This window comes from Mytilus californianus, unplaced genomic scaffold, assembly GCF_021869535.1.
Source record: "Mytilus californianus isolate M0D057914Y unplaced genomic scaffold, xbMytCali1.0.p SCAF_3, whole genome shotgun sequence".
In the NCBI taxonomy this organism is placed as follows: Eukaryota; Metazoa; Mollusca; class Bivalvia; order Mytilida; family Mytilidae; genus Mytilus; species Mytilus californianus.
In genome coordinates, this window is record NW_026262679.1 from 108062046 (window position 1) to 108134134 (window position 72089).

The 72089-nt window shown below is 31.8% G+C and overlaps 3 protein-coding genes across 3 annotated transcripts in view; all 3 read left to right on the top strand.

The window, feature by feature from the left end:
• The window catches only part of LOC127735732 (neuronal acetylcholine receptor subunit beta-3-like), a 24844-nt gene extending 12334 nt beyond the window's left edge, over window positions 1-12510 (top strand). Inside the window, exons 5-7 of the mRNA XM_052246015.1 lie at window positions 7163-7692; window positions 9232-9425; window positions 12091-12510. Of these exons, the coding sequence (XP_052101975.1) occupies window positions 7163-7692; window positions 9232-9425; window positions 12091-12399 (1033 nt within the window). The 3' untranslated portion in view covers window positions 12400-12510. The remainder of the gene's footprint in view (window positions 1-7162; window positions 7693-9231; window positions 9426-12090) is intronic.
• Window positions 12511-26704: 14194 nt separating this feature from the next.
• On the top strand, window positions 26705-54367 carry LOC127735731 (neuronal acetylcholine receptor subunit alpha-9-like). The gene is made up of 7 exons (XM_052246014.1): window positions 26705-26970; window positions 41556-41695; window positions 46664-46708; window positions 47614-47720; window positions 48950-49485; window positions 50661-50863; window positions 51754-54367. Exons 1-7 carry the CDS (start codon window positions 26916-26918, stop codon window positions 52132-52134), a joined length of 1467 nt encoding a protein of 488 aa, XP_052101974.1. The 5' UTR covers window positions 26705-26915; the 3' UTR covers window positions 52135-54367.
• Window positions 54368-67445: 13078 nt separating this feature from the next.
• LOC127733710 (ganglioside GM2 activator-like) overlaps window positions 67446-72089 on the top strand; it is a 5115-nt gene continuing 471 nt past the window's right edge. Inside the window, exons 1-3 of the mRNA XM_052243024.1 lie at window positions 67446-67551; window positions 68183-68387; window positions 70326-70527. Coding sequence (XP_052098984.1) covers window positions 67470-67551; window positions 68183-68387; window positions 70326-70527 — 489 coding nt within the window. The 5' untranslated portion in view covers window positions 67446-67469. The remainder of the gene's footprint in view (window positions 67552-68182; window positions 68388-70325; window positions 70528-72089) is intronic.

Genomic DNA, 72089 nt, shown 5'->3' on the forward strand with positions numbered 1-72089 from the left:
CTTTTCCGGGATGATAAATTACATACATTTGGTAAGGGCAGGAATAGAAAAATTGATGTATGCATACTTTCGGCGACTTTATACTATTAAGTATTAACTAGTTACAATTACGGTTCGTGTGTGTATGTATTCTATCTATTTATGTACATTTGTGTAAGTATGGATTGGATGGATGGATAATGAAAAGACTTGTACGGTTAAGTTTAGCCTATTAACTTTGTAGATTTGTTAAATCGGAGTATCTATCCGTGCAAAGACTTGAGTACGATGGAACTTGCCTATGTGATGAAAATTGCAATCTTTTTCTGAAATAATTACGCCAGGGACACAACTGTTATTTTGTAAATTAAGTTTCTTTTATTTGAAATGAAAATAAATTAATAGTTGACTATCTCCTTATTTCAGTAGGAGTTTATCATTTTTTGTTTATTGTAGTCGGCGAATAAAAAATTCTTATCAAAGTTATCATTACGTTAAGTAATATTACTGATAACTGGAACAGATTTTAACATTACAATATATATCAAGGGAAATATTTGTTGTTATTTGTTGTGGGGAAAATGTCATATAATATTTACCAAATTACATTATCTCCTCCGAGTATAGATTCGAACAAAAACTCGGCGTGAATGTATTAAAAAAGGACATTAATTAAAATTATATCAGTCACGTCCTGTCATTAAAAGAGATAGAGTTACTGAAGTTGAAAATTTTACACTTATTTTAAATTCCTGATTCATTTCCACAGTGTCAAATATTTTTTTTGCTCAGATAAACATTTAGATTTTTCAAAAGTTTGTTAATTTGGAAGTCTGTTCATTACGAATTAATAATGGTACAAGATATATAAATAAATCAGCTATGTCCATGGAGATGAATCCTACATTAAGAATTATAAAAGTAATCGTTAAAAATATAAAATTAATAAATTAATAAATCCGTATCATAGTTGACCACGTGGTCGCTAATGAGACCTGGGTATAGTAAAAAAATTACTATACTACTTTGGTAAAAAAAAAAACAGCTGCAGATTTCCTTGGCAAAATTTGAACAAAACACATAATTAGTATATTTCCTTAAAATGATTTAAAATGTATCTGACTTACCGTAACCGTTTGACAACAATAAGTATATAATTCTATAAAACAAGTGTTGGCAAGCCTAGCAAAGGACATACATGTATATGTCCAGTGTTGACAGACCGGACCAAGGACATAGTGCTACTTTGCTTTATAACCATAACCAAAAACGTATATTGTCACCATATTCCTTAGTCCTGTTTTCCTTACATTAAAATTTCCTCGTTATAAGACTGCTCCCGTGTCGACCTCCGCCAAAATATATATGAACAAAGGTGATGAAATAGATAGAATTTCTTTAAACATTTTTTTGCATATTTCCCTTAATTTCATAGTGGAATTTGGCATTCCTTATAAAAATTTAAAGGTAGAATAAATAAACTATAACCGTTAAAACAGCAAAACACCTTATGTTTTTATAAATTTGCAATTAAAAGTTAGCAAACCAGGATGACATGAATACGCTTTACCAAATCTTATCCTTTACTTTTATGAAATATTACTTAAATTTTAAACTACAATAACATTTGAAGTAATGAAAGGCTACGAAAGGAATATTACGTTATCAACCAGATTCCCAAGAACTTCCTCAGCGGGCTGATAATCGAACTTTTATTAACGCTTCCGGAATGTTATCAAATGTCTTTCCGTTATTGTCCCCTTCAGAAATAAATTGGAATATGAATGTTGACCGCTTACTTTTACCGTCTGCTATCTTTATAAACCTAAGACCACTAGTGCTTTTATATCTTTTAACATGCAGTGAATACAAAATTTTTAAAATTTAAAAAAAAATCATTTTCTTTGACTTAAGAAGGGTACACAAAAGAGCAAACTAAACTCCGATATGTAAATACTACCGTGCCCGCTTGACAAAGATATCACAAACTTGAAACCAGTCATGACACCTATGATGCATACACTAGTCTTCTTACTTGGAAACATATCACAGTAAAGAATCTTAGTCTGCACTTATTTCTTACAAACAAACAAACAACCAAACATTTATACCCCTACCTCGGCAGGTAGATGTTCACTATTTTTTCATCTTATCACTTTTACTTAAAGAGTGAACAAAAACCAATGTATGATTTTTCAAATCAGCATAGAGTTAAAGCGTGGTGATTCAGAAGGAACTTTTGGATTGCCAACTCTATTTCTAGTCAATCTGACTGAAAGAAACAGTATAAGTTTCAAATCATGAAAAAAAGACAGTAAAGTCCATTCCACATTTTACAGCATACCTTACATTCCTTTAAACATTTCCAGGTTATGTAGGCCACATACCGGTAACAAGATTCTTCAGACGGCAATAAACAATTATTTTAAAATCTTTTGACAATGCATGTACTATAATACATCTCTAAGTTGGGTGTGTGTCCCTTTCTATGTTTGCATTAACTTAAATTGTGCCCCCTTACATAATCTATTTACCTTTTTTGTGCTTTTCAGGTTCATAAAATTAAAACAATTCATAACATTTGCATAGAAAATATCTAATCAATCTGACAAACAATGGTAACCACATTCTTTGCCAAATAAAATTGTCTTACCTATGTAAAGAAACCCCTAATACTAACTTTATTTCAGCTAAATATTGGGGCTTATTGAATAAGCAAGGACTCCTTCACCACTAACTGGTCCAAAGAAGGCTCATACTGGTGTCAGGTTACCACAGAATTACAAATTAAACCTGAAGAAATCTAGTATAGCAGTACTTGTGTGAAAAACAAATGAAATTTTACTCTAACTTTATTTATTTGGGTGAAAACTATAGGATGAACAGACAACTAAAATATGTCGTGTCTCAAATTCCAGTGGTTACACATGTGTCAGACACTGCAAAAAGATACAGCGAGCATTTAAAATGAAATTTCTATTGCAATTTACATTAAAATTATACAGTTCTACTTTTCCAGGTAAATTATTACATAATTACCCACAGATCAGGCAAAATTTGCTAGCAATTTTCACTCACAGGGGTGGAATATAAAGGGTGTTCTTATTCTAGTTGCCCTAAATCAATTTTTTATTAATAAGTTTACAAATTGAATAGGTACAAAAATACCTTAATTAATTTAGTGTTCATCATACATATACCAGTTTAGGTGCACGGTATCATTTCCTGGCCCATAGCCTATTTAAAATTTTCACCACTTTCTAATACTACCCAAGGACCTAAATACACAGTTAACTGAAGTACTTTCATTTTAATATTCAGAAATAAATTTTAAATATGTATGATGACCGTATACTTTTTCTTCTATCTTTATAAACCTAAGGCCACTAGTGCTTTTTGGTCTTTTATCATGCAGTGAATACAAAATTTTCACCTGTATGTAGAATTATTTTATATTTTTCTTCACCTGATTCATCCCTCAACTTGGGAAAGTATTTTCAGTAGATACTGAGTTATTTTGTCCAATCACAGTGTTCAGATACATTGACTTTAGTAGGGTACACGTCAAAAGAGCAACCTAAATTCCGGAATGTAAATACTACCGTGCCACCTGTTGAGTCTATGTAAAAGAGAAATACAGGCAGAAAACTGCAAGTAATTTAAGAATTTTAAAAAATGGTTGCGGAGTAAAGTTTCAAGAAAGACAACTTTTTTAATAGTTCTTGTCTGTATTTTTTCTGCTGAAGTATATCAAAGATCATTACAAGGCAGTTTTCATATCAGAACATTTATCGGCCCTCGTTCATGGTATCACGCCTCGAGTCTTTCGACTCATGGGCTTATATCATGACCTAGTGCCGATAAAGAGTCTAATGTGAAAAATGCAATGTAATAATTTATATTATTTTACTTCACGTTAAACTGCCAAATTTTGATTGGCTAATACGAGGGCGATAATTATCCCATGGCTATGCGGGAGATAATTTTTTGAATGTCACCCTCTCGTGCAGACCAATCAAAATCCGTTCGACAATTCAAAGGACAAGGATTTGAATATACATCAATAATTTTAAAGACAATGTTCATGTTCTACGTTTTGGCCTCAGAAATTTTTCATAGACTGGCAAAATAAAAGATACATCTTGCTGTACTTTTGTTGTTTTTTTAACAATTGTAAAGTTATTATGTACATGACGTCATAGTTAATTACTTTCAATTCAAAAGTTAGGTCAATAATGACAGAACATTCAGTTCGCCTCGGTTGACAATGTTTTCTCGGGTAAACAGTCTGCTCTATCACCCTCTCAGCTATATGTTATTAATATACTTATCGCTGTACACCAGTTATCGCGCTTATGGAAACAATTATTATTGCTATATTCAAAAAGATCGGACGATATACTTTTTTATACTCGTCGTAGATGAAAGACGTTGTTGACCATATTAAAATTCAAATGCGAAGTAGTCAGCGGATAATTTAATGGTAATGCTGAACATGTAAAATGTGAAGGTGTCACATATTTCATTTCAATTCAAATCCCAATTTATAAATCTATAAGAAATATTTAAATATAATAACCAAAATGTATTTATATGTTTCGGAGTTTAGTATGACGTCCATTTTCGCTGAACTAGTATATATTGTTGTTTAGGGGCCAGCTGAAGACCGCCTCCGAGTGCGGAATTTTCTCGCTGTGTTGAAGACCCATTGGTGGCCTTGGACTGTTTTCTGCTCTTTGGTCTAGTTGTTGACTCCGTTTCCATTCTCAATTTTACATAATGACGAACCAAGAAGTTTAATGAGAAACATGACCAGTATTTTCACATCCACTGAGAAGTAGACGAATAGAACTACATCCTTGAAAAGACAAACAAAGCGATAAGCCTGACACACATGACTCAAATCATTATGTACTGATTTGTAGTTTTTATTTCTGACCCCTTTATTTCTCGGTCTGTATTTGGAAATGAGAAATTGTTGAATAATTTACGAATCACTAAGAATTTTTTTTGAACTTTTTAAATCTGATTCTCTTATACATATACTACATTTAATGAAGGTTTGTTTATTTAAATGGCAGTTGCGGAGCTTTTTTTTCAGAAATGGAGCTCATGTTTACATTGGTTAGTGGAAGTGGTATTCTATAGTGTTCTTTCGAAGAAAAATCTGGCAAGGAAAACAAACCAGCATCGCGTTGTTGTTCTTAATTCAGGAGAGGTACTCACCTCAATCCAGGCCGAAGAACACTTCGAAGTACTGATAGACCAAACTTGTCACGCTTGTACATTGTAAATTGTAAAGTGGACAAACGTCAGTGAACCTCTTTATCTATTCTTAAATTCTAAATTTAACATGACAAACCATTTTTAGAAACTTTGAACTGTTTAAGTTTCATTTGAAACTAAGTCATTATCTGTTATTAAAATAAGATTTCCTCTCAGCATGGAAGTATTATATTGACTTCCATGCTCTCAGTTTATCGACTTAATTATATTTTTGATTGTTTATATTATAATTAGATTGAAGTACACAGATTTTATTGTGACACAATTTTAAATTCAACGAAGGACACACCGTTTATAAATCAAAATTATTTTATGATGTTTTATTACATTGTTAATCATCATTATCTTCTATTCTAAACAAAAATTACTACATCATTATTGATGAAAAATTGGCGAAAACGACAGATAATTGTGCATGAAACAGCCGGTTAAAAGTGCTGAACATCGAAAAACGGAAGAAAAATCAGATATTTAAAAAAAAGTCGCAATTTTATCTAAATTTATTGGTCCTATCCACGTTTCAATAGTAATGATCAATGACTTCAGGTACATGCATTATAAAGATAAAAAGAATGTTTGATCAATCCACATTGTTAACCCTTTTAAGTAACTGACCTTGATATACCCACAAGACATTAGTCTTTCAGATTATAAAATGTTATTTAATGTTTGTGACGTCTTGGTAACATCACACAAATGACAATGTTTGCATTAAAGTTACAAGTCTACTAGTATATCACCATATTAATTTATTAATAAAATTATAAGTCACATGATTTTGAAAGGGTTTGCCATTTGACTCTTATCATTCATCTGCCATCCATTTCTTGTGGAGGTCGGTATTACAGTACTCTTTCTCGGTAAAATTGATGACGACATTTTCTGACGGTAATAAAATCGAGGGAATATCAAAGATTACAAGAAAATGACAGTTTCGATTAGCAGTACTACACACAATTGGACACATTACAAGAAAAAACTAAGTAGACAACAATCGTCCAACAAAATATCTATGTAAATAGAACTGACACTATGAATCTTCTACAAAAGAGAGGCGAAGGATACCAAAAGGACAACCAAACTCACAAGTCGAAAATAAACTGACAACGCCACATGGCTAAAAAGAAAAAAAGACAAAGTTAACAAACAACAGTACACTGACAACGACAGTATATATTTAATATCAAATAATATTTCTTAGAAAATAAAGAGATTAAACTTTGACGCTATTTTGACTGATAAAGTCTTTCTTCGAAAGTTTAACTTGGCAAGACAGAGCATCCTCGTCTACTAACACAAGATACGTTCGTGACATGGCAGTAAGGAATAGATTAATTTGAACAACGAGTGAGTGTAAAACAAAATGTTATTACGCGGTCAGTGTTTCAAAACACTTGATTAAAAGATCAATTTCCTTATCAAAGAAAATCAAAATTTGGTTTCCAACTCACCAAAAGAAATCAATTTATCAATGATCACACATGAACATTTTGGTGAAGGGATCACCTCTTTATGTCTCGTCTAATATTGTAATCACTTACCTATCCGACAAACAGTCAGTTTTATTTTGAGGTAAGGTAAGTAGCTTGTAAAAGCTCATACCTCTGTTCAATTGAACTATGTATATCAATTTAACTATTTCTGATGATTTGTTTGGCTGCATACAAAGAATTTAGATGAAATACGTATGTTATTACTTCTGTGCGCTCAAAACGCATTTCTGGTAAAACCTTGATCAAGTACAATGTATGCTAGGGACAAAATAATTGAAAAGCAAAAAAGAAAAATTAAAAACAACTCAAGCACAAAACCCAAAAAGGTCTCAACAGAACAGCAAACACGTCTTAGGTCAACGATTGACATAACTTTCTATTGTTTTTGTATTGCTATATTTCAGTGCTGAACCTGTTTTATCCGGCCTTAAAGATTACAGAGCTAACTTGAATCAGGAAGGAGAAATTAAGTACAATTTCCCATCTCTCATCACCAGTGTTTGTGCTTTAGATATCCGATACTTTCCATTTGATTTTCAAGTTTGTTCGTTAACGCTTGGTTCATGGGCTTATAATGGCTGGGACATCAACGTTACTCATTCCTCTGACAAAATAGAACTACAATCGTATATAGAAAATAGCGAATGGCGTCTTCGAGATGCGTTCATTACTCGCGTCGAGCCACTTTACGACGGAGTTCCGTTTCCGACTGTGAAGTTCCATTTAAAACTAAAGCGGAAACCCTTATTTTATATAGTCAATGTGGTTTTTCCTTGCTTGTTGATTACCTTTGTAGCAGTATTAGGTTTTCTGCTGCCACCAGATTCCGGAGAGAAAATCAGTTTACAAGTGACTGTGCTATTGTCTCTTGCTGTCTTCCAGTTAGTAATACTAGATATGATCCCGGCATCTGGCGATTCATTTCCCTTCATAAGTGAGTAAAACAGCAATAACATTTATTTTTTATGTATTACGATTTAATAAGTCCAAGTTTTCTAAACTAAATATATAACATATCTTTTCAGCTTTTGAGGCATGTGTTGCAATCAGTCTCAGTAATGCTTCATAATCAATAGTCGAGGTTTGAAAATTTTGACCAGATGATTTGTAATTGCTAATTGCGTATCATATTTTTAAATTACTAGATCTTAGTAGCATCAAATATTATTGACTCAGCAAAACATTTCTTTGAAGTTTGGATTAAATTATTTAAAATGCTAACATTAAATTAAGAACAAAAAGGTTTTTTTTTCTTCACATCGACTTATTAATGAAGTCCATTTGCAGTATGACACCCTCTAAGGAAACACTAACAACTTGGTTTTGACTATCAGAATTTCAAATTTTTAAAATAGTTTCCTAATTTATTATTCTTGTAAAGTATGGTTTATAATATGCCAGGTCTCTATAATGTAGAAGCTAAGACTAAACTTACAGTCTTTCAATGACCGCTAGGATACAATTCTTGTATAAATAACGCTTTTTGTAGTTGACCTACAATGTTCGATATAATAATTCGGAAACATCGAAAATGCCGTATAATATCATATTTGATCCTCGGTGATATGTGACAACTTCAAATAAGCATGTGATGTATCTCCAAGAAGATTGGAATTCTAAATGTCTACTAAAATATCAATCCACCAAACTAAACAAGTATGTTGGCAATCAAAAAGTCCAGCATTTTGATGATTAAAAACGTGCGAATTTTTATGTAACATGAACGGAACATAAATATCAACATGAAGCTCCTATTTCTAATGCTTTCTGCTATTATAAGATATCAAAACCTTTTTTTTTCACATGAGTAGGATGTCAATAGTATATCATTTATTGATACATGTAGCTCTCCCTTATCAATTGATTTCACTAAAGCTTTCAGTGGCTTCGTGTTGCTCAATCTTCTGAGTATTGATGTAAAACCTTGTTTGTTTTTTAGCCTAAATATTATTAATCCTTCCTCGACGTGGTTTTTGGTTGACCAATTTGTGTGAAACGTAAGTCAGATAATTCATCTAGACCCACATAAAAATGATGAATGAAAACGGTGTAGTACGTTTACTTATTAAAACAGTGTTGGATTGTTCCGTTTAACAATGTTTGTATTTGAGATCCGCATTAGGATGGGAGACTTGACGACTATGCGGTTACTTTCACTTGGGAAATAAAGGCTTCTCTGTCAATATTTAATATGCACTCTTAAACCTTTTCCTTAATTAAAAAGCAAATGCATCTTACACAAATTGTCAATACCAAAAGTTCATTTTCACTCATTCAGCAGAACCATAGTTTTTTTTATCCTGATTACTTTGTTTGTCGATATTCATGCTGGTCGCGATTTATATCAAGGCATCAATAGATTACGTTCGGATCACGTATTAATGTGTAGGAATAACTTGTTTGAACTGTACAAATGAACAATATTAAACAGGAATAGTGGTACATTACAGTTCTACTTAATTTTGTATTTTAGGTTTGTATTTTACATTTTCAATGCTGATTGTTGCCATTTCCTGTTTATTAACGGTAGTTGTACTGAGAATACATTTTAAAGGCAAATATGGCGTGCATCTAAGTGAGCGCATTAGAAAATATTTCCTTATACCACTGACGAGGCTGACTTTCATTGACCTCAGGAAGTATTCCTTGCATCCAACGAATGCAATCGTAAGTTGATACTTGACTATGTAGTATTGTTTTCAGGTGGTAACTACAAGCCATCTTTAGTGAATAAACAAGTAGCAAACAAAATAAGTTCCATATTTGTTGATGATTCCCTATATTCGTATTGTGTGTTGTACATGACAAACCTGCACATACAATACACGTGACTAAACATGAAGAAATAAGCTAGAACAAGTTCAATACAGTTTAAGCATTTCTTACGAACATCTGAATGTTTTTAACTCACCATGATATTTCATGGAATGCTGGGCATATGTCAATGAAACAGAAACAAACTGCCAAAAGACCTTAAGAGGGCAACCCAAAGGCTTCAACAATAGAATTCTATACAACAGTATAAAATAAATATTTGTAAAACCCACATAGAGGTATTACACACAGATGGTTATATTCTAGACGCTGTCATTCAGTATTTCAAAGCTTATAACCTCAGTCTTCAATATATGGCATTACCGTTATTTTAAGTGTATATATATTTTTATACTAATTGAAAATTATTAGTGTTTGGAAAATAAATTACCATCAACAAATGTAGAAAAAATATAAATATTAAATATAACGGTAATAACTTTTATAATTAACTTGCTAGTACGAGACGTGTTTCTTACAGGGAACCATGTACATGTTTGTATGATAGCTACGTGGATTCCATCTCGTACTAGTTAAAAATAAGTATCATGTCTTTATCAGTAAATGAACCAATTGGTCAGTTTAACTCGATATCTACATAAGTCACTTTCTCTATGATAATTAGTCCATTACGGCTACAGTGTTTAAATTACCTACTAAATGGCATAAGCTGTCAACAAAGTTTTAGACGTTGATCACAGGAGACGAAAGTTTTGTGTGACGAATGCCAAACCTGGTGAATTTCATGGTATTCATTACATTTTGTATGTGAAAAAATGAAATCAATACTTTATATATTTCATGCGTCCGAGGCGCTTTTTCTTGATTTACCTTCACCAGGAACGCTCAAAGCCAAATTTTTGAAAGCCATTATACTTAAGCGGTTGGTTGTAGGTTCAATGGATTGTATAACTTTTGCTCTTCTTATGTACAAGGTTATCAGCATACATGTATATGCAAAGAAAATTAAAACAAATTACACACGTGAAGCACGAACTGCTTTGCTTTTCAAAGCACTAGATTGTTTGATTTGTGCTAATTTAGCTTTATTTAATGTGTTTCATGTTGTGATATTGTATTTGTCAATGCCTGTTCTTTTCTATCGGTAACAGGTTAATCTACTCTTTTTCTATAAAAAAAAATGTCTAGAATTGTAATACAAGTAACACAACAAGTAACAAAAGTAAGACAATGGATACCGCTAGTGGGGCAAAAACTGCGCAGCCTTCTAGACCACCCTCGATTGTTTCGGTGCTGATCTTGTTACTAAATCTTTAATTTTCTGTGTAGTGTTTTGTAGATTGTTGCTTGTCTTTTCCTTACTGTTTGTGTTGTGTTTTGTAGACTATTGCTTGTTCTTTCCTATATTTTCTGGATAAAGTTGAAGTGGACTGATGCTAGTCTTTTCCTATCATTATGTGTATTGTTTCGCAGACTGTTGCTTGTATCTTCCTAACTTTCTAACTTTTTATGTAGTGTTTGTAGACTGTTGTTTGTATCTTGCTAACTTTCTGTATAGTGTTTCTAGACCACCCTCGATTGTTTCGGTGCTGATCTTGTTACTAAATCTTTAGTTTTCTTTATAGTGTTTTGTAAACTGTTGCGTTTATTTTCCTAACTTTATGTGTAGTGTTTTGTTGATTATTGCTTGTTTTTTCCTATACTTTCTGGATAGTGTTTTGTGGACTGTTGCTTTTCTTTTCTTGAAGACTGTTGCTTTTCTTTTCTTTACTTTCTGGATAGTGTTTTAGTGGACTTTTCCTATCTTTGTGTATAGTTTTTTGTAGACTAATGCTTGCATTTCCCATCTTTTCTGGATAGTGTATTGTATACTGTTGCTTGTCTTTTGTTGTCTTTTCTGTATAGTGTTTTATGGACTGTTACTCGTCTTTTCTGTGAGCTACGTAACTTTTGTTTTTCGATTTCCATTTGGTTTTCTTATTGGTATCATCACACTCATGTTTATTTTATCTTGTCGGTTAAAAAATAATAGCATGGTCTTATTGAAGTATTGTCAATTGATATATCAATCCTCCAAACTATAAAATGTTGATTAGTGTGATTTTGATGTACTTGTTATTGTTCTTATTGTGAATCTTGTAACAAAGAATGAATTTTCTTCATCTTCTAAAGGAAACTAGTTTCTGCTGTTACTATTGTTATAGAATACCCACTATGTCATTGGGAGTAAGCAGTCTTTCAGTTTATAAATAGAACAGTAGTGAAGAGTGTCTACATTTAATTTTGGATGCACAAAGTATTGTAGTCGATTTTTGTTACGTACGCCCGAGTTCAAAACTTTGAAAACAGTAAACACATAAAAATAACCAATTTATGTCATTAAATATTTGTAATTATCTATAGAATAATATCTACAACACCGAAATAGATTTATGTTGAACTATGAAAAATATAAGTATTAAATATTTATAATAATGAGATTATTAATGTACGAATGAATACATATGTACTTTAATAGGCCGTCTTTAAACAGTGAAACAATGTTATATTATTCTAGGATGCCAAAGATTATGACAAGGACCAACTGTACCAGGAACGCCATAACTCCGTCAGCTCAGACGTACAAAAGACAGAAGATTATAGTTTGTATAAAGATAAACAAGTTCTGAGTTATCTTGAGAGCATATTGAGCAACATAAAAAGAATAAATGAATTTGTTAATGGTAGTTATGACCAACATGAAGTTGAGAAATGGTGGAATGTCTTCTCGATGGCGTTTGATAGACTCTTCTTAGTCATTTACTTGTTGTGTACTATTGCAGTGGCTTTAATTCTTACAGCACCCTCAATGCATCAAGAAAATTGAATCTCGGAACCATTTTTATATATTATAAGGTACAGATATACATGTACAAAATGTGCACTGGTCAGAATCTTGGACGATTTACTTTTTGTATTAAATAAAAATTACTCTACGTATGTTTTTGTTGTTTGCAGTTGAATGTGAATGTTAATTAGTCACTTCATGATGACTTGAACTGTCAGCTATAAAGATATGTAATTCTACTTAAATTTAGTATGCAACTGCTTTAAGCAACTTTGACTTTGTCTTTAGATGTTTGTGTCTATTCTATCCCTTTTGTTTTGATGCAGTAAGTTTCCTAAACTTTGTTTTGAGCATACAGAACGTTATGGAAAATCCCCTTTTTCACACACACACACACACACACACACACAAAACAAAAGACCGAAACAAATATGAATTAGCATTAGCAAATTGATCTCTCATTGTTAAAATGATAATTGTTATAGAAATTCAATTAAATGCTGTTTTTTTAAATTAAATACGAAATGAGAGCAAGGTCCTCCATATTTTGTATAATTTTGCAAGAGCGCTTTATACTTGAAATGTTCGTAAGTTCAATGCTTTTCAACCGTATAAATTACAAACAGAAGTATTCAGTTCCTTCAATTAACATTTTTATGCTCAACCATGTAATTTTTTTTTCTATCCTTGACATGATTTTTTAACGTTGACACGGAGGGCAAGTGCAGTCATAGATTGTATACGGAAGTAAAATAAAATTTTTGGAATTCCTAGGAAAATCAAAATTACGGAATAGTATGAAACTTCTATGAAAAGTAATTGTTAAATACTAAAGGAAGAGTGACGTGAATGTCAGGCTCAATTACTAATAAAACTAGCTATAAATATTTTCAATCAGATTTGACGAAAAGAACCAGTAAATGTAAGAACAATAATCATACTATTATAGTGTTAACTGCTTTACCTAATTGTGTGTCGTCATTAAGTGCATGTTCATCTAGGAAAATCCTTTAGTTTGAGTTTAACTCAATGTTCACTGTGGTATGACATTGGTTTTGTCGTCTTTTCCCTGCCTTTCAAATGAACACTTAAACAGGGGATAAGGTACTGTGGCCCTTTTGAAAATACAAAAGTGGCAACATTTTTCAATCATTTTAAAAACATGTATATATTATAGATGAATGAAAAGAGTTATTTAGTAAGACGGCTAAAAGTGCAAATAAAACAAAGTTGCGATGTAAATGTGACGTCATAAACATAAGTAATATATTTGGCCAAATGTATAAAAATAAGGAGATGAGGTAAGATTGCCAACGAGACAACTATCCATTGAAGACAAGACAAGGATGCAATAAACTACGAGTCAACTAACAATGAGCAAAACTCAAACTATATAGTATACTATAAAAGGCTACTGGGTGACAAAATGGGAAACAATTAAAAAGGGAGAAAACCAAATTACTAATTTATACTAAATGAAGGTGACTGTTTATTAAATTTGTGCGTCCGAAGAGCTTTTCTGGATTTACCTTTAATAGGAATGTTCAAAGCTAAAACTTTCAAAGACAGGGATATGCAAAAATTTTATTAGTTAAATGACCATAAAGAACCCAAACAAAAAAGCCAAAACTATCTTACAAATGTACAAATTTTGCCTAAGGAAGTTGAAACCTTAGTTTCGTGATAAAATTGGGAACATTCTTAAATCAACATGAAATTAAAGAAACATATATTATAAATCATCTCATTGGCAGCACATTGACTACTGGACTGAACCTTATACACCCAGTGCTAGAAAATTAAAATAACACTTTATGAATTGGGTGCTTTCTAAGCTCTTTTTGGGAGTTACCTTTATCAGAAACGCCCAAAACTAAAACAAAATTGAAACTGGGAAGTATGAATATTTGCGAAGATATTTAACCAAAATGGTCCTAAACAAAATAGGTAGTTTTGTCGTTGACTAAAACACATACCAAGGGAACCATCAAAAGCTATAAGTTAAGGAAAAACAGACAATACCATGGCAAAAAAAGAAAAACGACGAAAAGACAACAACAGTTTACGAAACACTTCACGGAAAAGTAAAGACTGCGCAATACGAACCCGACCTTAAAAAAAATATGATCTCACGTGCGTCGGAAGGGTAAGTAGATCATACTTTACTAATGACACATATGGTGTTGCTCATGGCAAGTAAAAATTCGGTGACATAAACATTTTAATATTGCAAAATGCAACCACTGACTCGAGTTTCCTAACTTTGACCAGGCACATGAACTACTTTGTAAGATCGCAGTTACTGAAGGCATTCTCAAAGTATGCAACCGGGTGATATGAAATCAAGCCGCCCTACACTGTAATATCGTAGCTTTATCTTAAACTTTACGATAAAAGAGATGATTTCAGCTAACCAATTGTGAATTTTCCATTTCTATGTAGCAACATTCCAGCAGCGCCTGCATACGGAGTATATATCTCCCAATTGATACGATATTCCCAGGCTTGTATTTCCTATCATGATTTCCTTGATAGAGGATTGCTGCTCAAACTGAAGCTATTAAACCAAGAGTTCCAAATGGTGAAGTTGAAATCATCCCTTCGTAAATTGTACGGACGCCATCACGAGTTGGTTGACCGTTATGGGATAACCGTTTCACAGATGATATCGGATATGTTCCTTATGTCGTAACTACAATACCCTTCCCTTTTCACGAATGTGACCTACCTAATTAGACTATTTACCGGATTTGTAATAACATAAGCAACACGACGGGGGCCACGTGTGGAGCAGGATCTGCTTACCCTTCCGGAGCACCTGAGATCACCCCCAGTTTTTGGTGGGGTTCGTGTTGCTTAGTCTTTAGTTTTCTATGTTGTGTCATCTGTACTATTATTTGTCTTTTTGTCTTTTTATTTTTGGCCATGGCGTTGTCAGTTTGTTTTCGATCTATGAATTTGACGGTCCTTCTGGTATCTTTCGTCCCTCTTTTAGAATACATTTCAAACAGCAACTTTATAAAGAGTACAAGGAGACCACTCGTGCAATTCGTAGTATAAACTTGGTCAGAACTGCAATACAAAAAGTAAACATTTTAGTCATGTTGTCTTGTTTAGGCTAAATTAGCTCTACAACGTTTTCGTTAAGTTTTTGTTTTTCAAATATTTTAGAGCATCAACAAAGAGATATTAATTGTCGAAATGTTCATCTGGTGCAGTAAAGGAGACGGGGCAATAAGGCCATCATTTGGCCCAAATATCAGTTAAAATTGAAAAGTTACCATATATATTCTTGAATTTGTCATAACTATAGTAAGGTACAAGGTGTTCAAAAAATAAAAACACATTTTCATATTGAACGAGTTACCATGGCAACAAACCATGACTATATTAGTATACATGTATCATGTAAAATTTCTTGATGTTCCTTGTTTTACATCAACTTTTTTGTATAAATTAGATTGGAAAAGTATGTGCGCACCCGAGAAACAACTTTATATTTGGCGAGATCATGTTTATATTATTATAGATAAAATAAAGCTTCTCTTAAATCATTTTGTTGTTTCTTTACTGCGCATGATGTTTCTAAAATGAATAAATTCTACAGTTTTCTCCATTTTCATACAAAAGATGCATATTATGACGTTATTGTGACGTCATAACATCAAACATTTTGTGTAATTCATTTATAATTCTTGATTTTATGCATTTCCAAAAATAATGTGCGATTTTGAAATTATTTTCAAAAACTTTATGTTTTTTGGCCGAAACCGGGCCTTAATGCCCCTACTCCTATTGTACCTTTACTGTCATTCCAAATATAACAAAAAGGGTTCATTCTAAAAAAAAAAGACACAATTATTAAACAAAAGAGGTATAATTATAACATATATCAATAAGTCTATCAAGCCAAAAAAGAATGATTTTAAGGACAATTTCTTAATTTGTTAGCTATATAAATTATATGACCGCAATAATCCGAGTGTGAAATACCATTTTCATAAATCAAATTTCTACAGGATGAATCTTGCTTTTATTATAAATCTATAAATATGTTTGTGATAAACTTAACACCAACTGATGATTTCTACATCCTTGATGTAAAAACATTTCAGCAATAAAATTGTACGTCAGTTAAAATCTAAGATGTCACTGCAAACGCGCGCGAATATGAAACCAGTAGAGTAGTGAACAGTGAGTAAGACGGAGGCTATAGGAAGTCACCATAAAAGAAAGGAAAAGAGATAAATTCTGATATGAACATTATCATGATAAATTATAATATTAAGGTATAAGAAATGACAACGATCAATAGTAATGTTGCATTGGCAATTTTGAGGACAATAATTGTTATTGTGTATTTAGACATTACATCGATATATTTGTTATTGAATAGAAAGCAGAGAGCAAACAAAAGGAGGAATAAAGAGTCATTATGTGAACCGACAAATTGCAAAAATAATAATTTTCTTCCATTCTTTCAAAACTATGTTACTTTATTGATAGACAAATAAGATGATATTAAATCTAATCAAAAATTCCAGGCTTATTAAATAAACTTATTCTAAAAGGTTACCAATTCAACACTGTAATTAGATCATTAAATATTGTTTTTATTGGTACTAATATTGATTTTGTTATCAGTAAATTAAAAACAAACTAAAAATAATTGTTATATACATATACACATTCATGGATCTACAATCTGTTGATACCTGTATCTTGGCATTGCACAAGGTCATGTTTTTCTCTGACTGTTTATGACATCTTTACACTAAATCCATTGGATGTTGGATGTGTACGGATTGATAATTTAGTCTTAGATGCATGATTTTTTATTAGTTGTTAGTGGCTTTGAACTAGCTGTCAGTAACTGCGAGTACTCTTAGATCTGTACTTAGTGTCTTTTTGTTGTTTGGATGTACAACATAGCCAGAAATTAGTAGTACTTTTGCTAATTAATATTCATAATATGTAAATGAGAATTGTACCACGTGATAATAGTTTGAACTGGACTGGCTTGATATCATTAAAATCTTTAAAACACGGGTATTATAAGTTGCCCGTCACAGAGTCCTTGTTTATAATCACTCTGATATTTCCGTAAAGTTGTCAGGCGGTCAAAATCAAAACAATGAACGCGAATTTAGTGAATATTTCGTGCTTTCGTGAGTTTATTCTTCTTGAAATAGAGGCATTTTAACTTTACGTGAGAACCTAGAGTTCAACGACTACACATACAAGGTTTGGACTTGCTTATTCTTTGGACATTCAAGTTTCAAGTTTCACCCCGGCAACCTGTATTTCTAATGACCTTGTTAGCCAATTTTCAACACGAAGTTTGCAAATTTGACGTTTCAGCCATTTTAGCCTGTATTTTATACTGCAATGTTAAAAGCCTCTCGCTTCGATTTTTAAAATAGCTCAGGAACCTTGATTTTTGCAACGCCAGTCATTATATTTCGTTTAAATGCTGTATATTGTTGTGTATATTTATTTTCTGCCCCGGCAACCTGTCTATCACTAAAATCAAAGTTAAAACAGACATTTTTTCTAAATTCCCTATCATTTCAATATAATTTCCGTGACCCGTATCCGATTTCTTTAGTATAATATTCAAATAAGCAAAGTGGCGTTGATTTCTGGATATGAATCAAAACAGTTGGAGGGCCAAATCAAATACCAAGTCGATGATCATTAAAAACCGAAAATTTCGAATCTTTGTGCCATATACGGCTAACGCAATCTATGCCTGGAGTAGAACAACCTTTGTGTAATGAATAATTCAACATTTTGTAAACAGTAAATTTACAGAAAATTTATAATCCAGATATTTACATTGTAAACGATCTAGAAATGTCAACTGTGATGTCAATTTGATGCAATTAACATGTCAAACTTGACACATTTGATGATATTGTCCATTTAAGTCATTATTTTTTTTTTGGTCTAGGTTCTTATTCTTAAAATAGATCTACGAGGTTTGAACATGGGCAAGTGTAATATTGCTGATTATTAGCACTGTTCGGAAGAATTATGTTTCCCTCACTTTCCGCTGAAAGCCCTGTTTCTTTAAAATAATTAAATGGAGATTCATTTAGATGTAGTTGAATACATGATTAATTGATTATTGGTGTTTAATGCCGAAGCATCCCAGGTGATGTAATACATAAAATGTATCATATAACATAAACATGAAATTAAAAGGTTTGAATAGGAAACTTAAGAACAAGAAACTGAAAAAGTTTAAATAGGAAACAAATTGGGACGAATTATGACTGCCACATGGAATATATTGAGAATTGGTTAAGGTCGGAAACTTTAGCTTCAGCATCAATCACAAATTATCCTACTCTTTGGGAAATGATACTGAAGGGTAGTTTTTCCTGATAGGTGAAATTAAATCATTTAAGGTGTAGTACCACCAAATCATAGTACGTCACATCCGGGTGCATACGAAAATAGGTCGAAAAAAAATATTCCCTTGAATTTGACAGTTGTAAGTCATTGATCCTACATTTTATTGCAGTAAAACATATCTGGGTCATAAACATATATCTTGGGTAATTCAAAGCACCATTATTTTTTTATTTGGGTTTTCTATAGACTATTTTGGAAACTTGACGTTACATGGTTACTAAAGCTTGTACACAGGTTAAAAAAGGGGAACAATTTGATTGGTTAACTTCCAGGAATGGTTATTTTCTTATATGCAATGAAATGTTATGTGAAATTTTTTCTATAGCACTGGACAGGATAAAACTTTACTCATGCCAAGTATTTCTTTTTTTGAAACAAAGATAAATTCTGCACAATTTTTTGAAAAGTACAAATTTAACAAAGACTAATAGGGGAAAATCAATGGTGGTATTACACCTTAACACGTCGTGTTATACACAACTTGGACGTCTCTTGTTCGAAAGGGAGGTCCTATCCCTTAAGAAAAACTGATTCTAATTTCTATTACCCATGATTTCCTCTGGGAAAGGGATCATAATAACGCAGATGATATCAGAGAGTCAACACATTTGTTATAAGTACCGGTATATTGCAAACGGGTTTTGGCGAATGAGTTTTATTGTTATTTAAGCACTCATTTCACATCGCTTTACAAACTATTTTTTAAATTACATATATAATCAAACCCTTAAGATTATGTCGTTTAATATTTGTCATACTGCATCTGCTTTTTTTAAATTCTGGTTATAGCTATCCTAGATACTTTTAAAGTGTATTCTTTTTCTAGTTATTGGCAAAACATTTCAGGTACTTTCAATTATTTCCTCGTCAAACTTACAAAAGGTATAATCATCGCGTCTGGTTAACATCGATTCACTCTTTTAGGTCATTTTTTAGTAGCAACAAACAAAAGAGCTATGTCAATTGGACATGCTTTGATACTATATCTGCCCTTGAATTTTTACTTGATAACATTTTTGTTCGCTTTGGAGATTCCGTATATCGTCAAGTTATCGGAATTCCAATGGGTACTAACTGTGCACCACTTATTGCGGACCTGTTTTTGTATTGTTATGAGTTACAATTTATGACTAAAATCAGCAAAGACCCATCGAAACAACATCTGATACAAAAAATTAACAATACTTTTAGATATTTGGATGATATATTGGCTCTCAATAATGACGACTTCAGTATGTATACTAAAGAAATTTATCCTGTTGAACTTACTTTAAATAAAGCTAATACTAACAATGACCACTGTCCTTTCCTCGATCTTGATATCTATATCACTAACGGTAAGCTTAATACAAAAATTTATGATAAAAGAGATGATTTTTCATTTCCTATCGTTAATTATCCATTTTTAGATGGTGACGTTCCCTTGTCACCATCTTATGGTGTTTATATATCTCAACTTGTACGATTCGCTCGTGTATGTAACAACGTATTAGATTTTAGCGAGAGAAATTTATGTATAACTGAAAAATTATTACACCAGGGTTTTGGATATCATAAACTAGTCAAAACATTTACTAAATTTTATCATCGGTATAAGGACATCATTCGTAAATATAACTCAATATGCAGACATCTTATACGTTCGGGTATTTCACATCCAATCTTTTATGGTAATATTCTTTACAAAGCACAAAAATGTCAGTATTCACCTCAAAAACTAACAAAACCTTTAAACAGACTTATTAAGAAGGGATATAGTTACGATACTGTTGTCAGGTCATTAAAGATTGCATATTTTGGCTTTAATATTGATTCACTTATAGGGTCTTTGCATCGGAATTAAACATATTTATTCTAAAACCAGTTGTTGGCATGACACGGGTTATGTTCTTCTCATATATTTTATGATGGTATAATACTAAACCCCTAACAGGAGGGATTGTGCCTGATATTCATATGATGAAGACATAATCTTTCAATCAGTTTAATTGAGGTCTGGAGCTGGCATGTCAGTAACTGCTAGTAGTCTGTTGTTATTTATGTATTATTGTCATTTTGTTTATTTTCTTTTGTTTCTTATTCTGACATCGGACTCGGACTTCTCTTAAACTGAGTTTTTCTGTACGTACTGTTGTACGTTTGTTTTTTCTACATTGGCTAGAGGTATAGGGGTAGGGTTGAGATCTCAAAAAACATGTTTAACCCCGCCGCATTTTTGCGCCTGTCCCAAGTCAGGAGCCTCTGGCCTTTGTTAGTCTTGTATCATTTTTAATTTTAGTTTCTTGTGTATAATTTGGAGTTTAGTATGACGTCCATTATCACTGAACTAGTATACATATTTGTTTAGGGGCCAGCTGAAGAACGCCTCCGGGTGCGGGAGTTTCTCGCTGCATTGAAGACCCATTGGTGGCCTTCGGCTGTTGTCTGCTCTATGGTCGGGTTGTTGTCTCTTTGACACATTCCCCATTTCCATTCTCTATTTTACTATTGCAACAAGACTAAATGTTTCCTGTGTTGTACTATACATTGAAAATCTGTACATATTTATATATGGCATTTGCAAAATACCGTGTCTTCCTGCACTTTTATGACGTTATTATATGAAATATTTTCTTACTAATAGAAACTTTTCGATTGTTGAAAGCTATATAAAAAGGAAAGAAGATTCCATGGGGTAATCAAAAACAATAAGTGGAAGAAAGACAAAACACCATGGCTAACAGAAAATAGACAGACGATAAAAGTCCACACAAAAACTGCATAAAACATAAGTTTTAGCAACAACTATCAATCCACATAAAGCCCAGATTGGAGATATCATTCTTCGCAACTAGTGGCACCCGAGGTATTTAAACTTGGTCCGTTTTGCACGACTTAAATTGTAAGGACATATTACTGTTCGACTTTCAAATTTTTCTCTTAAATGTTACATCTAACGTTTGATTTTGTCAGTTTTTATGAACTTACCCCTTTTTGAATACATTGGATTTCGGTAATTTTGTTACACCTTCATGTAAATGCCCCCAAAAAAATAATACAGAGCATGATATATAGTGTATAGATTATTAGTAATGAAAAAATGTTCATTGAAATCCGTGACTTCTTGGAAAACACAAGTGTATTGAACTAAATAACAAATGGATACACCATATGAGGAGCTAACGGAATTCACTATCAAAGAAAATTAAAGTGAGTCTACCGATATTAACAATGAGTTTAAAAATTCACGAAGCAATGATTATTTATATAACTCTGCATGAAATGTTTAAAAAAAATAGTTAAAAGTCTAAAATGTTGACTGTACATAAAAGCATTCAAATTCACCTATTTGCAGTCACATTGTTTGTTTGTCATGTTTTCTATGTTTCTAGGGTGTCCAAACTCGTCCCGACATTGATCATCCTTTTTAAAACGTATGTAAAGGAGATTTTGGAGTAACTCTTCGGGTAAATAGATTACAACTGACATCTAAATAGAATTTGTTCAGTGCTATTCAATTACCGGATACATTGATTATCAATTGATAATGTCTTTTCTATGTCTGTAAGTGTCCAAATGCATAAACCGTTCCATTAATTAAAAAAAGAATCGCATCTGACATATTTAGAAAGATATCAATATTTTGAAATGATTTTTAATTATATCATAACTTCCCTCCTACAGTAATAATCAGAGTTGTTATGGATTCATGTAAACACTACCGTGTAGCTATGGCCATACTCCCTCATCAATATTATGCTGATTTAAACTAAATTTATTTTATTTCTCGTTAATCAAATTAAATCTTAATAAAATTGTATATGCAAATATTTAAGAATACTTAAATGATTTTCAATTCCAACTGTGAATAAATGACATATATTTATTTTTTAAAACGGTCTACTTGAAGAAGAGAGGCAAAAGATACCAAAGGGACATTCAAAATCATAAGTCGAAAATAAACTGATAACGCCATAGCAAAAAAACGAAAAAAAGAACAACACCAACAACAGTAACAAAACACAACATACAAAACTAAAGACGGAGCAACACAAACCCCACCAAAAGCGTGTTGTGATCACAAGTGCTCCGGAACGGTAAGCAGATCCTGTCCAACATGTGGCAAGTAGTGTTGCGCATGCAAGTACAAATCCGGTGATAAGTCTAATTCGGTACGTCACATTCGGGGAAAAGGGGACGGGATTGTAGTAACGATAAATGGAACATATCCGTCGTCATCTGTGAAACAGATATTCCATAACGTTAAACTTACTGATGATGGCGTCCATAAAATGTTAAAAGGGATGATCATCAATTGGAACTCTTGGTTTCATAGCTTCATTGTGAGCAGCAACCATACACATGTACCAAAGAAATTATGAGAGGAAATGCAAGCCCTGGAATATCATATCAACTTGGACATATATTCACCATATGCACGCGCTTCTGGAATGTTGCTACATAGAAATGGAAAGTTCACAACTGGGAGGCTGAATTCATCTCTATCTACCCGTATTGTCAAGATATGAGGCAGACATAACTGTATTTGTAAAAGTGTATCCTTTATTTTAAATTCTATGGGATAGATTCGTTCAACATAGTTACCAAAATTTGATATATTTTGTGAGAGAACATAATCAATATAGCGGAAAGTGATGTTAAATGAGTATACTATCATAATGCTAGCTTCTTTGCATTCTTCCTAAGTTACATGTATATGTATCTAGAGAATAAACGGGTTCATTCTGTACATTGTTAAAAAATATATTAACGAAGTGGTCATTCTTTTTTGCTTCATTACTATTCATATGTTTAACCATAACATAGGAAAATCCAATCTACTTGTCTTTACACATATTTCGCGATAGTATAAATCACTAATAAAAAAAAGATTAAAACTTTCTATCTGCAGATATACTTATCTAAACACAGAATACACAGACAAACAAAAACGTCATATAAAGTTGATCTTTGCATTTTAATGTTCATAAGGGCTACAACCGGTTTTAAAATAAAATTGAAAAAAAAAATCTCTACGAAGATTCGTTGATCATGATTCAGAATTCCAAATTAATTCGCATACTTTATATGGTACAATATTTTTTCAAAGTACTATTACTAGTTTATAGATTTTGATCTGAAATAGCCAATATGATCCCCCCGGCAACTTAAAAGACTACAAAATGAATAACTGTAACGTTTGATTCATATCATTTTAATTGTCAAAACAACTTTATAACTTTACGCTGCTTCCTGACGTCAATTAAGTGTTTCATAAATAAACTCATCATCATAGCTACCAGGATTGAAACTTTGTACGCCAGACGCGCGTTTTGTTTATAAAAGACTCTCGAATAAAAGAAGTTAAAAAAAGGACAAATAAAGTATAAAATTGAAGGTCGTAGAGGACCCAAAATTTCTAAAAGTTTTGCCAAATACAGCTAAGGTAATCTATTTTTGAGGTAGAAAGCCTTCGTACTAGTATTTTGAAAATTCTCAGTTTTGTAAACAATTGATTTATAGTTATGACCATATCAATGATAAATCATGTCAACACAGCTGACTACTAGACTGGTGATATCATCGTGGAGAATAACTCCACCAGCTGTGGCTACGACCCAGTTGTTGTAAATAAACTCATCATAGATACCACAGTTGATTTTTTTTGTACGCCATCATGGCGCTGCTGTTTAAGATCTAATCGGGGGTACAGTATTGTACCTAACATAAGAGTCAATAGAAAGAACATCTTTGTATTTTGAAAACACTCCATTAAAAATATGGTCGTTACCAGTCATTCTAACATATGTTAAATGATTGACGTCGAAGTTCAAACGACCCTTTCTTTTGATACTTTGTTTTTGCACTATTTTTAATTTATGTCGTTTGCTCACATTTATCCCACATCATTTCTGTGAAAGAATATACTCATACTGACATCGATAACAGCTATACGATAATTTGACGCTCAATAATGTAATGTGGTACTTCTGAGTGTTGTGTGGTACTTCTGATTGATGTTACTTTGGTGGTGATCATACTACGTTGGGCATATGGAATAAGGATTTATTTTTTAAAACAAATATTCAAAAGGCAAAAAATTTCCTAATGTGATTATTTATTGTTTGTAGGATAATCAATACGACTTTCCACAGGAAATTTCGTTTACACTGGAGACATTTTGGGATGTAATCAACAAGAATGAAGGATATGTGGCCAATGAGAAAACAACCTAAAATCAAAGACACCTTCTTGAGCATTGCTACTCCATTTGTTGAATAATTTTCATCATAAATATTGGTAAATTTCAGGTCATGCTTTTGTTATAACATGTTAATACCTCCGCTATTGTCAATATTTCCCTGAATTAAAAATGATCAATCAATATTTCCATTTTCTATTAATTAAACAAAATACTACAAAATACTGAATGCTATACAGTTAGTAATTACGATAACTTAGGTATGCATGATCATTTATCAAAGTTGAAACTAAATAAATATTTTATAATTGGGTTTCAATATTGGAACTGGCTGATCCGTTTAACCAGTACAACACTCCCATCCCCTTGTCACCGTAGGTGAGTTATGACAGAGACTTCATACACACTCTTCCTTTCTTCGATGCAACAATAATAGAATAAAAGGAATATAGTCTAACAGTTTGGACTGTTTGCTGATCCAATACAAACAGTTTTGTAAAATCATACTGAATATTAAGTCCAATAACCATGAAGAGGGTTTTTGAAATAAAAAAAAAAATCTTTATTCACAAGATTTCATTAATATGAAATCAACCTTTTCATATTTAAGGTACATATATCTGTAAATCAATCAGTTATACTTTGAATTGATAACAAATTCCGGGTGGTTATTATATTTGATTGGTCGATTGTTGGTTGTTTAACGTCCAGTGGCAAATATTTCATGCATGTTCAGGACGATTTAATTGTTGAATCAACGCGTAGCAATTGCAAATGTAAAATTCAATTTGAATTTGTTATTAAGGTATGTGTACTATTTCCACGAATTTTAATGTTTTTGATTAAATTATTTTCTAAAAAAATTAAGGTAGTACCAATAGAAAGTAAATAAATTTCAAAAGATACGAATGCATTATGTAAAAAAGGTTATTTAATGTTTCTAAAAAAGTTATGGTTTGAAGGTTTGGTTATATCTTGCACATAAAATGCATTGGAGATTTCAATTATGAACCAATGGAGATGCTGGATATACGTTATTTAGACAGCAAACCAACACCACAAAAAAAAATATTCAAGGTCAACATACGTACGGTCTTCAACAAAAGACGTGTGCCTATCATTCATATTGTACATATATTTCAGTACATTTTATAGTACTTAGAAATAATATTTGTTACCGTCTCTCACGCGTTGCTTAGTCTTTAGTGTTCTATGTTGTGTCATCTGTACTATTATTTGTCTGTTTGTTTTTATTTTTGGCCATGGCGTTGTCATTTGTTTTCGATCTATGAGTTTGACTGTCCCTCTGGTATCTTTCGTCCCTCTTTTATGGGACAAAATCAAATCAAATCACATGAAATCTGTTTCAGAAATTAAAAATTTTAAAACGATGCTGTATATTCTTGAGGGAAAATTGTAAACTTAATTTACAGTCGCAAATCACGCTGATGGGACAATATATGGTCTAATTACTTTATCAATAACGGTTAACGGCTATAATACACCACAACATCAGTTTAAATATTTGATGACTAATCTGGTTGGTTCTGTAAAATTCTGAAATCGACATTTTATTGGTGTTTACATTATCATTAATATAACAAGCGATTTTGAATTATCCTGTATAAACAATTACAGAATAATAAAGAATCTGCCAATAAGTATTTTCGAAGTAATATTAAGTCTTTATTTCCTAACAAGAAATGACCAATATATGATATACATTTGATGTGATAACATCGTTTGACTGAACGTGTATGCAATAATCTTATTATTAATAAGTATATAGATTATGTATACGGATTTAAATGGAATTTAATGGAGAGTAATCGATAGAATTATCCAGACTAAGAGGATTTCCACTTGACAGCCATTCAAAAATATTTGTTGAGATTCATTTGTTAATTATTTACTTAATTAAACTGTTATCGCTTTTCCTCAGCATTTGATTAAAATGAAGACAGGAATGAAATCATTAATACCGTACTATTTTTTATGTTTGACAAACGGTAAGTACTTTGTATATTACTATATACTTAACATGAATAAATGATTGTTGCAAAGCTAAAAACAATTCTATAACATATAATTACAGTATATCATATTACATTTAATGCATATACATTTGTATAATAACAACCCTGAAACATTAAAGTGTTTAGAATCTCAAAAGTGAAATATTTTAATGTAATATATGTTTTTCTGCTAACTTATATTTATTGTCTTCACATATTCAGATACACATGTACATGTAATGCTGTACATGTAACACGTGCGCTAAAATAACAATATGAAGAGCATATTCCTTCATTCCCACATGATTTCTTATGTTTGCACATAAACAAGGGATATCTTACACTGTGGTTGGCTTCACAGCTTTTCTTAAATCAATATAAATAATAATTTTAATTTTTATACAGTAACTGTTTATATCATATGTCATGAAATATATTACTTAAGCATAATACCAAGAAATCGAATAATTATTCTAATCAGTAAATGCAAGGAAAATTTTCATAATTTTCATAAAAGGATCTTAAATACTAGCCAAATCCATATGAGGTCAACATTGCAACAGGAGTTGAAACCTTAGTTTCTTCATAATTTGTAAATTTACAAAAGGATTATTTAAGAAAGGTTTGTTATAAATCATGTTCGTACCGAAGTACTGACTTCTGAACTAATGATACGGAACTGGAATTACCTTCATCAGGAAAGCTTAAAGCATACTATTTGAAAGCAAAGAATAGCCAGCTGAGGACCACCTCCGGGTGCGGGATTTTCTCGCTGCGTTGAAGACCCATTGGTGGCCTTAGGCTGTTGTCTGCTCTTTGGTCGAGTTGTTGTCTCTTTGACATATTCCCCATTTCCATTCTGAATTTTAATGTATAGTAATCGAAACAGTTGAAGATCTATGTAACCAAAAGGACCTAAAATACAAGCCAAATCAATCTTTTAAAAAGTCAATAACAAATTGTTACTCTAAATCTGGTACAGTAAAATTGGTACCGTTAATGTTATTGTCTAATCTGTAACTTCAAAATTGTATAATCATTATTGATGGCAGTGTTTACGGACCTTTAACCAAATTGATTGATTTGTTGCTTGCTAAACGTCCAGTGGCAATTATTTCATGCATTTCAGGACGAAAAACTATAAAAAATCAATACAATAGGTAAAATGTAGGTTTTGCAGGGTTAGACGTCAGGAATCATCTACCCTGGACAAGGGCGGGAAATTTTTTATGCCACCGAAAAACAATAATGCTGGATAGGAACAGACATTTTTTGTCAATCGCAACAGCTCACTTTCGGACTCTGAAGTGTTGTTGCAAGGATTCTTTATCGTACAGAGAGCGTTGCTCTCTCTCTGCACAAGGCATCTGATTTAACGTCCCTATTCTGACCTCAAGAGTGGAACTTTAACATCCAGCACAGCCAAAGAATGCCCCACTTTGGCAAGGGTTTTACTGTTGGTGGGAAGAAGACCAAGAAGGTGAACATACATAGCTAGCTATAAAACCAGGTTTAATATACAATTCTCTACATAAGGAAATGCATGTACCAAGTCAGGAATATGACAGTTGTTTTCCATTCGTTTGGTGTGATTGAGCTTTTGATTTTGTCATTTGATAAAGGAATTTCCGGTTTGAATTTTTCTTGGAGTTCGGCATTTTTTGTTATTTTACTTTTTATACATTGTATTTCTATATCTTAGTCATTTAAGATTGAGCCATTAAGACTTGAATTTTGATTATGTGGGTTCATTTCATGTTAGTTTTTGGAATCGATTTTAGCAATTTAATAATAATAATTAAAAACCAATCGTCCAGAGAACAATTGATGGTCTTTCCACCCCTAACGATATATTTGGAAATGAAAATATTAAAATTCGGTTTAAAATGTCAGTTCTAGTGTCAAATGATAGCCCATTGTTTGCTGATTCCAAAAATATATGGTTTCTATACAATTTTATTTGAAATAAGGGAGATAATTTGTTACTTCCGGACTGAAAAATGGCATTTCCGGTATTATTTAATAGTTAATTTGACACTGCTTTCAAAAATATATTAATCTATACATTCTTACATGTTATAAGTACAAAAAATTGCCACTTCCGGTTTACATAAAGTCACTTCCTGTTTTTTTTTCAAGGTCATATGGCTTGTAATCTAATGCTTAAAGTCCTATGGCTTTATGATGTATAAATATGAATTTAAAGCAAAGGTTAAAATCTAGAACATCAAATTTACTTATGACCATTACCTCAATTTCAAGGTCATAAACCAAGGACATCAAATCAAAAGATCCTAGGTCTTTATCATATATGGTTAATGAGTTATATTACTTTACGCATAATTCTAAATATAACAAGGGCTAAATCTCCCATTTAATGTCTACGCACCGTTTCAAACAAAAATTATGTGTTACGACATATCGCAACTATCAATTTAGTTAAAATTATTTGTCGATATCTTATACTGTTTCTGAAAAGAAGTGAAAATAAGCCAAAATCTAAATTTAGAACATGACCTTGACCTTTGACTTTTACCTTATTTTCTTTGTTTTGGAAAAATGAGCTCAAATCAAAAGACCCTAGGTCTCTATCACTTATGGTTTACCAGTTACATTTACATTTTTCTTAATCAAAATATTAAAGGGGAAATAACTCTCATATGGAGACTCCGGACCGCTTCGGTCAAAATTATTCTTAAGATCCTGAGGATATAACGAGCAAATTGGAGAAATAATTTTGTCGTAATCTTTTACGGTTGCGAACATCTTTAACAATTAAAAACCAATTGTTCAGAGAACAATTGAATTTCTTTCCACACAAGAAAAACGGTGTTTGGGGAGATAACTGTTACAATAAAAAGTGTTCGGCTAAACAGGGTCAGTTTCAAAATCGCAATAAGTATTAGATATCATATGCAAAAAATCTAAGCGACATCTTGCGAAACCACAAAGCACCGTAAGAAAAAATTAATAATAATGATCAGAACAAAATCAATAGGTCTTTCCACAGAAAAGTGGAAAGATATAATTAACAAATTACAATTGAAAGTGGTTAAAACAGGAAATCTGAGTTTTTGAGTTATTCTTCTCATTACAATATTTTATTATGGTCATTGTATTGTTTGTTCTTCTTTCATGATTCATTGATTTCTTTTAACTTTGTAAGCACCATTCCATTTTCTGTTAAATAATTATCAGCTTTCTTTGTAAGAAAAACCCAACAGTACTGGCAAACAAATTAAAACTGTATACATTTGTACGAGTATCATGGAAATATAATAAACATTTCGAATATGTGTACTTCATACAAAACGTAAAGGTGTATACCTGTTTTGTTTGCATGGATACCACATAGTCAGTCAAAGCAATACTTTTCCATATAATACCATGTAATCATTTTCCTTATGAAAACCATTGTCATTTACTAACCAGGTAAGAAAATTACAAATACACAGAGTATGACTAAACTGTAAGGCGGTAAGGATAGCATTTTTGATGGAGATGGAAAGTATTCATTTGAAATTTCAGACGATCGTAAACTGCTTTTCAAAATGTTTGCCGCTTGATGAAGGGTATCCTCTTGGAAGTATGGAATCATTTACGACATTTTTTTTCTATTTCTGAAAACAACCGATTCCACTTTCGAACAGCTGGCGTTGTGAATATCCTTAAAAACACTAATTGAGCTACTGAAAATTATGTTTGATCTACTCTGTCCTCTTTTAGTCTTAACAACAACAGAATCATCATAGTGGCTTTCTAGTTTGTGCAACAGTTTTTAACAGTTTTGTGTACTTGCTACTTATTTCATCTGTATGAAAGGAACAATTTGTATCAAGCAAATACGACAACACAATTTTTTCTCTTTTTACAAACAGATCATAGTGTAACCTTTCTGTTAGTTTTTTAACGTAACATCATGCATGCTCCAACTCATCTGAATCATCAGTCACTGTAGCATGTTCTTTTTTTTCAGTTCATCAAGTAGTTAGCAATAAATGCTAAATCATATAGCGCTTTTTCCTTGAAGTTTTCTATGAATAGTAAACTAACCATTTCAGAGTTAAACTGACACTTTTAACTCGACACACCCTAATTGCTTAACTGGTTTGTATGATATTTGTCTGCTGAATTAACATTGGGACCAATGTAATTGTAATGCCATGAAACGTGTTTTAAGCTTAATTTCCATAGGAACGTTTTGCACACGCTGGTGTGCGTCGGTCTTTTCCTAGTTAAAATGTTTCAATTTTTTTACTCGTAAAGACTTTATATCACGACTTGAAAATTCATTTGTTCTAATTAATTCATTTTGGTTGGATCGAATCCGTCATAAAATAGAAATAAATATTATCTTGTTGCACATCTATTGCATCCATAAGAGTGATTTTCTCTTTTTCTGTTGCATTTGAAAAAGTTTAGTTGCAGAAATTTGGCAAATAATTCAAAATTCTTAATTCATCGAGCTTACTATTTTTTGGCACCGAGTAGAAAGGAGTAGGTTCAGTAAGACCCCTTTTTGGCCCCAAAATATAGCAGTTTTACAAAATTGTTAAAATGTAAACTTTTAACTATTCATTGGAAAGAAGAATACTTCTGTTACATACAAATGGGCTGTTTTTGATAATACAATGCACATGTATCGGGTACTAGCATCATGAAGTCATGCTAAATAACTGAAATCTTCGGAATTTTAGCATTTTGGTTAATTTTTAGACGGTTTCCGTCTGAAATGGAAGTGGCCGCATTTGTGTTCATTCTTAATATTTAAATGTAAGTTGTATTTGATGATAATACATAACATATATAAAGGTTGAGAATGAACACGGATGCGGCCACTTTCATTTTTGACAAAAACCATCTGAAAAGTGACATATTATGGCATATTTGATAGATTTTTCATATTTAAGCTTGAATTTGAGCGTCTTTAATGACTAAATCGGTTCAAACATTTCACATTAACTGATTGAATCGACTGGAGTAGACATTTAAATGTTTAAAATGTGTCCAAAATCTTTCATCAGATGAACTTGAATTTTGAGGCCAAAATCGGCCCTTACCGGACCTACTCCTTTAACTGCCTCCGGATTAATTCGGCTGTGTTTCAACGTGATTTAGAATTAGTCTATAAAAAAAACTCAACAAGAAAACACTTCAAAGTAACGAAAACATAACAACTATACTAAGTTAAACATCTTGACACAAAAATTGGTACAAATATATTTTCTTATTTATTAAAATCAAAAGATTATTCAACATTGTTATTGTAAAAACACAGCAAATCACGAGCCGGAGGAAAATAAGACACGGGAGCGCAACATGACTTATTGAGGTTAAATTTAACACTAAAACTCACGTGCACTATGTCTTGGCTCTGAAAAGTCTTTACCTCTATACATACAAATTTTCAGGGAAAAGTGTCTGTGGTAAAACTGCTATATCAGAAGTATCAAAATAAATTTAACATACTTTGACAGACAGTAAGATTTAAAAAAGTCACATTCATTAGTATTTGAAAATCGTCCAATTGATTCAATATGTATTTTCATATGATTTTTACAGCACTGGGTCGATACCCCTCCTTGTGGACTATCAGTTCCCAATGGTATCATCAGATCGATACTGAAACGATTTGTAGCAAACTTTTCTAGAATTGTCCGTTTTTAAATTTTTAAATTATAAAAGAAACTAAGGTTTCAACTCCCTCAGGCAAAGTTGACTTTAGATGGATTTAGCTATTTTTTAGGACATTTTTTATCAATTAGCTCTTCAACTGTTTCGGTTCTTACAGATCCTTGGCTTTCAAATATTCGGCTTTGAGCGTTCCTGGTGAAGTTAATTCTAGAAAAGCGCGTCAAATTTATAACGTGTTGTTTGCATTTGTTACAGCACTGGGTCGATACCTCTGTTGATGGACTATCAGTCCCGATGGTATCATCAGTTCAGTAGTCACTACTTCAATACTGACATGATTTATAAAAAACCTTTCTGAAATTGTCCGTTTATGAATTTTTTTTAAATACTTCTTTGTCATATAGCTCTTCAACTGTTACGGTTCTTATACATCCCTGGCTTTCTAATATTCGGCTTTGAGCGTTACTGATGAAGGTAAATCTAGAAAAGCGCTTCGGACGCATCGAATTTATAACGTGTTCTTTTCATTTTTTAAGTTCGATATCTATTAATAGCTAGTACACCGCTGTTCATTTCATAGCATATTTCTGCCTATATCGTCATTTTGGAAATTATTAGTATCTTTCAAGTGTTAAAATATGAAAAAGAAAAAACCAGAGTCATATTTTATATCGTAATTTAACCCCAAAAAAACCTGCGCCATGGGAAACTCTACAACATGACTAAGTATAATGTTTACTCTATCCTCATAAAATTGAGAATGGAAATGGGGAATGTGTCAAAGAGACGACAACCCGACCATAGAGCAGACAACAGCTGAAAGCCACCAATGGGTCTTCAATGCAGCGAGAAACTCCTGCACCCGGAGGCGTTCTTCAGCTGGCCCCTAAACATATGTATACTAGTTCAGTGATAATGGACGTCATACTAAACTCCAAATTGTACACAAGAAACTAAAATTAAAAATGATACAAGATTAACAAAGGCCAGAGGCTCCTGACTTGGGACAGGCGCAAAAATGCGGCGGGGTTAAACATGTTTTTTGAGATCTCAACCCTCCCCCTATACCTCTAGCCAATGTAGAAAAAACAAACGCACAACAGTACGCACAGTAAAATGTAGATTTTCAGACGTGAGTTATATTGTTCCATTATTCTTAGTTGTCACTCCAGGTGTATTGCGGAGCTACCTTTAACCTGTTTTAAAGTAATTTTTCGAAAACGGGTTCTTTTTCTTTTCTGGAGGTTTGTTTAATTGAAAATCTCAGAATGTTGAATTAATCACATACCATAAATTCGACATTGTTCAGTTAAAGGAAAGAATACAACTCCTAAACAGCATTGTGAAAAAATATTTAAACTTGGAACCAAATAAAATCTAAGATAAATCTTTTGTACGACTGACTTACAGTTTTAAGAATTATTTTGCTTGACTGACGTATAGGATCCATAATCAACTGGATGAATGTTTCGTATGACGAAAGCACACAGTAAACAATGCCACCGTGGATAAGTATGATATGTGGTAAAATATATAATAAGGAGATGTGGTACTATTGCAAATGAGACAATTATCCTTCGGAGAACAACTATAATAGGTCATCGACTCATCTCACGATCTTAAACAATGAGCAAATCATATACCGCATAACAAGCTATAAAAGGCCGGACATAACAAAACGAAAAACAATTTAAACGAAAAAATTGATAGCCTAAAATTATGAACAAAACAGCAAACGAAAAAGCAAATTTGATATACAGCAACAAACAACAACCACTGAATTACATGCTCCTACTGATCGCAAGTCGTTCAACAGCGCAAATTCAAATAAATAGACACCGTTTCATCGCTGAGTACTTGGAAAATGCATGTTATAGGGGAATCGAAATAATGGATAATAAAAATCATTAAGAAATCTGGTCTCACTTTCAGTTTAGTCGATCAAAGATTTGATTTCTACAAATGAAAATCTAATATAAAGGAAAGCACGACAGGTGCTCTTAGTGGCGCAAGGACTAACACCCCATTTATTTTTCCTCTTTTAGACATGATGTAATCTTTCTTTCTTCGACTTATGATTTTACCCTTTTTAATTTTCTTAATGAGATTTCTTCCTATATGGTAACATAACAGCAGTATCTCCATCTGACGGTGCACATTAAATTAGATTTGTTTTTTATGTCGAAAAATCTACAACAGGATTGGAAAATTTCGATTACAACCTTATCAACAGGGGTATGGTTTTGACATTACATTGTCCAGACAGACAGTGAGTTATTCAAGTCTTGAAAAGGTATACAGTCTCAATCTCCAAATATTTGACGGCTACTATATAGGCTAGCATAGCAGGAAAAAAATACTTAGGGTGCATTTCTTTCTAACCAAAATTTTGTAAACGTTGTGTGCCGTTTGTTATCGTTTGCTAAACGCTACAAAAGTAGAAACAAATACAGCGTTTAATCAGTGTTTACTGACCCTGTTTGAACTTTCAATAATGCATGCAAATGATGTTGGTAAACAGACTTATTACAAAAGTTGAAACAAACACATCGTTTAATCAGGCTGAAGTTAGAAACAAATGTAGCGTTTGTACTAACAAACGATGAACGACAAACTGTAGACGCAGTTTTAGCGAGTGCATAGTTTGTCAAAGTTTAGGTAAACTTTACAAACGTATGTTAGAAACAAATGATCAAAACATGTGCGCGCTTAGCCGTTTGTATCGTTTGTGTTAGAAAGAAATGCACTCTTAACCATGTTCATGAATTTGAAATTATGCAAGATACCAAACAAAAACAGAATTTTAAATCGTCTAAACCTGGCTTTAGGGGAAACGTCTTAATCATGGCATCAAACATTTGTGATGTCAAAACAACTCGTTGTCCAGGGTAATTTTACCTGAGTCAATTTAATTTTCACGAAATCAAATATCCATATAAAAAATAACAAGATTAAGTCAAGATCAAATGAAAACTTTTCATTTATATCTATTTATTTAGACCACCACATTGTGTACTCATCCAATTTATAAATTTCAATATGTTTAATTTTTGTAATGAGATTGAAGTAATTAATTAATCATAACAGTTTCCGTGGTCAAGCTCTGGTAACGCCTACCAATTTATGTCAAAGTCGATTATTGTTAATGAATTTTTTCGACCTCGTTAGTACAATAATCATGATATTTATTTGTCAAGCCGGTCGATTCATATCCCACGATTCCAATATTCTCTGTATTTTTTTCTAAAATGTTTGCTGGGAAATTAGATATGTTTGATAAATGACTGGCCATGGTGAAATTGCCTGTCATAAGGTTCAGAGATGTGCAATCAGGATATGAACTTCTCTTTGAAATTATGTCACAGTTCTCTGGGGAGGACACTATAATTGCAGTTTTAATTGATCAAACTGGGAAATATTAATAAAGATTTCACAACAAAAAAAGTAAGTGGACAGGATCACTTCGACCATAAAATCACGTATATATTTTTTTTAAAAATATTTTACCTGCTTTAGCGATTTGGTATGCTCACCGATACAAGTCAAAACGTTTGAGGCTTGTAAACCACATCGCAACTGGTTATCAGCAACTAGTCAATCAATTTAATATTTATTTTTGGTGAATCTGAAAAGTATAAAGCTCATCATCACCCGAGTGAATAGAACAACTTAAGTCAATATATATAAAAAAAGTGGTAAGATTTCAGTAGTATTTCACCAGAGAAGAAAATATTTGATAAACAATCGTGAAAAAAAGTGATTTAAGTTTGAACGATCTGCCGTAATGTTATGAACATCACTATCACTACAAACCAGTAAAAGTCTGAAATGGCCTATATCTGTACTCGACTGTACTGATTTTTACTCGACCAGTCTGAATTGGTCTGAATTTTACTCGACATTACTCGACCCCAGTCTTAACCATACTCGACCGTACTGATTTGTATTGACCCTTATCTTTGCCGTTGAAAATAGTCTGAACTATTACTCGACCAGTCTGAAACAGTCTTAACCCATTCTCGACCTGTACTCGACCAATTTTTTCAGTCTAAACCATACTCGACCAAAGGTCTGAACAATACTCGACCAGTCTGAACCATACTTGACCAAAAAACCTATACTTTTTTTTATTTAGCTGTTAAAATTAATTTCTTTTTTTTCTGACATGACAACAGCCACAATAAAATAAAGATATATATAAAAACATATTTTTACATCCTTACATGATTCTCAGATTTATCAAATAGAGATAGTTAAATTAAATTATCTTATATAATAATTTAATTATATTAATTTTAAAGTTTTAGAGTTTTGTTAAAAAAAAGATTTTCTTTTAACTAAAAACCACACCTTTACTGAGGGTAATAAAACCTTATCAAGGTGCTTCTTGTTTGGTATGTGTTATTTTTTTTTTTTTTTTTAAACTTAATTTTCCTAAATTCCTAAAGAAAAACTATATAGGTTTCATGGTTACATACAATAGTTATATAATTATCTTTTTAATGAGGTAACAACAGACAAAAAATCACTGAAATTGTTTAATCTTATATTAGAAATATATCTATTCTTATTATAATTTGGGATATATTTTATATAATATATATCAAAAAGGGATAAAAAAAATAAAGAAATAGATAAAATGTTTCTTCTGATTAGTGGTAAAGTATAAAGTAATACCTCCTGCTTGGGGCAAACTCATTAAAAAGATCACACCTGTCAGAGAGTATTAATTTCATATTAACATTCATTAAAAATTGAAACATCCTGTGAATCTTAAATCGCAAGGCCTTTTGAATTCACTAGATAAGTAATACACGAGTTTAAGAAAAAAAGGGCTTTCTTTTTACCTGTAAAACACATATGTTCTGAGGTAAATAAACCTTATTAAAGTGCTTCTTGTATGCCATGTCTTTAATTTTGACAAAAGTTATTTAAATTTAATTGAAATAAATTTTTTCTGCAACTTTGGAACACATTTCCTTTTTTAAATGGTTATCAAGGATTGCTATGGAAGTTCTATTATCATGATTATATAAAATTCTTGATTTTTCAAAACAAAGGTGTGATTTTTAAAATTTATTAAGTTGCTTTATATACTATTTTAAATATATTTTAATAAAAAAAATGTTCACTGCATTATTAACTAAACTCAACTGACACCATAAATCTATACAAGGCTTAAGTAAATGGTGAAAATTGTCCAGTAACCATAAAATATATCTGAAACATTCAAAAAAATTTGAATAACATTGAAAATATTAGTCACAATTCAGTTTTGAGATTATTTGATCAGCTTATTTTATTTTTATTTTAAAGGTGATATATATATATATGTAAGTGTTGATAAATATGGTGTTGAATTTATGTTATGTTTATTGTGAAATTTTGGTTTCAATGCCATATTGAATACATTTTAAATTTCAAATTGTTGTTCAAATTTCTAGCCAGGGGAAATAGCTGTTAAAAACAGTTCCTAAATTGATGAAATACAATAGATAGATACAAAAATTAGGTCTAGGTTGGTTAAGACTTAGTCGAGTATGGTTCAGACTGGTCGAGTATGGTTCAGACTAGGTCGAGTATGGTTCAGACTAGGTCGAGCATGGTTCAGACTAGGTCGAGCATGGTTCAGACGAAAATAAAATGGTTAAGTACTGGTCGAGTAAAGGTCGAGTACAAGTTCAGACTGTTAAGTATGGTTCAGACTACAGTCGAGTATTATCAAGTAAATTTCAGACCAATTCAGACTGGTCGAGTAAAAATCAGTACAGTCGAGTACAAATATAGGCCATTTCAGACTTTCCTGGTTTGTAGTGTATGTTATCTCGAGGCCTAAAGTTTGGAAAGATAAATACAGATCTTTAGTTTTCAGTGTAAAATTTAGTTGACTGTTTGTCTTTTGTTTTATTTTATCCAAGCTGATGTCATTCTTTCTTAGACTTATGATTGTACTTTTCTTTTTTTTTGGTATTTGAACATTTCTCTTTGCTTTGTTATATCCATAGCTACAGTTTCATATTTAGATATTCCCTAAACACTTCGTTAGCAGCATTCGTTAAGGTTAAAGACTTCTCTCTCCCATAAATCATTAATTTATTTCAATCGCAATTGCTCGTATTGATATTTCAATATTAATTGTTCTGGACACAAGCATTTAAGTTTAGTTGTGTCCATGTTTGACCTCAAAAAGTCAAATCAAGAGAATTGAAGAAACTTTGGAGAATATTCATTAAAGGACAGTTTAATGGATGCTTTATATGCCTTTTCAAGTATTAATGGAAATACCACCATACTGTACCCGGAGCTGCGTTGTACGGTGCTGATTAAACAAACAGCCTGTAGCCTCACGAAAACAATCTTTAATGTAAGATTTTCGCCCAACCAAACGAAATGCATGAAATGGTATTTCCCTCAGTATTAACGAATATTACCGGACTACAGAATAATTTTATATATTTACAGCACTGAAGCCAGAAATAACTAGAAAAAGAAAGATTTGTACATTTCTGAGTGTTGTTTTTGTTTTATTCGAGCCGAAATACAAATCAACTGTTTGTGTTACAGAGTACACAAATTATCACATAAAGCGTTCACTGACAAAAAAGAATAAGTTCAACACATGGTATTTCCTAAACATGAGAAAAAGATAGGTTCTGTGAAATTATGATCCCCTAGTATGTATCTATAAAAAAACTTAGACCACAGTACTGAAAACTCACAGTTTTTGTTCGTGTCTGTACGATTAAGAGGTTGACATATAGTATTTATGGACACCTGTATATTGCTGAAGACTTTTAAATATTGCCCTCTAGATGACTTTTGGTTATCTGTGTTGTTGTCTCTTTATCTTATACCCCATACTTCATTTAGTCAATGACATATTTATCAAATGTATCTATGCATACGGAAAAGGTATTAGTATTAGTTTTAACCACAATATGAGTTAAACTATCATGTGTGTCATTTGTATCCAACAAACAAACAAATCACACGAGTTCTGCGCAGAAAACTCTCTACTGCATGGTAATTTCAAACCTTATAGAATCAAAACTATAATATTGTTATATACAGAAATCTGATTAAATATGTATGACTGGTATGAAGCATCACATACAAACACTCATTCTGTTCCTCCATATCTTAAAATTGTACAATTTTAAAGAGACAAAGATTCAATTAGTGTATCGGTTTTTAGCTTGTAGCTCGTAATCAGGCATAAAATAGTTTGTTAGTTTTTAGAAATAATAATTACGTGTAAAAGCCATTTAAAGGCATTAGTTCAAAAATTCTGAAAAGGAAATTGTTTTTGTAATAGAACAAAATGTGATTGAATATTTCGATCTTTTCCTGACGAAGACGTATATGCCAATATCTGTCAAAAAATTTAAAGCTTTATATGATGTAATCTGTCAAGGTAACTGATTTAGTATTTGTTTTTGTTAATTGGAATAAAGTCGACCTCATAATTTGTGTTTAAATAAAGATCGTTGATGAAATCGTTTTGATCAAATGATAAAACTCTTAGGTTTAGGATTTAGTTTCGCTTTACATGTTATAGACTTGTTGGTACAGGTAATTGCTATGGAATTATTATAAGCTCTAAGCGCTATCATACTTTTCAATTCTAGGGATAACATGTAACGAATTTTTATCTGTAACAATAAACTTCGATTTCATCTTTTGAGAACTTTTAGAACATTCAGTTAGAAATAATGCAATGTCAGACATGAATGTGTTTGAGATTTGATCACACAAAGCGAACTAGTCTAAGAGGTCCCTAGAAGCTAATGCTTCCATGCATGATGCCAAATTTTCTTCTTTTTTTGCCCAATGGTTAATGCTGCAACAGTTCAGCGTGGCGCTCATGTTTAAAGTGGCAATTGTCATCGACCATAATTCTTAAAATTGATCATCTGATTAGGGTACATCGTTTCCCAATGACCCTTTTAAATGATTTATAACAAGTCTTTCTTAAGTTGTCCGCATATAAATTTATAAATTATGAGAAACTGAGGTTTCAACTCCCTCAGGCAAAGCTGACATCCGATTTAGCTCTTTAGTTAGGTCCTTTTTGTTCATTTAGCTTTTCAACTGTTTTAGTTTTTACACATCCTTGGCTTTCAAATATTCGGCTTTGAGCGTTCATGATGACGGTAAATCCAGAAAAGCGCTTCGGACGCATGTAATTCATATAGTGTTGTTTCCATTTTTTGCATGTTGTGGCTTTTGAGATTTTTAAATTGATTGGTTGGTCCCTTTTTTACCTGTCAATAATAGTAACGACCATGTTTTATTATGCCGAAGTTATAATTATAAATCGTAAGGTGATAATTGTCCACATTTTCTCAAAGTTTATCCAACTTAATGACCTTTGTAGCATTTTGCAGTATTATTTAACAGAATTTTTTAAAATTTACATTTAATATTTATTTTCAAACACCTGAAATTTTGCTTGAACAATAGAAATGTCGAATGTAAAAGAGAGGCAGGCGAAAGATACCAAACGGACATTTAAACTCATAAGTTGAAAGTAGACAGACAATGCCATGGTTAAAAAAGAAACAGACAAACAGACAAACGATAATACACAAAACACAACATAGAAAACTAAAGACTTATTGCTAATGCATTCCTTACTGGTTATTAAACTGAATTGTTCTTTACGATATTATTTACTTTTCTTTAAACATTGTGTAGATTAATGATTTATAGCAGGATAAAATTGCTCCCCTTGTCAACACGTTTCCTGGAATTAGTTCTACAATTTTTCACATTGGCGACTTTTACACTTTTATCCCAAAGATATTCTTTATGTATTTTTTAAGGTAGTACCAGCATTCAAAGATACAATGTAAAAATTACAATATGAAATATTTTGGTAAAATCAGTGTAGAATTTGAAAAAGACAATCCTTATAATTTTTGAGACATTTGGGTTTTTTTCAGTATTTTGCGACGACGTTAACATCACTGGATTAATGGACACATTGTTTGAAAATTACCACAAAGATGTTCGACCGTTATGTGATAGTGGGTCTGCAGTAAAAGTGAAAGTTGGAATGGCTCTTCGCCAAGTCATCGATCTCGTAAGTAAACATCTCGTTGATTGTGTTTCAACACTTCACAATTGCCAAATTCATTGTTGCAAAAATTATCAGTTTTCAACCATCTTCGTGGACTTGAAAATATGATATACAATATAATTTGCCATCTTTGAACGCCTGAAAAGATTCCAAGATTCTTATTTAGATCAGTAGAGTAAAATACAATTACTCAAAGAATTATCTCATAAGAATCTTTGACAAACGAGACGATTTCGATTATGAAATTATAAATTGTCCTCACCTTAGCAGCAATATACCAACTTCACCCGCGTATGGAGTAAACATTTTTCAACTTATACGTTATTCAAGCGTCCTGATGAGCGATTCGGACACAATAGGAGTTTTTCACAGTGTTGTTTCCATTTTGTTTACCCTTGTATTTATATTTTCTTTAATTTGTACTTTATCGAGAAGGTGTGTGGTATATACGGTATGTACTACCAACTACAAAAATATTTCTATCGGCGTTTTTTGTCGTTGTACTATCTACAAAAACGTTTTTGTTGGCGTCTTTGTCAATTTTTTTGTTGTATGTTTATTTGAAAGTTTTAGTCAATTGTCATGTATGATTACACAATATTGCATGCTGGATCTCAATTATTGTCACATTTACTTATTATGTCTGTTTGGGTTGCCCATCCAATTTTGTCAATATAACGGAACTATACACAACTGTCATACAAGAGGGAGGTTAAACTGGCTATAAAACCAGGTTTAACCCACCATTTTCTTCGGAAATTACCTGTACCAAGTCAGGAATTCGACATTTGTTTTATTAGTGGTTCCGTTGATTGATATTGTTTGGTTTTGTCAGTTTTATGGAATTCATCTTTTTTTAATTAACCTCGGAGTTTGGTATTTTTGTTATTTTCTTTTTATCTTAGCAGAGAGAACACAATAAACAAAACAACGAGAAAAACGTGCTCCTTATTTTATTACCATTACCGACACTGAATGAATGACGTGACCTGTTGTTTTAGGGTACCCTACTTTCAATAATAAAGAGGAATATACGAGTTGCGCACACATGGAAGATATCCTATTTTCTATCAGCAAAGGTCTTTTGTATAAACCATTTAAATAGTTTTGAATAAAACTTGGATTAAACTTTCGAGACTACTCGGGTTTTTTTTACATCTCACAGTATATAAAGTTTAATAATTGTTAAGTAAAAAGTCGTAAAATTAAAGTAAATCTATTGTTGATAGTACTATCAATACCTTTCATGAGATCTGAAAAAAAAATTTTCACTTAAAAACATGTTAACATCAACTATTTAAACGTATACGTTATTTTCGGATATTATAAGTAATTCCCTTTATAAAAACTAAGCGATCTGTTTCACTTAGTGACTTTAAGTATAAATAAAATGACCTTATGCATTGTTTAAAGTAACCTTATGTATTGACCATTAAGATGAATGCCCAATATAGTACAAAATACGAAGCTTGGACAATTATAATGGTAATTTCATACAATTCTTTCACAGCAAATTTTATATTAATTGTAAAGTAAAGCATACTAAGAATATAGTTAAAAGAAAATGTTATTACTCTATTAGCGAGTGTATCTACGAACGTAGATACAAGTATCTTGTCTTGGGGAGGGATAAATCCTACTTTGTAAAGAATCACTCTGATTCAAACAAAAAATTCTCTGAAACTGACATTATCAAGATGCTTGATTTCTTGATTGACAACATATTTGTTACGTTTGGAGGACGTGTTTTTCAACAGACTGTCGGAATTCCAATGGGAACCAATTGTGCCCCTCTTCTTGCCGACTTGTTTCTTTATTATTATGAGGCTGACTTCATACAGGAGCTTCTTAGGAAGAGAGATAAGAAGTTAGCAATATCCTTTAACTCTACGTTCCGCTATATAGATGATGTTCTCTCACTAAATAATACAAAATTTGGTGACTATGTTGAACGAATCTATCCCATCGAACTAGAGATAAAGGATACTACAGATACAGTTAAGTCTGCCTCATATCTTGACTTACATCTAGAAATTGACAATGAGGGTCGGTTGAAAACAAAACTTTACGACAAAAGAGATGATTTCAGCTTCCCAATTGTGAACTTTCCATTTCTATGTAGCAACATTCCAGTAGCGCCTGCATACGGAGTATATATCTCCCAATTGATACGATATTCCCGGGCTTGTGTTTCCTATCATGATTTCCTAGATAGAGGATTGCTGCTCACAAGGAAGCTATTAAATCAAGAGTTCCAAATGGTGAAGTTGAAGTCATCCCTTCGTAAATTTTACGGACGCCATCACGAGTTGGTTGACCGTTATGGAATAACCGTTTCACAGATGATATCGGATATGTTCCTTATGTCGTAACTACAATACCCTTCCCTTTTCACGAATGTGACTTACCGAATTAGACTATTTACCGGATTTGTAATAACATAAGCAACTCGACGGGTGCCACATGTGGAGCAGGATCTGCTTACCCTTCCGGAGCACCTGAGATCACCCCCAGTTTTTGGTGGGGTTCGTGTTGCTTAGTCTTTAGTTTTCTATGTTGTGTCATCTGTACTATTATTTGTCTGTTTGTCTTTTTATTTTTGGCCATGACGTTGTCAGTTTGTTTTCGATCTATGAGTTTGACTGTCCCTCTGGTATCTTTCGTCCCTCTTTTAAAGAATAGATAATTAATTGATCTATTGGCAAAGGGAATCAAATAGGATGATTGTTTCATGTACAATGTGTTGCTTTTACTGATTTACTAACTTAAGCCAACACAGTTATAAGGATAAGCGACTGAAATCGACACTAAACAAGTTTTACAGTTACCATTACAAGTTGGTTGACCGATACGGTGTGTCGATGTTTCAACTCACAAGTGGGATGTTTTGCAGTTTTAGATCTTTAGAGACCAGTATACTTATATGATCTAGAATTTTACGGATTGTAACGTATTCCCAATTGTGAAATTTCAATTGTGTGTGGGTTCGCATGGCGGATGATGTATGTCTGATATGAGACGCTTATCATGTCAACGTATCCGGGTCTCATTCTTTTTGTAGTTCATGCGATTCCCTCGGTTTTTATTTACTACCGTAATTTGTCTCGATTTACGATATCTGAACATCAATAAAATACTGTCGCTTTTATTTTATGTATCAAATGTTCCTGAAAATCCTTTACGTACCTGTTCTTACCTTTCAATAGAAAATCAGTTAATACATGTACTAATTGAAAACACCAACTACGATTAAATAGGGCTTCATACGAGGCAAAGAGGAAAATTTGAAAAACAAATGACACTGTGAGCCAACTAATACTGTCGCTTTTATTTTATGTATCAAATGTTCCTGAAAATCCTTTACGTACCTGTTCTTACCTTTCAATAGAAAATCAGTTAATACATGTACTAATTGAAAACACCAACTACGATTAAATAGGGCTTCATACGAGGCAAAGAGGAAAATTTGAAAAACAAATGACACTGTGAGCCAACTAATTCTGATTTGGCCTAAGATATTTCAACTATGTGTATTTTGTTAACTATATAAAAAGTGAACATTCACCATTCAAAATATCGGAAGCTTGAGTAATAAATGCATATGACACTGTTTTAGACTATCTCCGACAAAGGCGTGATAGATGCTATTTGAGCGATACAGACTACTTTGAACTTGAAGATATAATACTATTTTAGAAAAAATAGAATTTTTGAAATCAACGAATCATGTGTATACACAATATATTGCTTTCACTGGCAGGACTTCTCAGCACTCATTTGTTTTTATTTTCATTTGACTAAATTTATTTTTTGCTGATTGTTCAATCGATATGTAATGCATTGTAGAATCTGTAATATGTTGAGTTATCTTTGAATCTATCTGCTTGAGGCGTGTTCAAAGTGTGAATATAATATTCTTGGACCTACCAAACGGATAAAATAACAAAAAAGTCATTCCAAAAGTGCTTAAAATGAAAAAATCAATTAATTATATTTTGTAATTAAGTCACTATTTAATATGCTTTTTAAATTGGATTGATCTATTAAAAGATGAAATTCATTAGTGTAAAATACGGGTCAAAACCACATTGATCAGACAGCGTTGTTCTTTTTCAAACTGGAGGTTTATTTAGAATACCGTTTTAATATATAGAAATATCCGAGTAAACCATGTTTAAAAACTCCAGTAAAAATCAGGTTTATAAATATAATAATAATACCTTGGTTCTTTCTATCAAAGTAGTAAGTATGTTGATCTCATTTATAATATGACAATATTCTTATTTTCAATATGTTTTTTTCAAATTTATCTTTAAGGTTTCACAAATAAAAATGTTAAACATTTTTGTAGAAAATAAGTACGTAAAGTGTTGAAAAGTTGCTGGAAAAACATGTTGTAACATGTATAAAGATAACAGCAAATATTAAAAAAGATATTATAGAATCAATAAAACAAATTATAATGCACTTAATTCATAAAATAAATTATTATGCATTTGTCTAGCTTAGTTTGCATGTGTAATGTTTGTACAATCGGCTTAACAATCTTAATGAGAAGTTGACTGCACAAAAAAGATATCATATTAAGTTGCTGAAAAATAAAATAAAAGTTTGCAAATTCCGGAATATAGAAATTAATTATTAATTTAAAAGTACAAATCTTCAATTATGTCAAACAGTTCTTGATATTCAAGATATGACTCGTAAACGAAGGAGTTAATCACCTCAAACTTTCCCTATGAAAAATGTAATGCTAAAATAATGGCTTACTTCCTAACATCAGAAAAATATGGAAAGTAATTTCCATATCAGAAATCATTTAATTCCCAAAGTCTTATTTATTCCGAGAAAATTGTAGTTTCGTCCCAAAATTCTCATTCATATTTATTAAAAGTGCCGTTTATTTTTTTTTTATTTTTTTTTCTTTGGTCACTTTGAATACAATTATCTTTTTAAGTTTACCTTTTTCAGAATGAACCACGTCAAATTTTGGAAATCAATGCTTGGATAAGATTGGTGAGTTAGTAGGATACTTGATAGTCCAATATTTCTATCATATACAAACATTTGATCGTATTGAAAAGTCTTTATTAAAAAACACAAAAAAACTGAACCAAGTACTTTGTAATCGCCAAATTAAACATGCTTGATTTTTGTTCAAGATCCTGATGGTAGTTTTCATCGATACTTGTATTCTATGTACTAAACTAATGAATCAGTTGAGGCAAACAGATCCTGACTGACTTGTTGCGACAATGGTTTTGTCCTCTCAATGAAGTAACATTTAGGGGGGAAACTTAATGTTAAGTTAAAGCTAATAGAAGAGCAATAATGTGGTCAATTGCGATATGTTTACATTTACATCATTCGCATTTGATGCAAATATATTGCCACTAAAAAAGGAATGTACACCATTGGAACAGATATATGTAACCCAGAAATTAAACGAAGTCGACTTTATGCAAGATTTATCAATTTTGAAACCGTTGCCTCTAAAGTTTTAATTTTGAATTTAATGTTTCGAATTCAGTCCGTTCAGTGATATCAATTCTGGAAATAACCCTACTGTTTTGCGAAAGAAGTTATACGACAATGAATGCTAACCCTGTTGCTTTTTATCTAAAATTTACAGACCAATTTAAGAAAGACTGTGCATCAAGATCCGTGTTAATATTTCTTTAGTTAAAATGCATTTTGAATTGTTCAATTTACACGACAATCTGTTGAACAATACACCGTATATGAATTATTCATATACATATTAAAACATTTACATAAATATTCTTTTTCTTCAAATTCTTATTTTTCTTACCTAACATTATATTTTATTGATTCACTTATCATTATCACCATATGAGTAAAGGGACATTGAAAAAAGTTGGACACATTCATTGTTTTAATTTTTTTAATTTTGGTTTTAGCGTTGGCACGACTGTGATTTGAAATGGAATGCGACTGAATTTGGAGCAGACAATATAATCATTCCTGTAAACCGGATATGGGTACCTGATATAACATTATACGATAAGTATGTTAAGTTAGAGTTTATAAAGGTGTAATCAAGTGGTAAAAGGGTGTTTTGAAGTTAACTGCACTTATTTCATTCTTTTTTGTTTTTTTTTATATATGTAAAGGAAGATAGACAGATATGATTTTGTCATGAATGAAAAGTTCATTACTTAAATATAAACCAGTTTGTCAAACACTTTGAATGAAAAATCTTTGTGAACGGTTTTTGTTCAATTACTATTCATGATATGAAGAGCCTTTAATACGGGTATCTTTGAACATCATAAATATAAAGTTTTAAGTACAAAATATTTGAACATGATCGATTATATTCATAGATTGTCCTTTTGCTAAACATTGCTGACTTTATCTTTTGGGTCTTTTGGTAAACAATTGTGGTATTGAATCTAATTAACTGCGATAAACACCAGGTTGTACATTTATTTTGAGAATCAAGTTACATTGATTAGATACAATTGAAATTGTTCTCATTGGTCCTCCTTCTAAAAAAAAGAGCAAAACACTATTTATAGAGCAATTAAGGTAAATTTTGATTTAATTACGGGCTATTATTATTAATAAGAAGTTGTATTTGGCTTTCTGTATCCTGCCTCTTTGAAAAGACTAGGATACAGTCAAAGACAATTACCGGTAAATTTTAAGGTGTTTAAAAAACGGTCGTAAATGTAATTAAAGAAACCAGCATTTATTGATATTTTTGCTTTTGCATATATTCTGTAAGTTACAGAGCAATATCAAATCTCAGTACTTTAGATCACAGTGTCCACTTTATACAATTCATTCCCTGTGCTTACATCGTATGTATAATGATGCAATATATAGATATGATGCAATTGCAATGAACTAGATAAAACACCATATGTTCTTTTTAATATATTCCCTTGATAAATTCATAACTTTCACACAAAGAACCAATGAATACCTATATAAATGATTTAAAAGGGACACACCTTTTGCTGATATGAAATACTTTAACTCTTGTAATTCAATACAATATGTATTGATACTATTTTTTCTCGTTTACTCGAACTTAAAAAGTAAGAAGACCGTCATTTAAACTGACCAGTTAATATTTCCAAAGGATTCATAATGATGTATAAATCTTTTATGTATCAAAATGCAGATTAAAAGTTCTGATTTAAAAATCTAAAACATCATACTGATATATTTTCCAACATTTTCATCTGTATGATTATATAAATTTCTCTTTTATTGGATTCCTCTTAGTGTTGGAGATCAGTTATCCGGTTTGAAGGATTACAGACCAGTTGTATCGAGTAATGGTGACATATCCTACAACTTTCCAACCGTCATTACAAGCATGTGTCCTGTTGATGTTACCTTCTTTCCTTTTGACACTCAAAATTGCCTGCTGAAATTTGGATCATGGGCTTATCATGGATATGAAGTAGATATCATTAATTTGTCAGATACAGGTGACATAAGTTCCTTTGTTCCAAGTGTAGAGTGGGCTGTTGTGGGCATACCCGCCATTCGACATGTTACACTATATGGATGTTGTCCAGAACCATACCCGGATGTGACATTCTATGTTGTTTTAGACCGAAAGCCACTGTTTTACATGATGAGTTTAATATTTCCTTGCATGTTAATAACAGCAGTTGCGTGTCTTGGATTCATGCTTCCACCGGATTCCGGAGAGAAAGTATCATTAGAAATAACTGTTCTCTTGTCATTGGCTGTATTTCTTCTTGTCGTGTCTGAGACAATGCCTCCTTCATCAGAAAATTTCCCGTATATTGGTGAGTCTACAACACTCTCATATGCTAAAACATTCTAAATTTTATTATTCATGCTTTAAAAAAAAACAAGAGAGAAGATATATATTCTTTATTCTGATAAACCGATGTCGATATAAAGGTACACAGAAGAACATAGACATTATACAATAATACAAAGGTACATATGTTTAGGAAACATGCAATAATGCAAAGGTACATATGTTGAGGAAACATGCAATAATACAAAGGTACATATGTTGAGGAAACATGCAATAATACAAATTTACATATGTTGAGAGGAAACATGCAATAATACAAAGGTACATATGTTGAGGAAATAAACCATCGATACAATAGAGATACATAAATATGTGTACATTAAAAATGTGAAGTGTATATTAAATGGAAGACCCAAGAATATGGGGGTGTAGGGAAAAGGTTAATTGAGAGAATCCACTTTATCGTTTACCGCAAGGTCAATCAAAAATCGTAAATCGAAGAAAAACAGACTAGTCCTAAATCAGTGGTTGTCATTTTTTGTGCATTTTTGTAAAATTTGTTTTTCGTAAATTGTTTTGTTATAAATTAGGCTGTTAGTGTTTCGTTTGGAATGTTTCACATTTTTCATGTCGGGACCTTTTACAGCCGACTATACAATATATGTTTTTCTCATTTTGAATACCGTATGGTGGCCTAAATTTGCTTTTTATCATTTCATTTTATCTCTGGTGTATAGTTGTCTCATTTATAATCATACCATATCGCCTCATTTTATAAATAAACCATGACAAAAAGTATAAAGTCTAAAAAACGAACAACACATTTCATTTTCCCAACAATACATAGCAAAACAATAGATTGAGCAGCACGAACTCCATCAAAATCCGTATGTGAACTTACTTGCTTCGATAGGGGAAACCGTTCAGAATCCACAAGTGGTATCCGTCGTGTTTCTCATGACAAGAAAAAATCCGGTATTAAATCATAATTTGTTATGTAGTATTCAACAATCAATGCGGGTTAATTTTACACCGTATAGGATATTTGGTTTGTGCTAAGCCCTATGTAATTCCATGGAACTCCGCCTCTTGTTTTTAATTTGCACAATAATGTTGAAAGTAATAATTTGTGTTCAGTCGACCTCCGTGTAGTACTTACATCTATAAATATGATTTGACGTTGATTTTGTTTTGTAGGAGTGTATTTTGCTTGTTCCATGCTGCTAGTATCGTTTTCCTGCCTGATGACAGTAATTGTTCTCAGCATGCATTACAAAGGAATACATGGAAGAGAGATGCCACAGATTGTTAAGACTATCTTCTTTGATTATATTGCTAAATTTGTGTGTATGACAACAGTTCGCCGCCGTGCTAGAAGATGTTCTATTCACCCCGTTTCGGTTTGTATATATAGATGTGCACTTGTTTTTGGGAAACACGACAATTCCATGTAAAATTTTAAAAAGAGGTGGTAGATACCAATGGGACATTCGAAACTCGAAAAGTCGAAGAGAAACTGACAACGCCATGGAAAAAAAACACCAAAAGACGACGGAAAGATAACATGTCAACAAATACTAAATAGAAAATTAAAAAATGAACAACACTAACCCAACAAAAATCAGTGGGTGATCCCATGTGCTTTGGAAGGGTAAGCGAATCCTACTCAACTAGTGAGAGCCGTCATGTTGCTCATGGTATGAATACATTCGGAAATTAGTATCGTAATTATGTCATTTTCACGGAAGAAATGCAAGTAAAGTCTGTATAAATATATATATCTAAATGTTTGGGGATATTTTCATACATTTTAAACATTCCTATGTAATCGTATATTACAATAAATATATTAATGATGAGTTCCACTTATCATCTTTAAAAAGACATTTAAAACCCGAAGCTAAATTATACATAAAAAGTGTTAAATAAAATACTTTCATTTCTTAAAATTTATAATTGATTTTGCAAGATGAAAAAGAAGACAAAATACATTTGAAAATAACTTTGCTTTCGTATTCATATTCTACATCAAATTTAAAATTAATAACTTTTAGGGAAATAAATTATTTTAAGATGAAGTAAATGAAATAAACCACGCACGAAGAACCGGATAAATACGCAATATGTCCAAGGAACAACCGTTGAGTTAAGGTTCCTTAACTTGACAGTTGCTGAGACGTCTTCAACGATAGAATTAAGAGCTTATGTATGATATTTTACCCAAAAAATCTCAATAAAGACCATGTCATCGACTAACGTTTTCTGTACATATATAATATATTATTTCCAGCCGCTGTATCAAACTGGACCTGTTTTCACCTATAGTAACGACGCATTTCTTCAAAACGGAATACCTAAATCAGAAACGAATGGAAAGGTTGACCCAAATGGACTAACCACTATGGTTGATGAATTAAATGCTGAAAATGCACAAAGAATGGACGATAATTACAATGAATCAGCTAACAGTGACATTATTATAACACTACAAAAACAATTACAAATCATTAAAAATATTGAAAAGAACTTACAAGAAAAGAAAAGAATAGACAGCATTATTGAGGAATGGCAACTTCTTGCTATTGTTTTGGACAGAGTGTTTCTCTTATTTTTCTTTTTGTTCATGACTGTTTCAACATTAGCAATTATACTGCGATCTGCACAAGTATAATTAAATGAAGTCTAAAAAGTCACATTTTAAATGTTAACTACAAAAACAAATTTCAATTAAGAAATGAAATGACCATTTAATGGCATTATATGACATCATTATTATCCAAATGAATGTTTTATTTATGCGTTGTATCAATGAATATAAGTTATTCAATATACATGATGTAGTAAATAACAAATAATTAATGCCTTTATAACTGGTTTTGGTAATGTCGTTGACATATTTCACCGCGCTATTTGTATTTAATATCATTCTTCAGTACGCTCAGGGGATTGGCGTGTCATTGATTTGTTTGTTCAAGATGTTTATTTCAATTTGCAATATTTGTTGATATAAAGTTAAATTTTTGGCCTGAACTAAAATTTCACTAAACTCTCTTTGCAAATTGTTTCTTTTTAGTTGTATCTGCAGGTTTTCTTATTGCTAATTTTACAAAGGCAAGTATAATGTGTTAATAGTTTGTCTAATCATCAAGATTATGAGAAGTAACGACTTTACTCATAACTGTACTAGTACTCAAGTCAGCGTTATGAATTTGTTGATCGTTTCATTAACTCTGTACCTCAACTCACTAGATAATACATGTCCACTGTCAATCTGACATTATTACCGTTTTATCAAGTTCCCGGCTTTAACACCTGCTATTTCATGTGTCTTTGAAATCGTGCGAGGGGCGATTCATGCAACACAGGAAATTTAACCCTGTTGATGGTTTATTTTAGGAAGGAATGTAAATTTCAACGATTTTCAAGAAACGTTAGACAAAATTAGTTCTATTTCACGTTTTTAAATGTCTAACTCCTTTGTACAGGCATATTTCTGGTTTTGTCCCTCTAAAAATAATGTCAATTTATATGTATGGGCAGCACGATGTGAATCTTCAGGATATATTTTTATTGATAATCAAAGTTGTTTTAATGTACATGAATGTATTTTATTTTATTAAAGTAATAATTTTGAACATCCAATGAGTATTCATTAAATATGTTTAAATTTGTAAAGTAAAATACAAAACCAGAAAGTTGGGTTTCATTTAATCGTCATCCAAATCATTGACAGAATTAATTAGGTTTCAATGTCATTGAAACATTTATTGTTTAATGTTAACTTTTACATTGTTCATGCGTAAGAAAAAATGTTTAATCATATTTACGACCAGATTTGAATAGATGTGTAGAAAATAATGAAGAACAGAACATGACTTCAAGGTAATATGCCAAATAAACGATTGATAGAGAGTTTTGTATCATCCTTGACACTGGAGCGTTGAACCAATTTGATTCGGACAGTCACTTAAAAACATTAAAATTTCCCATAAGTCTTTTTTTATTATTTGTATTGTTTATTGATATTTTAATTCAGATAATCAATATCTACTGAGTTTAAAACTCAATTTGAAGGTATTTTAATACGCAACTAATACAAAACAGCCAATGATCACTTCCGCCGGGAATCTGATCCTTTATTATCACGACATTATGTTGTTGATGGACATTTGAAATACTTCCATTTGCCAGTCCTCGAAAACTGGTACTCACTTGCGCAACACTTCATGTTCTCTAACAAGACATATATACAATATATTACACATAAAAGCATTACGAGAACACGTACCACATCTTTGTTAAGGATGTTGTTTACAGAAATAGCATTATATTTTAAAAGATATTTTTGTTTCCCTATTAATAATATTAAGTTATATGATAGAGGCAGCAAGATATGAATCATAAGGATCGCAGTTTTTTATATGTATAATACATTTGATTAATGACGGAAAAAAGCTCAATACTACTGATGCACCGTAATCAAAATAAGGTCAGGTTATTATGAGATTACTTGATGTTCATGTAGTTGACCGAATGCTGACAAACATTATTTTTGAGCTTGATCATTTGATATTGTAACCGTAATTGTTCATATATACTTTTAATTGTAATAAGGGTATGTAGGATTTGAATGCACAAATCTATACATGTCGCATTTCTTTCCTTTTTTTTCATATGTTTCCTCCAAAAATGCAGATGTAATAAAAAATTATAAATTTTTAAATTCAAAAGCTCAGGTACTTTTCACAGCGAATAAAAAGTAAAAGCTTTTTCTGGAAATATAACAAACAAGATGCATATGGCTTTTTAATCAAGATTTTGTATCCATTCCTTAACAAATTGTCTTTGTCTATATAGTTTATATTTTCATTACTGGTATTAAATAAAATAACCTTGTTTACTGATATATTTTGTTTATGCCTTTGATCAAATAGCATATTTTTCCTTAAATATTCAAAACCTTCGTATGAATGATAGTTAACTGTTCACCAGAAACTCTTTCTTTCTTTTACCTTAGGAATTTCATATATAAATGGTATAAACAAGGTTAAAATATGCTTCCATGAGGAGTGAATGATATCAGAGGCATTTGATATTGTATCGTCTAAGGAAGTTTTTATATTGTTTAAAGTAATTTGGAAACTATAGGATATATAGTACAGTGGCTGATAAAGATGTATACCGTTACTGATTTTGATGCATTTAATGTTGTTTTCTGGAATATATTACAACAGATTTGCTCAATACCGAAGGTTTGGTAAGCAAAATTGACCTGTCTTTATTTGGGGCATTAAATTCAAAACAGGTTCCGTTACTAGAATTGATTCACATGTGGGCATACATGTATATCCTTTCCAAAAATAACAAAGAATAACTTTTTCATGTTTTATATAACATAATACATTCTATTCATAACACTGGGTATTATATTGTTCTACAAATGTACCTCCCCATGATGAAAATTACTTTTACAAACATTCGATAAGTAAATATCAAATTTTCAAATCCCTTACTTCAGAATATCTTTCATATGCCTATAGAATAACTATACATTGTCTATGTCATGTCATGTGTACAAGGCTTAGAAACAGGTTCAATGCGAGGTTTTTCCAGCATTTCAATCCTATTTCGAGCCGTGTACAAATACAATTTATATTTCTAGACTAGATAAAATTGAGAATGGAAACGGGGAATGTATCAAAGAGACAACAACCGGGCCAAAGAGCAGAAAACAGCCCAAGGCCACCAATGGGTCTTCAACACAGCAAGAAAATCCCGCACCCGGAGGCGGGCTTCAGCTGGCCTCTAAACAAAAATGTGTACTAGTTCAGCGAAAATGGACGTCAAACTTAACTCCAAAACATATAAATGAACCAAAATTTAAAAAAAAACATACAAGACTAACAAAGGCCATAGGTTCCTGACTTGGGATAGGTGCAATGATGCGGCGGGATAAAACATGTTTTGTGAGTTGTCAACTCTCCCCCTATAGCTCTAGCCAATGTAGAATAAACAAATACACAGCAATACGCACAGTAAAACTCAGTTTAAAAGAAGTCCGAGTCCGATGTTAGGATAGGTAACAGAAGAAACTAAGCAAAATGACACTGATCAACATAAATTAACAAAGAACTATTAGAAGTTACTGACATGCCAGCTCCAGGCCTCAATTAAACTGAATGAAAGATTATATCTTCATCATATGAAAATCAAGCAGAATCCTTCCCGTTGGGTTTAGTATCATATCATCATAAAATATACGAGAAGAACATAACCCGTATCATGCCAACAACTGGTTTAAGAATAAATGTGTTTATTTCCGAAGCAAAGATACTATGAATGAATCATTTTTAATTCAAAAAAATGCAATCTTTAATTACCTGACAACAATATCGTAACTATATCCCTTCTCAATAAATCTGTTTAAAGGTTTGGTTAGCTTTTGGGGTGAATGACGACATTGTTGTGCTTTGTATAGAATATTACCATAAAAGATTGGATGTGAAATACCTGAACGTATAAGATGTCTGCACGTTGATTTGTATTTACGAATGGTGTCCTTGTACCGATGATAAAATTTAGTAAATGTTTTGACAAGTTTGTGATATCGAAAACCCTGATGTAATAATTTTTCAGTAATACAGATATTTTTTTCGTTAAAATCGGATACATTGTTACATACACGAGCGAATCGAACAAGTTGAGATATATAAACACCATAATATGGTGACAAGGGAACATCAGCATCTACAAATGGATATTTAATAATAGAAAATGAAAAATTATCTCTTTTATGGAAAATTTTGGTTTTAAGCTTCCAGTTAAAGATATAGACATCAAGATCCAGGAAAGGGCAGTGTTCATTGTTAGTATTGTTTTTTTTTAAGTCAGTTCAGCAGGATAAATAGGTATGGTTGTTCTCTTTATATTGCAACTATTAAAACTTTTCCAAATCAAAAGGTTTGTTTAAGAACCATAAATTTCGAAATTGAAGCGAATAAAGTAGATTCCGCAAACCTGTATTCTTTATTGCCGTCATAAATAAAACTTCTTGGAAACACATTATCATCGTCACAAACAAGGCGTTATACGACCAGTGACTTTATATCACAGATGAATGCACGGTCGGTGCAATATGGCTGCGCAAATAGCGCAGTACAAGTATACCCATCATTTAGAAGGTAAAGTCAATTCTTGTTTTCATTTGATCATCGATATTAAGCATGTGTTGATCATAATTTCATAATAAAGATATCTACCAATATATTGTTCGGTTATTCGCGTCATCATTATTTTTGTTGCTCAAACCTGTCAGTTTACGACAGCTGCAATTGATTAATCAATATAACTAAAATTTCCTCAAATAAAAAGTAAAGAATTAGATATTTGCTCACAATATCAAAATTACTTGAACCTGTTAAAAAACTAATTAGAGACACACCAACAATTAAACCTTAGCGGCTGTATCTAAGTGAAGTAGTAAGAATATTTACAAATTAAATTGATTACTTTAATATTTCGCTATTTTAGAATTTTCGAGTACATTAGGTTCATTTTCAGTACTCATGACTTTAATAACAGATAAACTTTCTTAAGCGAATATTTGATCAACTTAAAAGTCCAGTTTCCAATTACTGACTTTGATTTGATTTGTTTTGTTGTTGTATTTTTTTTTGGCAATGGAAATTAACACCAAGGTAGAACAACTGTATCTCCCGCATAATACACAATGTTCATGTCATTTGCTTTGTATAGACAGGGATGAATACAGTTTGTCCTACCCAGATGTTATTTCCATTTGCACAGATGTCTAAAATCGGAAACAAATAAACTATTGATTCAACTCATTTCTGTTCTCGGTTAACTTTATATCATTACTACACTGTCCTTTTCTGTAAAAGGCGAATTTTTCTTCTGTAAAACATCGAGGCACACATGATCATGCTAAATATTTTCAACTAAGCGATATCTTTAAAAAAATAATAGTCAATCAACATATGATGGTGTTCATAAATCTTTCGGAGGGATGACTTCAACATGACCTTTTGAAATCCTTGGTTTAATAGCTTAATTGTCAGCAACGACCATCCATCCATCAAGACAATAATGATAGGAAACGAAAGTTCTTGAATATATATTGACTGAGAGATATATATTCCACATGCAGGCGCTGATGAATACACTAGCAAACAATTTTTGATCTAACAGCTCTTAGATGACTGAACAATAAATGATTATGTCTTTTTCAGTCTTTCAGTCAATTTTCAAATTAATTTGCTGCGGTAAATTCATTACTGTTCAGACAATTCGTTTGTAGTCAATTAAGATCTGTTCCGACTATGTTAAGACTGTTCAGTAATAGTTATGTAAATGTTCAAATCAGCATCATACTTAACTGTCTGAAAAGATACTGAACAGTAGTGAATTGACAGCAAGCGAATTGTCTAAACAAATTGACTGAAAGACTGAACATGACTCAATAATGTTATGTTCAGACTTTTCAGATGGTGAAAAGATCAAAATGACAGTTTCAGACTAAGAAATTATAATTTCATAATTGAGAAGCTGAGAGCATCCATTGTGTTGTAAAGTATTGTTCTCAATCGACCCTCACTGTAAATTTTTCGAGGTAAGTTAAGATATGACGCAGACTAAATTGTCAAATGTTCATATATTTTTGTAATTTTGGGGCTATTGTCATCTTTTCAATTGAATATACTATAATGTTTTGAGTTAGTCCTGAAGTAAATGTAATGTCTTGTAAAATTTTCATTATTAATTGCATAAACGGCCTACAAAACAATATGTCATAGTTCTTCAAATGGGTGCAGTTTTTACATATTCTAATTTGCTTCGGTCTGCAGTGTCAGAATCTGCAGATGCATTGTGTTCACAGAATGATGCCATTTTCATGTGAACAGTTCAGACGATTTTGTTATTTGAACTCGTTATATATAAAAATGACGTTTGTTCCGACAGCAGAAACAAACTTCTTATTTCTTTGATTATACATATATTCATAACTTAGAGACTGATACAGACTGTAAAAATATATGAAAGTATTCAAAAGATCTGTAAATAAAGGCAACAGTAGTATACCGCTGTTCGAAACTCATAAATCGATAGAGATAAAAACAAATCCGGGTTACAAACCAAAACTGAGGGAAACGTATCAAATATAAGAGGAGAACAACGACACAACAAAAACACAGCATTAAAAATGTAACACACACAGAAACGAACTATAATATAACAATGGCCATTTTCCTGACTTGGTACAGGACATTTTAAGAAAAAAATGGTGGGTTGAACCTGGTTTTGTGGCATGCCAAACCTCCCGCTTTAATGGCAACGTCAAACACAACACCAAATCGACAACATCACATGACATGACCACAAAACAAATAAATGGGAGAACATATAGGACAAAGAAACACACGAATAATAGCTAACAAAAGGTACTAGGCTTAAAATTCAATACGCCAGACGTGCGTCTCGTCCACACAAGACCATCCAGTGACGCTCAGATGAAAAAAGCTTGAAAGCCAAAACAAGTACAAAGCCGAAGAGCACCGAGGACCAAAACTTCCAAAAAGTTGCGCCTAACACGGCCAGGGTTTTCTGCCTGGGACAAGAACATCCTTATTATTTAGAATAATTTATAATTTTGCATACAGTAAATTTTATAAAATGACTATATAATAGATATACATGATAAAACCGAAGTGGGGACTGTAACCGTATGAAAGTAACTTTGTGTTATGTTTTGTTCATTAAGTAAAATTGAGAATGAAAATGGGGAATGTGTCAAAGAGATAAAGGTCGTCTACAGTAGAACATATTCTTCAAAACCATACAGATAGTGAAAAGTACGAATGCTATGCTATGATGTACAATTTATGTTCATCAAATTGTTCACTTACTAGTCGAGATTAATTATTTGCTCTTCATTATTAGCTCTACGCATCAGTTATTTAGGATATTTAATTTTAAAAACTTTTCTTTTTTAAACAGTAAATGATTCATAATTTAATTGAAACGTCTGCTAATTGTTCATCGTGTTCGAATCCATCTGAAAAAATTAGGACATTCGGTCGTTTACTTTTCTAACAATTGTCACCTATGTGAGGTTGAAAATAAGCTAGCTAAGTATTTTGATTCTTGTAATTTATTTCATTATCAACTTTCTTGCAAATTTTGACCATGTTATCTGTAAAGCTAATTCATTTGAAATTTATATACCGGTATTATTTCCTAATTTATGTGAACAAACTGGGATGCACAACTAAATTGTATGTAATTGAAATCAAACCTCTCAAGACTTCAATTTCAGAAACGTTGGTAGTTGATACTGCATATTATATTTGGCATTGAGCGTTCCTGATGAAGGTAAATCCAGAAAAGCGCTTCGGACGCATGAAATTATTAAACGTTTTGTTTTCAATTGTTTACATCACTGGGTCGATACCTCTGCTGGTGGACTATCAGTTCCCGAGGGTATCATCAGCTCAGTAGTCAGTACTTCGGTACTGACATGATTTATAACAAACTTTTCTAAAATTGTCCGATTATAAATTTTGAAATTATAAAGAAACTAAGGTTTCAACTCCCTCCGGCAAAGTTGACCTTAGATGAATTTGGCTATTTTTTTTAGGCATTTTTGTCATATAGCTCTGTAACTGTTTCGGTACTAATACATCCCTCGGATTTCAAATGTTTGGCATTGAGCGTTCCTGATGAAGGTAAATCCAGAAAAGCGCTTCGGACGCATGAAATTATTAAACGTGTTGTTTTCAATTTTTTATATGCAAGCTCCAGTTTCTGCTAACTTTTTTTATTTGAAGATGGTAGACTTACTTAGTGAGGTACTATTTATTTCTCTGATTTAGTGAACGTTTATACTCTTATACTCATGCTCAATATTTGTGTTCACTCTATCATATCGGGACGAATCGTAATATCTACGCAACGCTTCTGTTTACATTGATTGCTTGCTTCTTGTCGGTTGCATGCTAGGAGTTGCATACATTTGACGGTTTATGATTATCTTTAATCCCATTTCACCGGACAGCTGAGATCTGCAGGTATCTTACTATTGTATGGATATCTTTCTTCTTTGTTATTTGTAGGTCTCTTTCGGTCATATAGCTCTTCGTGTGTTTTTGGTCTTTGATTCTTTTTTTCAAATTTTTGGGTTTGAGGGTTCCTGATTAAGGAAAATCCGAAAAAGCGCTTCGGACGCACGAAAGTAATACATTGAATTTTCATTCAATGATAAAAATTTATGTTGTGCAAATATATGTGGGAATTCAAAATAAATTGGGAAGAATGTTTTAGTGCATGTTCTTGAAAGCAATATCTATTTTTTTATCAGCTTGAAGTACTGAGCTAATAGAAACTATAGCTAGCATTCCAACATTAGAGAAATACACTCAACTATTTATAAACGGTTTAGGAATCAAAGATATGCACGGTGGTGTTGATCCTTAGATTCAAATCAATTGTTTTGTTTTGACGCTAAAGATTCTTTAAACAATGCTTTAAAGCCAGATCTCTATCTGTTTGTTGTGAACTTATACACCATCTCGCTGTCAGAATATTACATATTGCTATGAAATTCTTTAAGTTAAATGTCTTATAACAAATAGATATAAGAAGATGTGGTATGAGTGCCAATGAGACAACTCTCCATCCAAGTCACAATTTGTAAAAGTAAACCATTATAGGTCGAAGTACGGCCTTCAACACGGAACCTTGGCTCACACCTAACAGCAAGCTATAAAGGGCCCCAAAAATGTCTACTTTAAAACCATTCAAACAGGAAAACCAATGGTCTAATCTATAAATAAAAAACGAGAAACGAGAAACACTTATGAACCACATCCAATAAATCCAATAATCCAATAAACTTCATTTACACTTCAAACGTAGTTACTCATGTTAATTTGGACATCTGTTACCAGGGTTCAATTCAGCACACTATTAATTCATAATTTCATTATATCTTAGTTTTATATTAATTTTCATTATTTATTCTATTTTAAAGATTTTATTTGCATTTCTAATTTACGGTAAACCGACAGAAGCAGCATGTGTTATCTCTTATAATTCATACATATCCCAATATCATAAAGGACATATTTTAATTAAATTCCATGTTACAAAATGCATTCCTATTACAATTAAAGAAATATTTCGTGTTGATAGGAATTCGTTTGTTTTTGTAAATTAGCTGAACCAAGAAAACTATTGCGAAAGAATGTTTTCGTCTCCTTTTCTTTTTTTTCAAATTTAGATATTTGAAGAAGTTATGAAATCTCAAAAATAAATACAAACATCCAAATCAACCGCTATCCCATACACCAAATATTCTTTTCTTATCGTAACTTAGATCCATAGAAACAGACCTAACAAAAACAAAAAAAGCTTAACATTGACCAATTAGCAATAAAACTTAGGTGACGAATAAACTCAAAATTGACCAATGAGCTATAAAATAACACTAGCACACCTAATACTCATTCCATACACCAAGTATAGTTGGTCTGCTAGTCAAAGTATCAGAGAAATGACAGACATGAAAACATAACTTTGAGAAAGGAATCATGAAAATTAGGTCTAGGTCAGATGAAACCTGCCGGAAGATTCTTTAAACAATGCTTTAAAGCCAGATCTCTATCTGTTTGTTGTGAACTTATACATCATCTCGCTGTCAGAATATTACCTATTGCTATGAAATTCTTTAAGTTTAATGTCTTATAACAAATAGATATAAGAAGATGTGGTATGAGTGCCAATGAGACAACTCTCCATCCAAGTCACAATTTGTAAAAGTAAACCATTATAGGTCGAAGTACGGCCTTCAACACCTTGGCTCACACCGAACAGCAAGCTATAAAGGGCCCCAAAAATGACTACTATAAACCATTCAAACAGGAAAAACCAATGGTCTAATCTATATAAAAAAAAAACGAGAAACACTTATGAACCACATCAACAAACGACAACCACTGAACATCAGGTTCCTTTCGATACCGTATTTACAATCTCGTACACGGATCATGTGCAAAACAAAAGTTTGTATTACACAGTCTATATTTCTGACAATGTTTTTTAGGAAACATTATAGTTCAGAACGCAGATTTTCTGTTTATTCTTTATTCATTTGCGTTGCTATTTGCATTTCTTTTAAATAAATGATTTTCTGCAATGACGTATACTTAAGTATACATTTTGAATCGCCAGTTATTATTTATTACTGCAAACAAATAACTATTTGTCTCTTCAGGTTTGTTCGATAAGGGTTTTTCATAACACAAACGAAAATCGAATTTGTGCTTAAAAATATGCATTTACTATATAATGTAAATAAAATACGCAACAATATAAGTATGACTAAAGAAAATAATCTATGAATTAAAAGTTAACCAACATCTGCAGTTGAGTCATATTTTTTATACGCAGTCTATGGAAAATGCGAATGGAAAAACCCGTTTCTTATATAGAGTAGCGATATTTTCTTTTGTAAACGAAATGCATGTCCTAAGTCAAGAGCCTCTAGCCTTTGTTGGTCTTGTATGGTTTTTTTTAATTTAAGTTCATTTATATGTTTCGGAGTGTAGTGTGACGTCCATTTTCACTGAACTAGTACACATTTTTTTAGGGGCCAGCTTAAGCCCGCCTCCGGGTGCGATATTTTTTCGTTGTGTTTAAGACCCATTGGTGGCCTTGGGCTGTTTTCTGCTCTTTGGTATGGTTGTTGACTCTTTGACACATTCCCCATTTCCATTCTAAATTTTATTATGGCAAAATTGTAAATGAATATATATTCGTTTTTAATTACTATAAATATCCCTTATGCTTAAAGAATTTTTCATTTTCACTGACGAAAATTCATGTTTATAATTTGATTTAAAGGGTTCGACCATTAAATCGCGTTTTCAGAGGAAGACCAGCAATAGTTCATTAGCAGGTTAAAGCAGACGCCCAAGTCTAAATTGATTAAACTACAAACAAATCAAATTAACTGCTCTTGCACTCCTCACATTTTTTTACAAATGCTATGTTCAATGATTTATATTGAATTAAGGTCAGATTATTGAGTTAATTTATTATACACATGATTACTTAATATCCAACCTTCCTCTCCCTTTATTTTCGATACTGCTGATTTTGTTTTTATTTGACAGATTTATGTGTGTTCTCTGTATATATACTTCAACATAAAAAAAAAACAGTCACAGCATCTGCTTGTACAAATTTTCGTCTGTGTTTATAGAAACATATTAACTGATCTACGACTTCCATCTGGTGAAATGATAATGTATTGACAATTATAATGCACTGATAAAAGATGATGTTATGACCGTCTGTTGCCAGAGGTCGTAGATGGTGGACATTATAGGCTGCGCCAGTACCGATAAGCTTGATTTATTATTATTTATTTTAGAACATTAATCCAATAATTTAAACTTCATTTACACTTCAAACGTAGTTTCTCATGTTAATTTGGACATCTGTTACCAGGGTTCAATTCAGCACACTATTAATTCATAATTTCATTATATCTTAGTTTTATATTAATTTTCATTATTTATTCTATCTTAAAGATTTTATTTGCATTTCTAATTTACGGTTAACCGACAGAAGCAACATGTGTTATCTCTTATAATACATACATATCTCAATATCATAAAGGACATATTTTAATTAAATTCCATGTTACAAAATGCATTCCTATTACAATTAAAGAAATATTTCGTGTTGATAGGAATTCGTTTGTTTTTGTAAATTAGCTGAACCAAGAAAACTATTGCGAAAGAATGTTTTCGTCTCCTTTTCTTTTCTTTCAAATTTTGATATTTAAAGAAGTTATGAAATCTCAAAAATAAATACAAACATCCAAATCAACCGCTATCCCATACACCAAATATTCTTTTCTTATCGTAACTTAGATCCATAGAAACAGACCTAACAAAAACAAAAAAAAAGCTTAACATTGACCAATTAGCAATAAAACTTATGTGACGAATAAACTCAAAATTGACCAATGAGCTATAAAATAACACTATCACACCTAATACTCATTCCATACACCAAGTATAGTTGGTCTGCTAGTCAAAGTATCAGAGAAATGACAGACATGAAAACATAACTTTGAGAAAGGAATCATGAAAATTAGGTCTAGGTCAGATGAAACCTGCCGGAAGGACATGTACACCTTACCATCACTTCATACAGCACACAATGTTGATCTTCTGCTTATAATACCTGAGATGTAGATCTTATGACGAAATCTTAAACCTGAACTCTAATGCATTAAATGAGGTCAACGATGGATGAACCCTACTAAAACGGACATGTAGACATTGCTAGGACCTCGTACACTAAATAAAGCTATTCTAGCACATAGTATTCATAAGTGAGAACTACACCTGCTAAAACTATACTGTATTTTAAGCAGACTATGGACCATGGACAACGAACAATGTGGGTTTACATGGCGGGTAATGCATGAATAGCAGTAGACGTTTATCATGTCGACTCCCGGACTGGTTCTTTGTAGAGTTTGCGATTCCTTCAGTATCTTTTAACTTTGATTTGTTTTTTCTGAATGAATTTATGAGATTTGAGCATCGGTAAACTTCTGTTGCCTCTAAATTAAATACAGTTATTCGTTGCCTGAAAGTGTTGCAATGGATGTTCAAATACTTGTTTCATTGTTTAGTCTTTGCAAAAGTAAGGACGACTAATATAGAACGAAAGAAAATCGTTTCTAATATGTTGAAATTTGGGAAAGTCAGTTTTTTTATTTCGCATGTAAGACTAGTAAGACAAACGAACACTGAATATCAACAAATTATCAAGCCTTTTTCCAACACGTGGTAAATAATTGTATATTTTAACATTCTTATGTATGAAAATGTTAAAATATCTCATACTGAAGGCATTCTCATAGAAAATTTAAAACACGCCAAACACATGGAAATAGGAATAAGTAATTTTCGTATGTTTAATGTAATCAAGGCTGGCTAAATGATGAATCCTGTACTAACAGAGGTTTAGATTCTGTAAACATACGTTTGTCGAAGAAAAGAAGTTGGTGGTAGAAGTTTCGTCAGATCAAGCGGCATAACTCAGAACTAATTTTTCATTACAATTGTTCTTGTGGTTCTTGTCTCTGGTAAATAATAGCATAAATTGAAACAGAACTGAGATAGGAATGCTATTATAATATTCACAATCTCCGTAAAGGAAGAAAAATAATACGATTTGAATACTCAATAGGTATTTCTGATGCTGATAGCTATTTATTAACATCATGCATGTTGTTAATCCTTTGGAAAATTATTTGGATCGCCTTTTTACTGATCAATAAGAACGAACTTCAAAACAAACGTCACGTTAGTGGTATTTTTACCACTCCCTTTCAAGCAACTTGTCTCTTTTCAAAATATGATTTTCGAGTCATTTCAGGAAATTACTTAATGAATACAGTGAAGAATAACATTAACAGGAAAATCAAAACACTTTTCATTCTTTCCTGAAAACAAAGTGAAATGCGCTTTAGTTTGGTTTTTTAAACCTTTTTTAAACCTTTTTAGCAAATTCGTTGTTATTTTGCAAATTAATATTATTTACGTTTTGCATAAATTGCTCATGTTGCATATGATTTAGTACTCATTGCATCAAAATTTCTTAACTGTTTTGTCTTAAAATATGTGTTCATGACAAAGGACATGTGTTCAGAAATAAAAACTCATTTAGGATAATATGCTACATAAGAATCATCAGTTGCGATCGAAAAAAAAAAACTTGAAAGGCCAATTGAAAGGCCTTTTCATATTCTTTTACATCTTTGCCAATTTCCAAAGAAAGACATCTAGCGATAACGTTCAAACTAACTGACACAAAACATGTTTCAATTAAATTTAACGATAACAATGATATCATTGTAAAATATTTTCAGATATATTGACACGAAACTTGTCTTATCTACTAAGATTGTTAAAAATGCGTCTTCTTAAAGTCGTTCAATGACATTGTACTTTTATCTTGTTTTTTTTTATGGGACATTGGACTTTGTTCGAGGTAATTTTGACGAACGTTTGCACTAAACTCGGTCATTTGAACTTGGTAATACTGTTATGGACACTGAATTATGAAAATGTTAGAATTATACCAAAGTTATGTATTAAATCTGTTTACTTAATGACATAATTAATAAATTTTGAATAACTGCTATTAAGTAAATCCCTGAAAAGAAAAAAAATTTAAAAGAAAAAAAAAAACACAAACAAAAAAGGCCGTAATTTTCCTTTAAACAGCGACGTTCTGCTTCTGAATATCAGATGGTAGATATTTCAATGCTAAATTAGCCAATTCTGCACCAAGTGTGAATGGTTAATGTGAACACATATATGGTTACCTCTGAATATTCATATGTGTTTGCCCTGTATTGGCGGGTAACGGTTATGAAAAATATTGATGTTTAACATATATCTCTTCTAAACAATTTCAGGTACAAAATGAATTCTTATTTCTTTTTATGTACAAAATATCTCCATTATTATGATGTTTTATTCTGGAAAATCGTTAACTATTTATAATTAGTATTATATATATATTACTTTAACGCTTGAGAATCAATTATAGCCAAATAATTAAAATCCCGGAGTCAAATTAGACATTAAATTGATGTTTGCTATACATTTAGTTCCCTTTTAGTTATACCAATATCTTACAGTGGCTATAGCCGACACAATAGAAGTATTCTTCCAAAAAGAGATGTCATGGTAAAAGAATGATTGAATAATGATAAATGCGTAGACAAGTAAACTTTGTACCGTTCTACTTGAAATTGCATTTCTTAAGCACCCAGATTGTTTTACTAAAGTAGATCAATACTTCCTTTATATTTTTTGTATAAAAAGATTCAAGCAGCGTTACCTTTCATCATTATAAGTTGTAATTAGTTTGGTAACGGTTATTATATCCACAGTAACAATGTATGCATACTCTCTACTTATATTTATAACAGTTATAGTTTCAGCTTATGGGACAATACCATTTAAATGGCGAGATTGTAGTAAGTATTCTGTAATTTATGATGGTTATTTTGTTTTATGTGGTTTAAGATTGAAATAATTTAAGTACAAATGAAATGTTTTTAAAGAAGGTACTAACTTTCAAATATCATGGTTATATCAGATGTTTCTTGTACAAATATGTGTTTTTGGTATGAAGGATAAACTTGAAAAATAACGACAAATAATTAATAAATAAAATGAGAATAAACTGTTAAGCTGTTGGTAATTCAACGTCGAATGAAATATGCATTGCATCTAACATAAACAATTGTATTAAGGACAAATTCATATTTAAAAGTCGTTCTTGTATGATATGAAATATAAGTTTATAGCAACCCAGTTCCTTACCGCATAGCTGATGTTATCTATCAACGGAAAATATAGGGCTACAAAATTAGGAAATTAATTTGATGTGAGCTGTTCGTTTTTATAATTGCTTTTAATTAAAGGTATATACAAATGTGTTAATTACCTTAAATAAACTATCCTACCCGACACCATGAATGACTACTTTACCAAAGCGGTAAATGATGTTAATCAGAAAAAATGTTTAAAAATTTGTATAAGTGGCATTATTTTCAAAGATCGATAGCAAATAGAATGAATTATTTCCATTTGCTTATATCATAGGTATAGATAAGTCTGCACAGGCCATCCAGGTGACGTCAATTACTGCCGGTCCAGTTCCACTTGTTGCTCCAGGACCTCTCCATCTAACATTTTCTGGCAAAGTCTTAAAACCAATACCAATCTTTATGATAGAATTTGATATGAAGAGACATGGGTTTCTTGGAACTAGAATAACCGTCCCTTGTGTTAATGGTGTAGGAAGCTGGTTTGTATAATCATTACTTCGATTCTTTAACACCGTTGTTTTTGTCCCCCGCGCAACGCGTTGCGGAGGAACATAGAAACCCCGGGCGTCCATCCGTCCGTCTATTCGTCCGTGCGTCCGTCCGGTCTTGTTAGCTTTCTCATATGTACAATTCTTGGCAGATCTTTATGAAACTTATATCATATGTTTATATCAGCAATGTCTCGGAAGAGTTCGAAAATCAGTGCAGATGAACTTTTTTTAAAAGAGTTATGTCCCTTGGAAACATTAATTATATTGAAAATTGCATCGTTAGTGCTGTCATGTGTACAATTCTTGCCAGTCTTTTATGAAACTTATATTGTAGGTTTATATCAGTAATGTCTCGAACGAGTTCGAAAATCAGTGCCGATGAACTATTTTTAAAAGAGTTATGCCCCTTGGAAACATAAATTATATGAAAATTTGAATCGTAAGCGCTCTCATTTGTACAATTCTTTCAAGGTTTTTATAAAACTTACATCATAGATTTATATCAGCAATGTCTAGGACGAGTTCGAAAATCAGTGCCGATGAACCTTTTTTTAAAAGAGTTATGCCCTTGGAACATTCATTATATGGAAAATTGCATCGTTAGCGCTCTCATGTGTACAATTCTTGCCAGATTTTTATGAAACTTATATTGTAAGTTTATATCAGTAATGACTCAGACGAGTTCAAAAATAATTATCGATCAATTATTTTTAAAATAGTTATGCCCCTTGGAAATATTAATTATATGGAAAATTGCCTTGTGAGTGCTCTCATGTGTACAATTCTTGCCAGAATTTTATAAAACTTATATCATCGGTGTATATCAGCAATGTCTTTGACTCTAACGAAAATAAGTGCTGATGAAATATGAACGATTTTAAAGAAAGTGTATTTTTTAGTTATTGCCCTTGTGCCTTGGATAGATAAAATATGTGGAACGCGGGGGACATTGGAACTCTTTTCTTTTATTTTTATATATAAATTAGAAAACGATAATACAGAATCGGCTATATAAGAGGGGTTACAAAGGTCTAATTTCATTTGAAAATACGAGAATGGAGCAAACCGCAAAACAACGAAACATGTGTTAAAACAAAACATATCGGACATAATTATTCTAAAACAGAAAAAGTAAACTTTTTGGCAATCCCATCAAAACACGCAGCAAAATAAGCTTTCCGTAAGGGTAAGCGTATCCTTTTTGTTACGCCACACACGTTTTATGAACAAGTGAGCAAAGCCGGTGAGTTAGTTCTTCCAGTGTCAAAAATAGTTGAAGAAACATGAAGCATTTAGGAAAATATGTTTGCGATAATTATGCCACATTCACCCGAATATGATCGGCGAGCATTAAACGATTTAATGACTATACATTTTTAAAATTTTTTTATTCCACATTGGCTAGAGGTATAGGGGCGGGTTGAAATCTCACAAACCATGTTTAACCCCGCTGCATATTTGCGCCTGTCCGAAGTCAGGAACCTCTGGCCTTTGTTAGTTTTGTACGTTTTTTTTTTTAATTTTGGTTCATTTATATGTTTCGGAGTTTAGTGTGACGTCCATTTTCGCAGAACTAGTATACATTTAATAAGGGGCCAGCTGAGGCCCGCCTCAGGGTGCGGGATGTTCTCGCTGTGTTGAAGACCCATTGGTGGCCTTCGGCTGTTTTCTGCTCTTTGGTTGGGTTGTTGACTCGTTTTCATTCTCAATTTTATGTACTATGTACAGTGGCATCTTTAAGAAAATAAGATTGTTATAAACAATACAATTAGATCACTCAAATGACATAATTATTCAAATTAAAAATAATTGAATGCGTTTTATTAAAAACTTAATACTTTTTATCTAGGTCAAACTGCAATTAATGCAACGATTGCAATTACAAATTGTTTTTAATAATTATAGCATTAATTTCATATTTTATAGTGTCTTTGATGGATGTTCATTTGTTGATAGTTTATTAAACTCTACAAGAACTAGTGCACAAAGTGTAGCACAGCAGGCTTTGAAAATGATAGAATCTGTCAACGCAACACTAAAATGTCCAATACCAGTTGAGAATATAAATGTACAAGACTACACGATAAATGTTCCAGATCTCGGTCCAATTGCACATGTTATTGGAGACGTAAGTATTTTAATTATAAGTACTATTTACAATTGTCCAAACAGATAAACATTTATATTAACCGAAATTAACAAATAAAAATGTCACAGCAATTAAACATAAATTATGTCAATTGTTATTATTATTTCTGTTCAAATAGAATAATTTGTTTGGATAAAATGCAGTTTTTTAATTCTCATCTCTTTGTATCATTTGTTTTTGAGAAAGTAATCTCAGAAAACATAGCAGCCTTTTCATGATGTATGTTTACACAATTTTGGCTGCAGGATTCCAATTATTGTTACATGAACCATTTATGTCTGTTTGGGTTGCTTCTCCAATCTTGTCAATAAACAGAACTATAAACAACTGTCATACAAGTGGGAGGTTTAGCTATAAAACCATGTTTGACCCACCATATTTTTTTTCGAAAAACGCCTGTACCAAGTCATAAATATGGCAGTTGTTTTTCACTTGTTCCGACGATTGATATGCGTTTGATTTTGTCTTGGAGTTCAGAATTTTTGTTATACTTTTTCATAGAGACTTTTATATATAGGATATGCTAACAATCTAGAAAGTTTACAGCAAGTCTGAATGAGGAAGCTGGATGGGAAACATTAATTGACAGGGGGAGAAGACGAAATTATCAATTTTTATATAACATTTAACATAAACATGCTCCGGATTATCTATGCAATCTTGTTCCACCTTTTTATACAGAACACACTGTATATCCTTTGCGAAATGTCAATGATATTATCGTCCCTTTTTATAGAATATCCCATACCAAAGAATATGTTACACCATCATCTATAAGACTATGGAATAATACTGATTTGTCTCTCCGAAAAGCAGATTCTATCGGAAAATTTAATATCCAATTAAATAGGGTAAATACTACAAATAAATATTTACATAAGAACAATGAACATGAACCGAGAAAACTGAATATAAATCTAATTCAATCAAGATGCTCCTCATCTTTCTTGAATCATGATTTCATAGTCAATACAATTGCCTACACCATCTTGTCTTCGTGGGTGCAACATTGAGACTGTACACCATTTCCTCTTTGACTGCCTTTTATATACATATCAGAGATGAAAAATTTAGATGGTTCCCTGATGACCTTATATTGGATTTCAAGTCACTAACATCTGATAATCCTAAACTATCGTATGAACAAAAATTCCAGATATCAGAACATGTATTAGAATTTATCAAAAGGCCTTAGAAATTTCTTGTCATATGATATTGAATAGTGTATTCGCATCATCATCATTACCAATTTTTCAGTTTTTTTTTCATTCTTTTTCAAAATCTAGACTCGACAAGTATTGTTTATTTTGCAGTATTGAATACTAATATTAACCTTGTATTGTCATATATTGTACTTCGGAGCCGACTTCATAAGTATGGTTTACTCGTGTCCAATCTAATTTACTTTGAATAAATTAATCATGTTTAAGCTAAAAAAAAAAAAAAAAAAGGAGAGACTTTTGTAATGCAATTTTAGCATGTCAAACTTCAACCAAAGATCGAAAATAAAATATGCATTTCTGTTTTATTTTTATTTCATA

Excerpts from the sequence above, each read along its gene's own strand:
- LOC127735731 (XM_052246014.1), top strand. The coding sequence starts at position 26,916 with ATGAAGACAGGAATGAAATCATTAATACCGTACTATTTTTTATGTTTG. Across the intron at positions 46,709-47,613 it reads TCAATGCTTGGATAAGATTG|CGTTGGCACGACTGTGATTT; the intron begins GTGAGTTAGTAG and ends TTTTGGTTTTAG. Across the intron at positions 49,486-50,660 it reads AGAAAATTTCCCGTATATTG|GAGTGTATTTTGCTTGTTCC; the intron begins GTGAGTCTACAA and ends TTTGTTTTGTAG.